At 42.5% G+C, this 72,089-nt stretch overlaps 1 pseudogene; it reads left to right on the forward strand.

Moving 5' to 3' along the window:
* Positions 1 to 14,554: 14,554 nt before the first annotated feature.
* Positions 14,555 to 45,309, forward strand: LOC144268213 (zona pellucida sperm-binding protein 3-like; annotated as a pseudogene).
* The last annotated feature ends 26,780 nt before the right edge of the window (positions 45,310 to 72,089 follow it).

Below are 72,089 nucleotides of genomic sequence, written 5' to 3' on the forward strand. Positions count from 1 at the left end.
TGGTGGAATTTCCTTCCTTAGAGGTTTTCAAGGTCAGTCTTGACAAAGCCCTGGCTGGGATGATTTAGTTGGAGATTGATCCTGCTTTGATCACAGGCTTGGACTAGATGACCTCCTGACATCCCTTTCAACCCAGATATTCTATGATTTTATGATTCTACTTTCCAAGCAACTCATCCCAGAGGAGGGTTGGTTTACAGGTTAGGATATTCACAAGTACTCAGACAGCTGTTGTGTATTCATGAACAGGCTATATATCCAAACAGTTTAATAAATGTTAGCACAAACAATCATTCATACAAAAATTCATATGGAAACACATATTTTCAGTTCCCTAAATAAGGGGTAACGTTTGTTTATAGACAAATACCCATTTTATTTTGTTTCTTTTTCTCCAGGGTAAGCATTTGTGATACCTGTTTGTATCTTTCATTCTAGACTTCTATTATACAGAGCCAGATTATGGTCACCTTAATCATGTTGAAAAGGATCTTACACCATGAGTCACTCCACTAAAAATCAGTGGAACTATTACAGAATAAGGTACTATTCAGTACCATATGTCAGTAAGGCTATCACAATCTTCCCAAAAGCTTTTTTTAATGTTAATCTTTACTGGATAATAAATTTCATACAAGAAGGTTTGGCCAACTCATGATGAAATTGCCATTAAAGTCATGAATCTGAGTGCAGATGGGAGGCTTGGCCTTTTCAAGATGGTGATAGAAACAAAAAATGCAGCATGTGAGCAGCGACTATACAGTACAATATTAGCTCATTTGTAATTGGATTTAAGTAGTGAAACAAAGATGATGAAAACTGATTTATCACTGGGAAGATAATCAGCACATCTAACTTTGCATAAGGAGAGATAGCCAAAGTTCTCAGTTAAGCGCATAGGAATTGCCTGACCAGTGATCCATCCATTCCAGTATCCTGTCTTCAACGAGGGCCTGTACTAGATGTTGCAGAAGAAGAAGATGGAAGAAATTCCACAATAGGGAGTTATAGGATAACCTGCCCCTAGGAAGTGTTTCATCCTTACCCCCCAAGAGTTAGTGATTGGCTTATGCCATGAAATCTGAGGGTTTATATTCCTTCCAAAATTCTTGTTTAATTTTTTTTTAATACTCAGTATTATAACACTATTTCTGGAACCAACACAGCTACAGTATATTAGAGAGACAAGGTAATATCTTTTATTGGACCAACTTCAGTTGGTGTGTGTGTGAGAGAGAGAGAGAGAGAGAAGCTTTTGAACTCTGTGTAAGCTGATTTACACTAGCTCTGCATCAGGCCTATGGAATTCCAATTTAAATCATATTTAAGGCATAATATAATATGCACATTCTGTTTATCAAAGGCCATATTGAGTGTTGGTGTAGAATGACGTATGGTGCATGACAGGTTTTGAAGCTTTACAGCATTTTAGGGTTTCATTTCTGTTCTGTTCTCACTTTGTTAACCTCCAGCATGCTAGTGACGACACACACAACTCATCTTCCTCCTAGCATCCAAAGGAGTGGAATGCTGCAGGTATCTAGTTTTCGATTGGAATGCCAGGTCAAAAAGGGACCCTGGCGGCTCCGGTCAGCACTGCTGACCAGGCCATTAAAAGTCCGGTCAGCAGTGCTGCGGATCTAAGGAAGGCCAGTCCCTATCTGTCTTAGCACCGTGCTGCACTCCGGAAGCAGTCAGCAGGTCCTAGGTGGGGGGCCCACAGGGCTCCACACCCTGCCCCTGCCCCGAACACCAGCTCCACACTCCCATTGGTTGGGAACCGCTGCCAGTAGAAGCTGGGGTGGGAGGCGGTGCCTGAAGGCAAGAGCAGTGCACGGAGTCTCCTGCCCCCTCCTTCCCTGCACCTAGGAGCTGGACCTTCTAGCCACTTCTGGGGCACAGCATGGAGCCTGGACAGGCAAGGAGCCATTGCCACAGATCTATCTGCTAGGCTGCAGTAAAGCATTTGGGTCTCTAGTGTGTGACAGTGAAGTTCCACGGACTTGAATATGTAGTCAGCAGAGCTGGTTGGGAATTTTTCTATTAAATAGGTTTCAGAGTAGCAGCCGTGTTAGTCTGTATTCGCAAAAAGAAAAGGAGTACTAGTGGCACCTTAGAGACTAACAAATTTATTTGAGCATAAGCTTTCGTGAGCTACAGCTCACTTCATCGGATGCATTCAGCGCTGTAGCTCACGAAAGCTTATGCTCAAATAAATTTGTTAGTCTCTAAGGTGCCACAAGTCCTCCTTTTCTTTCTATTAAATAGGTTTTCATCATAAAACTCTGATTCATCAAAACCAAAATGTTTCATGGAAGTGTATTAGAAGGGTGACCATATGTCCCGTTTTGACCAGGACAGTCCCTTTTTTAACCCTTAAAAAGGCCGTCCCAACTTTTTTGGCAAAAATGGCCATTTGTCCTGTTTGCTCTTGCCAGCTTGATCAGTTGGCAAGAGCAAATGGGACAAACGCCCAGTTTTGTCAAAAAAAAATTGAATGTGGAGGAACATGGTGGGAGGGGGAAGCGGCAATGCCAGCCCCACACAGCGGCAGGAGGCGTAGCTCGGGTGAGCAGCAATGCCAGCCCCGCGCAGTGATGGGGAGGCAGAGCTCAGGTAAGCCGTGATGCCAGCCCCAGTGCTGCCTGGGGATGGTAGCTCAGGCCAGCTCCCTGCAGGGGGAGGGAGTGAGGGAGGCTCAGGCAAGCGTCTCGGGCCAGCCCCACACAGGGGTTGGGGGAGGGCTCAGGCTAGCCCCATGCAATGTCCCATTTTCTCTTTGGGAAATATGGTCACCCTGCGTATTAGTTTTGATAAACTTCTGATGAACCAGAGGGAGGGTTCTGTCAGAAACCTACCTGGTTTCCAGCCAGGTCACCTGCAGGGCTGCTGGGGAACCCTCGCTTCCAGGGTCCATGGCACTTGGGCAGCCCAGCCATGCAGTCTGGGTCAGGAACAATGTTCCCTCTAATTTTTGACAGGCCATGTGTGCAAAAAATGTCTTCTGTGCAAATTGTTGTGCTTCTGCGCACATTTTTGTGCGCGCGGTGTTTCACCGTGTGCGTGGGGTTTAGGATGTGTGTGCGCATACGCACAGGCACAGCTTAGAGGGAACAGGGGTCAGGAACCCCGGGATTCCAGGGAGCCCGGGAGCTCACAGGCACCAAGACTCCAGACTCACTCATGGCTTCCAGGGCAGCTGGGTGGGGTTGTTCCTTAATCCTTTCACTCCCAGTGTAGAGTTTATACACCCCATCACACCATCTTTAAGGCAGTCATGAAGGCCAGATCTAAGAAAACTTCCCCAAAACCACTTCAGCAATTCACTATAACCCCAGTTTGCAACACCCTGATGTCCCAGTGATCTGAATGTACCACTCATGCCCAATTATGTGGCAGTTTTAAGAGCTGAGCAAATATATTGTAGGAAGGTATCAGAATGTCTGACCTATTTATACTATTTAGAGATCAGTATGGAACAAGATGATGCCTTTGAATTACAGGAAACCCTTCAATGTGACTTTATAAGCATCAACATTTATTTTTCTGCAATAGTACATATCAAGAATTTCTGGTTTTTAAAAGCAAATTGATAGGCTGGGACAGGCATTAAATTTCAATGTCTCATGAGTATTAGATGAGGTGTTGCACAAAGACAAGCTTCCAAAGGTGCCTCTCTTCAGACTCAGCACTTACATGTCTTGATGTGCAGATGGCAATTTAGTGAAAGCAGATGATTAGGTACACTGTCATCCATCTTGGTGATGCTGTTGGACAAAACTGCAGAACTTAGTAACGGTATTGACAATCTGTCCTCCAAACACAGCTGCTTGACCTTGCAAAGTGAAGAGCAGCAGTGGTGATCTCCAGACATTCCCCGAACGATTATAAAAATAGGCAAAAAGCTCCAAGGTCTATTTAGCCTGTGTGAAATTTGCATCTACCAGTTATATACAGCTTTCAAAAAACTGAATGAGTCTGTTTTCAAAAAACTGAATGTACAGGGTCTCTAAAATATTAACTGATGGTGCAAATCTGATTGTCATGGGGTGGGAAAAGAATGGAAATGAAATGGCTACCTCCTTCCATAACAATATATATTACCCAGCACTTTGCTGCATGGGTCAGGAAATGGAACATAGCTCTTCAGCCAAATAAAATTCTGCTGATGAAAAGGAGAATGCTAACTTTTATACCTTTGAAGGTCAGGCTTCCCCCAGTGATCCAGACTTACAGCCATTTATATATATATATATACACACTGTGGAGCAGCTTTCTTCCTTTTGAACATCTCACAATATAATACATTACTCATGATTTCTATCAAGTATTTGTCCACAGCTGGTTTTGTTGCTTAGGATGCGCACAGAGAGTGGATGCCACAGAAAGCTTCATTTTGGCAAATTAATTCATATCTTCATTTTTATTTTAAAATTCTCCTATACCACCACACTTTCTCTGGCTCTGTCAGAAACCAGTCCTACAGTATTCCAAGTAATCATCTAAAATATTGCAATATCTTTGTCATACATGGTTGTACGGGGAACTTTAACTGCAGAACATTGTGGTACTTTCTTATAAGTGCTCCTTACATCACTATTATTAGTATTTTATATAACAGTAGTGCCTAAAAGTACCAACTAAGATCAGGGTCCCTGTCAAGGTTCCTTCCCCACTGTGAACTCTAGGGTACAGATGTGGGGATCTGCATGAAAGACCCCCTAAGCTTATTCTTACCAGCTTAGGTTAAAACTTCCCCAAGGTACAAACTTTTACTTTTTGTCCCTGGACCTTATGCTGCCACCACGAAAGTGTCTAACAAAAATAATAGGGGAAGTGCCCACTTGGAAACATCTCACCCCCCCCCGCCCCCGCCCCAAATATCTCCCCAAGCACTACACCCCCTTTCCAGGGGAAGGCTTGATAAAAATTCTCACCAATTTGCATAGGTGAACACAGACCCAAACCCTTGGATCTTAAGAACAAGGAAAAAGCAATCAGGTTCTTAAAAGAAGAATTTTAAGAGAAGAAAAAGGAAAAGAATCACCTCTGTAAAATCAGGATGGTAAATACCTTACAGGGTAATCAGATTCAAAACATAGAGAGTCCCTCTAAGCAAAACCTTAAGTTACAAAAAGACACAAAAACAGGAATATACATTTCATTCAGCACAACTTATTTTATCTGCCATTTAAACAAAACAGAATCTAACACATATCTAACTAGATTGCTTACTAACTCTTTACAGGAGTTCTGACCTGCATTCCTGCTCTGGTCCCAGAAAAAGCATCACACAGACAGAGAGGACCCTTTGTTCTCCCCCCCACCCCTCCAGCTTTGAAAGTATCTTGTCTCCTCATTGGTCATTTTGGTCAGGTGCCAGCAAGGTTATCTTAGCTTCTTAACCCTTTACAGGTGAAAGGGTTTTTCCTCTGGTCAGGAGGGATTTAAAGGTGGTTAGCCTTCCCTTTACATTTATGACAGCCTCATTGCAGTAATAGCTCTGTGCACACATAGTAGGAGATGGATCCTGCCCTGAAGAGCTTATAAATGCAACCAACATGGACAAGAGAAAAGGGGTGGGGGAAATGAAGTATCATTATGTATTACTTACGGAAAATTGAAGTTATGTGTCTCACGCAAGGCCACACAGGAAGTCTATGGCAAAGCCAAGAATAAAACCAGTGCCTTAACCATAGTGCCATCATTCTCCTTTACCCTTGTCTCTTTTTGCCCCAGCTCAACAGAAATGTTTCATTTAAAATTACTAAGGCCAACCTGTCCTTGTCTCTTCCAAGACTTTCCTTTGCAGTGATTTCTGTTAATTTTCCTGGTACATGGTCAGACCAGAGCATTTGATGAACCACATTCAAAACACCCAATGGGAGTTTCACATGGCAGGATCAGGTGTCACAATTACTTCTAATTAAGTAATGTTAAATGTATACAGCAGAAGATGATCAAAGAGATTGTATTGTTGTCCAAAACCTCCACAAGTTTTGGACACTTTCTTCTTATTCTAAGTCTGGGTTTCTACACCTCCAGCCTGCGCTTTTCACCTCCTTCAGTGCCTCACTGGACCCCAATCACATGCAACCATATCCTAGAGGTGAGAAGAGTGAAAACTGACTCTGTGAGTTTCTGCAGGTCCCTTAGAGCTGACAGAACCAATGCACTGTAATATACATGTCCAAAAGATTCTGAAAACTCTTTCCTGCAACATTCCACAGAAAAACATTTCTTGCAAATTATCTTCACTGTACACTTATTTAGGTATATTCTAATTTAAACATTTTAACTCGGGTAAATGCTTACCTCTTTTCAATGAGAACAAGTACTTGAAACCAAAAGGCCAGTGATTGAAAACAGAGTATTAGCATTCCTACAGAACTCCAGTTCTTACAGAAATACAACTAAGAAAGCATAAACAGAGATGTGGGTCATGAAATATGACTTTGCTACTGAAACCATAATCTAATAACAGTTCCGCCAAAGTAGCAAAAGCCTGCTGATAAGGAGGCACTACTTTTTATCAGACAGTGGCTGTACCTTTCAGTGGGAAAGAAATGAAGAGCTAATCTTGAACTCAATAAATAAAGTCAACGCCAGTTCTCTAGCCTGATCTGACAGACATTAATTCAAGCCAGTTCCTAAAGAAATAAATCCAGCCAATAAGGTTACGAGTAGAAACTCAAAATAGATTAGGCAAATTTAAATCTATTTGCCGTTTGCAAGTACATAGCAGATAGGGTGACCAGATGTCCCGATTTTATAGGGACAGTCCCGATTTTGGGGTCTTTTTTTATATAGGTTCCTATTACCTCCCACTCCCATCCCGATTTTTCAGACTTGCTGTCTGATCACCCTAATAGCGGATAGAGTAAGCTGTAAAGAACATGTAACATGTAAAGTACCATAACAGAACCCAAAGGGAAACAAGGAATCTTGTCTTATTATATCTGTGTCTGTCTTTTAGATTCTTGGGGCAGACTTGTCTTCATTTTTGTCCTATACAGTGCTCAGCACATCCTCGGTGTTTAAGAAATAATAAATAATGACAGTATTCCCAAAATATATGTCAGGTATTCAGTATCAGGATCTAATAAGCACCAGCAAAAAGCTCCCACTGAAAATGGTCAGAGTGTGACTGTGAGAAAGATCATTCCTAGCATTCAGCAGTGCTCTTAGTGCATTTACAATAGTGCATTTAATACAATAAACTTTTCTTACTCATTCCACATAGTATACACCATAACTTTTCACAAAGAGAAGAATCCTCTAGAAAGCCAAATATAGACAATGGCATAGAAATCTAATTACAACTGATCAAAATCTAGCCCGATGACTTAAACCCCATTGTGATGAATGGAAAAACTCCACTAATTTCAGTGAGGGACAGACAGATAGATTCATTTTTTTAGAGAAACCTTTTGAAAGGTCATGCATCATAATTTCCTCATGTGAAGGAAATTTGATGTCTGCAAGGTGTGTTTGTGAAGTTTTTGCCCCATTCTATAGAAGCCTGTGTCACCTTCTCAGTTATATAAACAATATCTCAAATATATTACCATGTGCTGAATAGAAATGCCTATCTATTTGCAGGCATCATGTCAGATGAGGGTGGCAAAATGCTGTTTGGAGGGTAAGTCAAAGAATCAAGAACCTCCACGTTTTCTAACCACCCACTTAGGTCCCACTCTGTTCCATCCTACCCTTCAAACTCACACTTCCACCTGCATGGTATTATGGTGGCAGGTTAATGTTCATGTCTGAGTTACAATACAAAACACACTAGAAATCTTGGTTGGCTGAAGCTCAGGGTTTTTCTCTTTTCACTGTCAATATTTTCTTTCTTAATTTTTAGGTGAGGTTATTTCTAATGAGAGATGGTGGCTCAACAGCTCTGAAGAATGGGTTCCTGTTTTTATACAGCCAACAGGAACAATAAAAGCAACTAAAGGACAAGTTTCCCCAGAGTGCCCTGCCTATTTGCTTTAACTCTGCTTTAAAGGGATCCTTTTAGGAGTGAAAGGATAGTTGAGTCTCTGTGTTGGCTATTTTATTGAGATGATCAACAAGGGGGCAGAAATTAAGAAAGTGGCTTTTATGCCTGTCAGGAATTGTACTGGGCCCGTCTACCCATTTCACACAGACAATTTAAATTCATCAAACAGTAACAGCTTTCAGTCATTACTAACTTAGCATTGATTCAGTTCAATAAGCTAACAGAAAATGTACTACCACTTATCTCTGGAGGAATTTTATCTTCTTCCAAATGAAGTATATTTAAAATAAACACAATCAGATTTACAAGTATGGTGCATTTGGGAATTTCCCATGCTGTAAGTGCATTACTAAATATACCACCTGAAGACATGACAAATATGATTGTGAGCAGCATAAATGATTGTTCTGTATCCATGCAACACAAGATCAGGCCTGCATAAACTTCAAAAAACTGCTGATCAGGACCAGCAACTCAGGGCTGGCAACATTTCGTTCACATAATATCTGTACCTTTAATCATATATGCTCAGATGAGCATATAATAGAAGGGCAAAGGGAAATGTGTATGCTCTTTGTGAATTTTGAGAAGGCATTTGATAAAATCCAAATTGAGAAGATGATATATGTTCTTGAAGGATGCAGTATTGACTTCCAAGATCTAGAATTAATAAAAAGCCGGTATTGGGGATAGAAAGCAGCAATCCAAATGAACAATGAACTATCTGAGGTATTGCAGCATCAAGAAAAGTATATGCTAAGGTTGCATCCTGTCTCTGCGACGATTCAACATATACGTAGAAAGCATAATGAGGAAAAGCTTAGAAGACACCCACAAGAGAATACATGTCAATGGCATATCTATCAACAACAAAAGATATGCCAGTGACCTAGTTTGCATCACTTCGCCAAGGGAAGAACTTGAGAACATGCTTACTGCCCTGAACAATGCCAGAAAGAAATATGGAATGACAATTAACATTAGCAAAAAGAAAAGGAGTACTTGGGTACCTTAGAGACTAACAAATTTATTTGAACATAAGCTTTTGTGAGCTTATGCTCAAATAAATTTGTTAGTCTCTAAGGTGCCATAAGTAGTCCTTTTCTTTTTGCGAATACAGACTAACACGGCTGTTACTCTGAAACCTGATTATCATTAGGAAGCCAAAAAGTATGATAATAAGTAAACAAAGTAATGCAAAAGCTAAGCAACACCTATATCTTGACCGTTAAATGGTGCAACAAATGAATAGTTTCCCCCTGTTTAGGGAATCTAATAATATCAGACAGATGATGCAATGAGGAAATCAAAAAAACACATTCAGCAACTTGCAAAGGCTTCTGTGTTGTCAAAAGCTAAAACTACACATCCTCATTAGATTGCTGAAGTGCTATATATGGTCACCCCTCCTGTGCAGGTGTGAGAGCTGAACACTTAAAAATGAAACAGATGGCTCAGAATGTTCACATTGTGTTGTTACAGAAGAATGTTAACAATTAACTGGATAACCAAACCTATGAATGATGAGGTGATATTAAGAAAGAATTTTTAAAGAGCACAATTATTTTAGGCTCTAGGTAAGAGAATAGCATCTTTCTGTGGTTGCTGATCGCAGGGTAACTCAATTCCAGCACTCATACTATCAGGCAAGATCACAGGCAAACTAGGTAGGGAAAGGAAGAGAGCCAGCTACATTGGATACACTACCAGATGGACTAGTATCCAAAAGAGAGTGGAAGTTTTACACCTCTTTCATGATTGTGAAAGATGAAAGGTGGTGGTTGACAGTCTTTGTATCACTTGAAGAAGAAGAAGTTCCATTAAAGGCAACAGCACTAATCACATGAGTAATAATTATATCGTGTGAGTAAGGCCTGCAGAATTAAGACTTCAGTTATTTCAGGTACTTAGGCCCTATTCAGCCAATACATGCAAAACTTTAAGCAATGTTGTCATAAATATAAAGGGAAGGGTAAACCCCTTTAAAATCCCTCCTGGCCAGAAAAAAAAATCCTCTCACAGGTAAAGGGTTAAGAAGCTAAAGGTAACTTCACTGGCACCTGACCAAAATGACCAATGAGGAGACAAGATACTTTCAAAAGCTGGGAGGAGGGAGAGAAACAAAGGGTCTGTGTGTCTGTCTATATGCTTTTTTGCTGGGGATAGACCAGGAATGGAGTCTTAGAACTTTTAGTAAGTAATCTAGCTAGGTATGCGTTAGATTATGATTTCTTTAAATGGCTGAGAAAAGAATTGTGCTGAATAGAATAACTATTTCTGTCTGTGTATCTTTTTATAACTTAAGGTTTTGCCTAGAGGGGTTCTCTATGTTTTGAATCTAATTACCCTGTAAGGTATCTACCATCCTGATGTTACAGGGAGGATTTCTTTAGTTCTATTTACTTCTATCTCTATTAAAAGTCTTCTTGTAAGAAAACTGAATGCTTTTTCATTGTTCTCAGATCCAAGGATTTGGGTCTGTGGTCACCTATGCAAATTGGTGAGGCTTTTTATCCAACATTCCCCAGGAAAGGGGGGGTGCAAGTGTTGGGAGGATTGTTCATTGTTCTTAAGATCCAAGGGTCTGGGTCTGTAGTCACCTAGGCAAATTGGTGAGGCTTTTTACCAAACCTTGTCCAGGAAGTGAGGTGCAAGGTTTTGGGAAGTATTTTGGGGGGAAAGACGTTTCCAAACAGCTCTTCCCCAGTAACCAGTACTTGTTTGGTGGTGGTAGCGGCCAATCCAAGGACAAAGGGTGGAATATTTTGTACCTTGGGGAAGTTTTGACCTAAGCTGGTAAAGATAAGCTTAGGAGGTTTTTCATGCAGGTCCCCACATCTGTACCCTAGCATTCAGAGTGGGGAAGGAACCTTGACAAATGTGATCAATTGTTTTGATGGACAGAGATGTATTTAAGCACATATGTAAGTACTTTGTTGAATAAGGACCTTAATGCAATAGCTTTGAACCTGAAAGCCTGACATGAAATTTGAGTTAGGACACTAGACAAAATTCACAGAAAAAGCAAAATTCAGTGGTACACAAATTGTAGTAACCTGGTTATCTTGTATATAGTCATATGGCAAGATATTAACCCAGTGAGAACTCAGATCTGCACATTATCACCCCTCTCCTATTAACAGTAAAGGGAGAATAATAATTCAATCTAATTACACATACAAAAGGTAGTAATTAATAGTACAAATTAGCTATTAAATGATTCAGAAATTCTTAAGTGGGGAAATGACCTTTTCACTTTTTATCTGGCAGTGATACACTGGCTGCTGATTTGGGGGAGAAACAAACAGCAATACAACTTGATACAGATCTTCCTTAGACTCAGACAGGCTCAATGCCAACCTAATTAAAAATATAGTAGGAATGCTTTATTTCATGATGTACCTTGGCATGTCATTGTTACACAACCAGTTCTAAGGGTCACCTTTCTTCATCTACTGAACCATGAAGCCTTTCCTAATACTCCAAGTGGAAAAATAAAAATGAAGTTTTAATACTTAATATCAACTATAATTAACTTAGAATCATTCAATATTATTACATTCTGATTAAGTATTACCTACTGTAAATCAAACTATTTATTGTTCATTATTTTGTTTAACAAATAATTATATTACAGAGTTCTACATTTCCACTCTTGATGGCTTCAATTTACAAAATGCTACAAGTTTATTCATACATGCATTTAATATTGTGCCTACCTGCTGGGATGCATAATATACAGCACATAATATCAAGTGTGACTTATATTGTAATATCAGCTCTTACTCTTATTGTTAAATTAATTTTAGTGCCATGATAAAGATTTTTAATACTGGATTTCTCCTTTCTCAGAAAAAGAACTTCATTTTTTTATTTGTAAATAAGTTTTAGAATTAATTTCTGGCCTTGTATGATAGCGCCTAGTCAGATAATAATTCTTTTACACATAATTATATATGTGGGGTAGATCCTCAGTTGGTTTAAAGCAGCAAAGCACCACTGAAGTCAGTGCAGCTAAACTTATTTACACCAACTGAGGGGCTGGCCTACAAATTCTCCTTAATAAATAAAGTAAAATAATAATGGCAATGAGCTTGAATAGCAATTTACATTTTCTGTTTCATACTTTTTTACAAACATAAACTAAGTGCTTTTCTGAATGGGAATTGAACATAGTTCATCAGCTTTATTGTGATAGCTGCAACCATTACCTCTTGGGCTGTTTTTTTCTTTTATCTTCCTGACCTGGCTGCTAACCATGAACACCACTGAACCTTCTGATAGTCGGGTAATTAATCATGCAACTTTGCACTTTTCTAATACTATTCCTTTTCAAAGGCACTTTTCAAATATGAGCTAACCTCACAATAAGCCCTTACAGCTAGGTGAAAGAGAATGATGTCCTTATTTTAAAGATAAAGAAAGTGAGACACAGTTATTATGGCCCTGATGCAGCAGTCCTTCCCTACTGAGCATGTGCTTAACTTTAGGCAACAGAGAGAGGCAATGTCACAGCTGATAATAATGTGAGCACCAGAGCCAGAAGCTTAGAGGGATGGAACCCTCTTGCTTTCTCTAGAGTATGAAAGTCAGCTCTGGCCAGCCTCATTTCCATGAATTAAAATGTTGCTTACCCGTGTGGTTTCACATACTGTGTTTTATTGCTTCAGCTGGAATTTATGGTCAGATTGTGTAAGTAGTCATAGACTTTTCCTGTGACTGTACTCATGAAAGAGCACAGAAATTGTGCAGGATATTGTTAGGGGATCTCCCCAACTTTGCAGACAGAGAACTAGGAACAGGACAGAAGGTGGTGGAGGGCTGTCTCCAAGAGACCAGCAGCTCTCTCCCAGGGAGCAGGAACTCTGTCCAAAGACCCTGTTTTGCTCCAGGTTCTCCACCTGGAGACTCTGAACATGTTGAGTGTACTGATTCTTTAGGACTGGACTGGACCGGACCAACTGAACCAGTAGCAGCACAGAGCTGACTTCATAGTGACAGCCAGCTTCACTGGTGACAGTCGTACCCCCAACAGGTGGTGCCTGCACAAAGTTCACCTCGAAGAGAGCCCCTATCGGACCAGCAGTGGCAGAGCTGATTTCACATAACTGTACCAGAAAGCTGCACATCACCGCAGGTCTTGGTGGTGCAGACTTCTCCAGATGACCAGCCAGCTGGAGGAGAGCCCCCCGCTTATGCCTCTCCTAATACCACTGAATACAATTGGACCAGTTGGTGTGGATCTAGGTGGGTGGGGATTGCTTTGAGACTGAGTCATACTCCTGAATCACTAGGTGAGTTTTGCTCATTTTATTATAGATATAGATACAAACAGAGAGGGGGGGAGCATTATCTTGTTTCTAATGTTTGATTTTCCTTTCCCCCAAACAAAAGGTATTTATGGTTCCATATTCCAAAGACTCCTGGGTGCTTATAAGTGAGGAAGAACCACCTAGAAAGGGAGTATATACTTTAATTTCCCAGAGCCAGAAATAAGGCCTGGTCTACACTGGGGGGGAGGGAGAGGATCTATCTAAGTTATGCAACCTCAGCTAAGTGAATAACGTAGCTGAAGTCGACATATTTAGATCTACTTACCACGGTGTCTTCACTGTAGTAGGTCAACTGCTGATGCTCCCCCATCAACTCCGCCTACGCTTCTCGCTCTGGTGGAGTACTGGAGTTGACAGGAGAGCACTCGGCGGTCGATTTATTGCGCCTTCACTAGACAAGATAAATCGACCCCCCCCACTGGATTGATCGCTCCAGAGGTAAGTGTAGACATGCCCTAAGAGTACAGTTCTGGGTGAGTGCCTGAGCCATAGTTTTATTTATTCTTGAGACAGACTGAACCCAGCCCTTGTTGCTGCCATTGGCAACTGGCAGAAGCATCATTAGAATTCAGGAGATCCTGACTCAGAGTCCTGTGCTCAGACCACGTTTCTATGTATACCCGTCACTGTAGTCTCGTGAATGTTGTCTCTCTTCTCTCCTCCCTGTTCCTCTGGAAGTGGTAGGAAGGAAGGAAGGAAAAGTTATCCAATATATTATTATACAATAGTTTTTGTGCGCAAAAGTCGTTCAAAACTCTTGAGAGTAACTGTAAATATAGTTCAGCAATTTAAAAATTAGCAGTGGGGGGTAGATATTAAGAGGCAAAGAATGAAATATATATATATATATATATATATAATTACAGCAGAGATTTTAAATGAAATGGAGAGTTGAAGAGTCTGAAAGATGCAAGAAGACAGTTCTAGATGGCAAGACTAGAGGAGGACACAGCAAGATTCTGTCAATGGACAGAGCCTCTAGCCAGTGTTAGCTTAGCAGAGGAAACAAGGAAAGGAGCAGAGAGATTCAGAAAATCAAGGGCAATTTTGAATAGTATCTTGAACTGGATAAGGAGGCAATGAGGTTATCTGAGGTTGGAGCAACTGGGTTGTACTTTGTATTTTTGAGAAGGCAGGGTACAGCTTCCCACAACTGCTGACCTCTGGAGAGTTGCTATTTTAGGATGTAATCACAAAGGGAATTGCAATAATCTAGATGGTGGGCAATGAAGGCACAGGTAAAGACTGTGAGAGTGGTGGGGGCATGCCAGGATTGTACATAGGCACTGATAACCACTTGGTGATATGGAGATTTACAAGCACGGTCAATTTGGGAGAAAAAACTTTCAGCATTAAGGTTGTCACTGCAGCTTCACATAGTGGAGGTAAGTGGAAGGCCTGTGTCATGCAGGAGATAGAAGAGGGCATTCCCACTTGAGAGGATCACTTCAACGTGTAAGATATTTAATTGAAGAGGGTGGAGATAAAGCCAGAAGTTTGCAAGCTTAAGGCAGGCAGAGAAAGGCAATAGTAAAGAAGTCATCAAACAGGGACAAGTTAGGATAACCCACATAACTTCAGTAGCTATGCTAAAAAATTGCCCAATCCTCTGGTTCCCTCCAGTGGCACAAAGAATCTGCAACCACAATTTAAATGGCCCTGGGAATATATATCTCCCTTGTGCAGGGAGCATGCAGGGGCATTCTCCCCTCAACATGAGCTAACAGAAATGAAGGGGAAGCCTGCTGCACCTCCTTTAGGCCTTGGGCACACCCCACTGTCCACTGGAGACCTCTCTGAGGGCTGGAGCACGACCATCCCAAAGCTCCTTCTGCGGCAGCTTTGCCCACCCCTTTCTGAACTCTGTGCCTACTGGGCCCAATCAAAAGGTATTCTGTATTTGCACCAATGGAATATACCCCACAGGTTGTTTCCCAAAGTCAGATTTTGGTGAATTAAACACAGGCCTTTAACAAAGTGATTGTTGAGCCATATGATTTCTTCATGTGCTCGATCACACATTAAAACCAGAGACAGCTTTTCTTTCCCCCCAGTGCCAGAATTATAGTTTTCTGCTCCAATGTATTCCACCTGAGACAGTATCTACTGCAACTGACGATGCTGTACATTGTGCAGCATCAGTCCTTATCTCCTCTGCAACATGAAAGTCCTGAACAGAGATTTGCTGCCAGAATAAGCAGCAGAATCTTGGAGGAAAAACACTAGTTTAAAGAAAAGAAAAGAAGAGAAGAGAGAAAAGTAAACACAAGCTCTTTGGTCTCACAAGTCTAAAGCTCAGTTAAATGTAATAGAGGATTGTGGTACCCAGACTCAGGCTGAGTAGTGCCTCACGCTGAGAGTAATTTCAAAGTTTTACATGAGAATATTCATTGAATAAATTGCTACACTGTGAAACTGCAGTACAATCTAGCCATGGATGCAATTACCAGCACCTTTTGGACTTTATTTTTCAACACAATCCAAGGACTGAACTGTACCTCTTAAGCACTGCTGTTATATGGGGCAGTGTGAAGACTCATTGTCCCATGAGGAGCACAAGTTAACAATGTGTTTCAGAAAGGCATGTCTAGCTGCATGACCTGATTGCAAACTGGCCAGTGGAGGGCAAGGAGTGGAGCCATAGCTCCATCTACTCTTCACCCTCTTTCCATCATGGTAGCCATGCCTACTGCACCCACTGGCAGAGGCTTTGATTCTTGGATGCCTTCGAATAGGCCAAGCAAAGGTTATGAAGGCTTCTTCTTCTCTGCTTCTCTATCATATGCAGCTGTGTGAGGGAACCACAATCTAATCTGACACGAAGCAGCCGGCAAGTTTTACTGAGAGTCATGAGTGACTAAAAAATTTTTGACTGAAACATTTTCCCATTGGGAAAAGTAGTTTCATCGAAATTGAAATTTTCCACAGAAAAATGTCATCTTTGGTTTTTAAAAATTTTCAATAGAAAAATTCAAAATTATTTTTTTGTTTAATTTCAGCTTAAACTATAATTGTGTTTTAGTTTCTCACAATTCTTGCCTTTCACCCTGGAAAAAAGGGAAGAAAATTTTAAAGAGAGAGTTGCCTGAAAATCCAGAACTGATAATGATTTAAGAATGGTTAAAAGTTTCCATTTCAGATGGCAACATGCTAATATCTACCCTGTGAGCTTGATTCTGCGGCAGCTTACTCCACAAGTCATCCTTTTAGTTTCAGTTGCTCAGAGAGCAAGAGTCCTGTACATTTTCATAGCCTGTCAGGCCACAAGAACAGAGCAGACTGGCAGAGATGCAGACTACAACCCCTGAAGTCATATGCACACACAGATCTGTGAACCAGACCAAAGCTGGCAGGCCTAATTTTATACCTATGATCCTTCCCCCCATTCCTCTCATTACAAAAACTGAAAGGACACACAACTTTCTCATAAACTGCTGAGTTGTACTTTGCCAGTTAAGTGTGATTACAAATTCAGACTTTAGATTAATTATTTCTTCCAATGCAGCTGTCAGGTTGGACATGTACAGCACAGGATATTTTAGATTAGCTCAGTTAATCTACACTGTGAGTAGGGGAGGAGGCTGAGGCCAGGGCTTTGCCCATTCCTTAACTTTCCCTGCCCACCTACTCCAAGGGGAGTAGCCCCACTTACACTGATCTGCCAGGACCCAAGATCTAGGTAGCTCACACTTGGGAAGGGGAATTCTTACTCTTATTCCTTTCTTCAGGCACATAGTCTGAGTCACAGCCATTCCCTCAATAATTAGTTGCACTGACAGCTTCAATATTCTCTTGAATATGGTTCTCTGACACTGCTACAAAAAGACAGGATCAGAGAATTGTATTCAAGAGAATCTAACTGAAACTCTGGAGAATCCCCAGACCCACTGAGGGCAGGGTTCTGCCTGGTCCTATCACACGTGCACAAAGGGAGAGTGGAGAGAAATCAGAAGGGACAAGCAGCTTCCCCAGCCACTTGCACGGCCTGCATAAGGGCCAGGCAGAAGTTCTGTCAAGATCCAACTGTCCTCCATATTCATCCACGAGTAGTGCCTCCAAAGGGAGCAGGAAGAGAAAGGGAGGTAAGAAACCCTGGATGGTTTCCCCCTGCTCCCGGTGGTGGCTTCCCCTGCCCTCACAGGGAATGGGGAGTAAAGGGAGGGCAGCCTGCCAGGAACCTGGGAGCCTGTGGGGTAGAGCTGCCAGCAGAGCTGAGAGACCAGGCTCTCAGCTCCCCACACTGCCCCTCTTAGATCAGTGCTCTTGGTGAGGTTGCTCACCACCAACCCAAGGAGAGTAATATGGACCACCACAGTAATTACTGCATTGGTTGTAAATCAACCTAATAGAGATTGAATTAAGTTTGTAGTGTAGACTTACCCATAGTTTGTAATTCCAGATAGCGGCAGTGATGTCCCTAAACTGACAGTTTCCCAAAAGTCTTCTCAGGGTTCCCAGATTGTCTCGGGGGATCTGCGCTTTGCATCTCGTACACTTCCTTGTAAGAGTTCAAACAGTCTAGAGATGCAGGATCTTCCCTTGAATCCATACTTATAGCTTCTGCTCACAGAAAACAAGATGACAATGGCACTGCCCACGTGGGCTTTTCCTTTGATCACGGAGAGTGAGAAATGCATTTTGAGTCTTTGACCTCCAGACATCACACACAATGACCACTTGCTTTGAAATTAGCACTTTTCTGCTGAAGTTCTTCATTTGCATTCCACAAGGCGCCTTTCTTGTTTGATGGGTTATTTCATTACAGGAGTACACACAATGTAAATGTTTGCTACTACATTATAACGGGATACAGATAAGTGAAAACAATGCAAGTAACATCCCAATAGTTTTCATGAAGTTTAAACACTAAATACAGTCTCATACTTTTAACAATCACTTTGATCTATACTACTAATACACAAATGAATTGGCCTGGGGCTCTGGCATGAGCTGGCACCTGGTCTGCTAGGGTCACACACCCCCTTAGTATTTACTAGATGTGTTAACTTCCTACAGCTTTCTACAACATGAAGGTTAACACTTCTTCACACTGTAGCATTTGCACATAATATATTTAGTTTGCTGTACTTAGGGACAGATCATCAATAGTTCATAAAAATAACCAGAGTACAGGACAGAAATCTCAACCAATTCTCACTTGCTGTGTTTCATCCACATTTTTCCAATCAAGAGAGTATAGAGCACCCAAACCTGTTGGTTCTGCCACATTTGCATAGATCTTGGGAGATCTGTGATGTCAGGGCCATGGAGATCACTTTTCTTCCACCAGATCTATTCCCTTGGCCTCCTCAGCAGCATGTCTCCTGCAGGGACAGGGCTCCCTTGGGCTGGACACCAGCAGGTAAATGAGATCATTACAGTACTTGTCTATCTCTTGTAACCATTCTGAAGGTAAAGAGTCTAGAGACTGTTTTAAATAAAGTAGCTCACAAATTTCTTGCTCTGGTAAATATTATCTTCCCCAGTTAGACAGTTTTTGATGTTAAGTGGCTGTCCTGTAAGCCTCCACAGCCACTGCACTACAGACATTTAACTCATAACTATGCTCTGTAAAAGCACTCTTGTATTCCAAGAGCATGAAAAGCCCTCTGTAAATGCTATTCCATCCATTGTGTGACTGTCACTCAGAGATTACAGATCATCTTATTTGTGACAGTATCTATTGCTTTTTTTCTTTGAATTTCCTAATCAAACCTATTAAGTAAATAAATAAATAAACCCTGTTAGAACACATTAACTTTCCCACTAGACCACAGAGCAAAAAGCCTGTGTATGGAGACACAGCAGGGGGAGAAAAAAAACAACACAGTAGCTACAGTAGATAGCTAAAGAAGGGCAGGGGGAAGGACTGAAAGCATTCAAAAAAGAGAAACATTAAAAACACTTAAAGATGTGTGTACAAATACTAAATTAAACCTGACAGCACCCAGCAAATGTGAAATAGAGAAATACTAAAATTGATATCAGGTTGGCAACTTCAAAGAGCAGGGAAAGGGAGAGGGCAAAAGCAATCATCTTTTAAATAAGAGATGTCTAGGAGGAAGCAATAAGCAATCAAATTTCAAATAGAGGCCTAGGAAGAAGACAGTACAAAGCATTAAGAGTGTATAATGGAAACTGAAGGGTGAGGGAGGGAAGTTGAAGAAATAACATTCCATGCTGAAGCATATGTGGAATCCCAGACACAAAGATGTATATTATTGGTGTTTATAGGCATTGCTGCAGTGTTGCAGAAAGTAACTGAATTTGGGTGTTTTATGGGTTTTATGGTGGAGAGCCATATTGTTATAAATACAGTGTATTTGTGTTGGATTGTTGATGTCTGAAGGCTTTTGAAATTACATTGCTATCACCTAGATACCTCAGTGGAAGGTCTATTGTGGATTACTGTGCCCCAGTATGCTCACACTTGAGCCATGCACACAAAATTGGTATTGAACTAAATCAGTCCAGGAGGACCATCACAGAGACTTTGAAACCAACTCCCACACAGTCACTATACTGCCTTGCAGGGATTGCACAACCATAGATTCATAGATACTAAGGTCAGAAGGGACTATTATGATCATCTAGTCTGACCTCCTGCAATTAGTAAGGTAGGATGCCTTCAGTAAAAAGGAGAAACAAAAACAGGGGCATGATCCAAGACATCCACTGCATGGACACATTCTACCACCTAAAAGGCTAGAATCCAGAAAGAGAGCAGCCTCTGAAAATCCCTTCCCTCAAAATACCACTGTGGAAGGTTACAGAGAAAAAAAATGGCAGGAAATTCTGAAGATCTTGGAGAACCTGGGTCCTTCAGAACTACTCCATCCAGGCACTGTTCTTGAATGAAAACACTGATGTACTCTAAATTGAGCAAATGCGGAGATTGCAAAGCCTGGTGACAATATGACCAAGTGGAAGCTGAAGAGCAACCTCAAATGTGAATGTGGAGAGCCTCGGCAAACACTTGAATATTGCCTGATACAAAGCATGCTGTCAACATCTGGTACTCCCAAGGAACTATTCAAGATAAATGATAACACTAGATCTTGGCTGCCATTTTGGAATGACAAGCTGTGGTGGTGATGATGATGATGTTGATCAATGATGCAAGGTCCCAAGACAGCAAAGTTCTTCACAAATGCTTAATTTTAAGCATCTGAATAATGTCACTGAAGTCTGAGAACTGCCACTCTAAGGGTACTCCAAAGCCCACTGACTTACAGTGATGTAAATCAACAATAACTCTACTGAAGCCAATGGAATTGCCCAGATGCTTAATTCAGTAGAGTTGCTCTAGATCTACAGCACAGTTAGTCATTGGGAGGCTTTCCACTGATTTCAGTGGGCTTTGGATGAGGTGCTGAGGACACAAAACTGGGATTTTCAAAGTTGCCTAAAGCATTTGTTTATCCAGTTCTTATTAAATTTACTTGGAACTGGGCACCCAAATTCCCCTAGGTGTTTTTCCAAGACTCAGCCTCTGGCTGTTTCATTTCTTACTGCTATTGGGATTTTCAACACAAAACATAAAAGCTGAAGAGAAAGGAATTTGATTTGTGGACACCTAATCTGGCACAATGGTCACACCAGTGTAACACTGGTGTAAGCAAGATGAGAATCGGTCCTATCGCTTTCCAAGTTGCTGTAGCATTATATTAAATAACAAAGATCCCAAACACCACCCACTCATGAAACCTTATAATTCTTCAGAGGAATAAATTCATGGCTTTGGTATATTCAGTGCAGCATCCAGAAGACATTGTAAAATAGAAGGGACTTGATTCTCTCACAGCATTTTTCCATAACTTCACTGGTGTAACAGTGGAATTACTTCTGATTTACTGCAGTGCAGAAAGAGATTCAGCCATACGATGTCAAAAAAGCATGTTTCTCCCAATAAAGTATGGAAATAAGCTTCTGCTCATTTGGGTTAGAAGCTCTGCTTTTAAAGAATTTTAGCATTAAACAAGAGAGTTGTCAATTTCAAGAGGATATATGATCTCAAAAAGAGGCTATTAATGGAGCATTCTCACAACACTGCTGCTTCCTGGCACTGTTATAAAGAATTTGCAGAAACGGTGCTGCATTTCTTACACTGCTGTAAAGCTACCAATGGGCTCCAAATTCATACTGTGGTAACCTGAGAGCTTGCAAAAAAATGCTTTTAGCCACATGATGTCCTTGAAGCTTCCAGCAATGTGTGATTAAGTGTTCACTAATGAAAACTGAATTTGACATACAAATGCCATATATTCAAGATTACTTACCTAAATTAGTGAGTCTATTTACTAATTAGCAATTAACTACTAACAAATGATAATTAGTAGTAAATTAGTGATTGCTAATACCTTCACTATTAAATTAATATGATTGTGTTAAAATTATAGTTTCAAATAACACTTAGATGTTTCAAGGTCAAGAATTTTAATAAGGAATTTAAGTACACACGTAATGTAAAGTGTGTGTTTATGTGCTTTTCTGTATCAGGCCCAGCACATTGCAGGACTAAACTCTAATTGCACAAATTATCTGCTGGGTTTGTTTTGTGGACAAATACTCCCTACAGGCCAGGTTAAGACCACAGAAATGACCTGCGAACCTAGATCTCCAGAGGTGAAAGACTATTTCATTACTACACCTACTATTGCTGTGTTGTTTCTGTCTGGCTATTTGAAGGAGCCTGGATAAATGCATCTTTTTAGGGGACTTTCTGAGCCGTACACGTAGAGCGATAACTATTTGCCTGCCGCATTGCACCCTACAAATCTGGCTCAGCACACAAGGTCTTCTTAGGCTCTATCAAATGAAATAAGGGTTGTATTGATCCCACTCACAGAGCAGTGACATTTATTCTATTATGCAAAGCACTTTAGAGAGATTTTAGTTTCCTTCTAATTACTTAACTGTCAAGTCTGAGCTGGTTTGGGAAACAGAGCCTGTCATCATTCTCTGGATAGTAACAGATAGGAGTCTTAAAGTGTCTTTAGACTGTAGAGGAAGTGAAGCTACTACCGCCAAAGAGAATTTATTCCTGTATCAAGCACTGAAATCAGCCTGTATTTTTGATGACAGGAATTAAGATAATCACAAACTAAACCATATATTCTTATTAGGCCATTGGCATTAAGAGTAGGGATTTCATAATGTTAACCTCTGGGGTAATAACACTGGGTAGTCTGCATTATGGGGTAGCTCAAGGGCTAACTTTCTAGTTAATTATTTCAGTGAACCATCTTTTACTTCTCCCCATTGTTGCACAGCATGTGTCTTGGCCAAGTAAGTATCAGCCAGGCAAAATAACTACTGATATCCTACAATACCGAATCAAATGAAGAGAGCCTTCCACAGCAGCACATCTTTTCTGAAAGAGAATCATACGCCGCAGCAAATAACAGAAGCCACATCACTGAGTTCTTGTCCATAAAGCCTGCTGTCTTGTTGGAAAAAAATTGAGTCAACACAGAAATAAAATAAATTAAATAATGGTAAAAAAATCTCCTCTTCTGTGTCATAAACCCTGTGTTCAGATAATTGACTGCTTAGATTATTAATTCTTAGTAAACTCTCTAAGTCCCTGATCCTGCAAATTTATGCATGTACTTAACTTTATACTGGTGCGTCATCCCATGAAATTCAATGGGCCTGCACTTGGCAGTAAATTAATCATGAGCATATTTCCAGAATCAGGGCCTTAGAATGTAAACAGTTTAGGGCAGGAACCATCATGTCTTTATATGTGTTTACAGCACTTGGCACAACAGAACCCCAATCCCTCACCAGGACCTCTAGGTGCTCTACATAAAATACTAATACTCAGAAAATTCAGTCAGTACTCAAACAGTAAATGCTGTAATTTTACAAAGGATACATACTATTCTTAAGTACCAAACTCAGCTTTAATATGGAGCTACTACCAGTACTTCCATAATACATATACTAACACTAACGACTTTTGGAATGAAATCTTACTTATTCCAAAGCACTATGAAATCCCCAGTATATGTTTTTATTTAGTTTGGTCACATTTTCCAAAAATCAAATCATTCCAATTCCAGAACATAGCTCTCCTCTATCTTATGTGTCAGACAGGATTAAGTGTGATTGTTTTTAAAGTCTGCAAAGTCAAGTTTTGTGGTTTCTTAGATTTATTTTTTTTAAGCTATGGCTTTATGATTTTGTCATAAGCTAATTTAGGTTCATAACCTGTTTCTAGAAATGAATGTGTAATTTGTTTAGAGTCTGATAAATACCAGCTTTCTGCTTCAGTCCTTGTGAATCCTTATCCATCCAGACCGTAGCAGCAAGTGAATATTAGTTAGTAACTTAATTGATTTACCCATAAGATTCCTATTAGTTATGCTGAGCAGTAGAAATTAATGATGTTCAAATACTAATGGAATTGGCCAGTGTGATTACAGCAGCATTTTTAATAATAAAATACATCTGTCAATATTATTGATTCATAGATTCATAGATATTTAGGTCAGAAGAGACCATTATGATCATCTAGTCCGACCTTCAGCACAATGCAGGCCACAGAATCTCACCCATCCACTCCTGCGAAAAACCTCTCACCTATGTCTGTGCTATTGAAGTCCTCAAATCGTGGTTTAAAGACTTCAAGGAGCAGAGAATCCTCCAGCAAGTGACCCCTGCCCCATGCTACAGAGGAAGGCAAAAAACCTCCAGGGCCTCTTCCAATCTGCCCTGGAGGAAAATTCCTTCCCAACCCCAAATATGGCGATCAGCTAAACCCTGAGCATATGGGCAAGATTCATCAGCCAGATACTACAGAAAATTCTTTCCTGGGTAACTCAGATCCCACCCCATCTAATATCCAATTATGTATTGCTAGGGCTAGCATCACCATAATATCTGAACACCAAATATGGTCATTAAGATTTGAATGCACTAGTGCAATGGGGGAATAAGTGGCTGTTATTTTCATCCTAAATATGCAGTGATCACTGCTTCTTTTCTTTTCCTATGTCTATCATAAATATTTACCAACATAACTCGATTCTGTCTTCTTTTTTTCAGTGGTTCTGCATATTGGAATTTATAATTGAGTGAGTACTCTCTCTCTCTCAGTGAAGCATGATAGAAATCCTGCCAGGTGTATAAGACCAATCTTCCAAGAATGAGCTCAGTCTGATGGAGGAAGAGCCTGGAAGAACTGTAGGAACCTAGAACTTAACTCAGGAACACGTTTTTCCATTTATAGCTTTTGCCTGAGTTCTGTCCTTTTCCTTTTATTTGCAAATTGCTTTGAAAATAAACTGATATTGGTGGTAATAAACAGTGGTATTGTTTTTAAAATGTCGCATTTTGTGCCAGGAGCTCAGGGACTCCTGTTGGCCTCATATGACATAGATCTCTCTCAAGTATTCTTACATCTTTGTGATAGCACAGCTGGGTGCCACTGGCTAATGTTTGGCAGTGGAGCCTAGAGTTTCTCACAACCTCTCCAAGAATTCATATACAGATAAAAAGGAGATGGGGTGGGGGAAAGGGGAAGTATTGGACCGTGCAGGACTCCATAGGTGAGAGTTCTTGGGAATAAGGAGTAACAGCCCATCAAAACTTTCAGGGTCACGTCTGAGAAGAATGATTGACACCATCACAGCATTGCACCACTCACTCAAGCTAGGTCTTGTAAGTGGGTCAGTAGTACTTTGCAGACAGCTGCATCAAGTTATACACACTGTCCCAGATCCTCAGCTACTGTAAGTCAGCCACTGAAGTCCTTGGAGCTACACCGATTGACTCCAACTGTGGATCTGGCTCATTAAGTAGATATAGATATACATATGCTATAGCTAATATTACAAACTTCTTATCTCATAACCCATCTTACTCCTTTCCGAGTAACAGCCGTGTTAGTCTGTATTCGCAAAAAGAAAAGGAGGACTTGTGGCACCTTAGAGACTAACCAATTTATTTGAGCATAAGCTTTCGGTTAGTCTCTAAGGTGCCACAAGTACTCCTTTTCCATCTTACTCCTGTATATAACCAACTCACTTACAGATGGATACTTGTACTTTACTTAGCACCATCATACCTACAGCTTATATACGTAACTTTCTTCCTGGACACAATTTATATTCTGATTTCTATTTCAATATCAATAGTAACGCATTTAAAAGTTAAAACTTACCATGTGAACCTTCAAAGAAAAAAGTTTGCTGCTTAAATTAGAGAACAAACTGGGGGCAAATTGGGTACTCCTTGCCCTGGTTTTTAACAGAAGAATGACGACTTTGTATTAGCAAAAGCCACTGAGCATATCCCAGTTTAATTGGCTCCATCAAGTGAAGTTTTACTTCATTAAACCTCTAGCTTAGAGATGGGAATATTCCATTCACATCCTGTCATGATCCTTTCCCTCTCCACCATGCACACTAGCCATGCAACTTTGTAAACTTTGGGTTTCTTAAACTCATAGTCTTTAGCAAATATTTTTCCATGCAGCTGAAGAAGGTGAAGTCAAGTCCTGCTCATGTTAAACATAAGAAATAATTTCAGTCGGACTAGTCATGGCAAGCTGGATTTCGCCACTGTTCTGCTTCAGCTTTGCATCCAAGTTCATAAACAAGATTAAATTTCCATATTACATCTGTTGCATCAAATAAAAGCAACCATTGGGGACTACATATGTGCTCAAGTTACTAGGACTACTTGCAAGATCAACCTTTTCTTTTTAGTCCAACTCTTTAGCAAGCTACCAGTCTGACTAGGGCATTTAGACTAATGTTAGCCGTGTCTCATGTTCCAAGCTTTAGAGAGTACAAATATTTGATTTAAATATGTTGAGGCCTTGTATCTGTCTTTTTAACAGTCAATTCCTGGTCTCACTGAAGTCACTGCAAGATTTGCTGTTATTTTCAATAGGATCAGGATTTGATGTACATATATAAGCATTCCTTGGTAATACAAGTATGCTTGTATTACTATCATGTACTACCTACCTGTAATATTCTTACTTAAAAGTTACCTTTTCTTGGAAGTGCATACTATAGTTTGGGTACAAATTAACTTTTTTGAATCTAAATGGACCGGGGTATGTCTACACTATGGAATTAGGTCGAATTTATAGAAGTCGTTTTTTTAGAAATCGGTTTTCTATATTCGAGTGTGTATGTCCCCACAGAAAATGCTCTAAGTGCATTAAGTGCATTAACTCGGCGGAGTGCTTCCACAGTACCGAGGCAAGCGTCGACTTCCGGAGCGTTGCACTGTGGGTAGCTATCCCACAGTTCCCGCAGTCTCCGCTGCCCATTGGAATTCTGGGTTGAGATCCCAATGCCTGATGGGGCTAAAACATTGTCGCGGGAGGTTCTGGGTATATATCGTCAGGCCCCCGTTCCCTCCCTCCCTCCATGAAAGCAAGGGCAGACAATCGTTTCGTGCCTTTTTTCCTGAGTTACCTGTGCAGACGCCATACCACGGCAAGCATGGAGCCCGCTCAGGTAACCGTCACCGTATGTCTCCTGGGTGCTGGCAGACGTGGTACTGCATTGCTACACAGTAGCAGCAACCCATTGCCTTCTGGCAGCAGACGGTGCAATAAGACTGGTAACCGTCATCGTCATGTCCGAGGTGCTCCTGGCCACGTCGGCCGGGAGCGCCTGGGCAGACATGGGCGCAGGGACTAAATTTGGAGTGACTTGACGAGGTCATTCTCTTTAGTCCTGCAGTTAGTCCTATTGAACCGTCTTATGGTGAGCAGGCAGGCGATACAGATTGCTAGCAGTCGTACTGTACCATCTTCTGCCGGGCAGGCAAGAGATGAGGATGGCTAGCAGTCGTACTGTACCATCTTCTGCCGAGCAGCCATGAGATGTGGATGGCATGCAGTCCTTCTGCACCGTCTGCTGCCAGCCAAAGATATAAAAGATGGATGGAGTGGATCAAAACAAGAAATAGACCAGATTTGTTTTGTACTCATTTGCTTCCCCACCTCCCCTGTCTAGGGGACTCATTCCTCTAGGTCACACTGCAGTCACTCACAGAGAAGGTGCAGCGAGGTAAATCTAGCCATGTATCAATCAGAGGCCAGACTAACCTCCTTGTTCCAATAAGAACAATAACTTAGGTGCACCATTTCTTATTGGAACCCTCCGTGAAGTCCTGCCTGAAATACTCCTTGATGTAAAGCCACCCCCTTTGTTGATTTTAGCTCCCTGAAGCCAACCCTGTAAGCCATGTCGTCAGTCGCCCCTCCCTCCATCAGAGCAACGGCAGACAATCGTTCCGCACCTTTTTTCTGTGCTCAGCTCACTTTGGCAATTAGGAGCACATTAAACACCACACACATTATCCAGCAGTATATGCAGCACTGGAACCTGGCAGACAGATATCGGGCGAGGAGGCGACGTCAGCGCAGTCACGTGAGTGATCAGGACATGGACACAGATGTCTCTGAAAGCATAGGCCCTGCAAATGCATGCATCATGGTGCTAATGGGGCAGGTTCATGCTGTGGAATGCCGATTCTGGGCTCGGGAAACAAGCACAGACTGGTGGGACCGCGTAGTGTTGCAGGTCTGGGACGATTCCCAGTGGCTGCGAAACTTTCACATGCGTAAGGGCACTTTCATGGAACTTTGTGACTTGCTTTCCCCTGCCCTGAAGCGCATGAATACCAAGATGAGAGCAGCCCTCGCAGTTGAGAAGCGAGTGGCGATAGCCCTGTGGAAGCTTGCAACACCAGACAGCTACCGGTCAGTTGGGAATCAATTTGGAGTGGGCAAATCTACTGATGGGGCTGCTGTGATGCACGCAATCAAAGATCTGCTGATATCAAGGGTAGTGACCCTGGGAAATGTGCAGGTCATAGTGGATGGCTTTGCTGCAATGGGATTCCCTAACTGTGGTGGGGCCATAGACGGAACCCATATCCCTATCTTGTCACCGGAGCACCAAGCCGGCGAGTACATAAACCGCAAGGGGTACTTTTCAATAGTGCTGCAAGCTCTGGTGGATCACAAGGGACATTTCACCAACATCAACGTGGGATGGCCGGGAAAGGTACATGACGCTCACATCTTCAGGAACTCTGGTCTGTTTCAAAAGCTGCAGGAAGGGACTTTATTCCCAGACCAGAAAATAACTGTTGGGGATGTTGAAATGCCTATATGTATCCTTGGGGACCCAGCCTACCCCATAATGCCATGGCTCATGAAGCCGTACACAGGCAGCCTGGACAGTAGTCAGGAGCTGTTCAACTACAGGCTGAGCAAGTGCAGAATTTGGACGTTTAAAGGCGCGCTGGCGCAGTTTACTGACTCGCTTAGACCTCAGCGAAACCAATATTCCCACTGTTATTACTGCTTGCTGTGTGCTCCACAATATCTGTGAGAGTAAGGGGGAGACGTTTATGGCGGGGTGGGAGGTTGAGGCAAATCGCCTGGCTGCTGGTTACGTGCAGCCAGACACCAGGGCGGTTAGAAGAGCACAGGAGGGCGCGGTACGCATCAGAGAAGCTTTGAAAACCAGTTTCATGACTGGCCAGGCTATGGTGTGAAAGTTCTCTTTGTTTCTCCTTGATGAAACCCCCCGCCCCTTGGTTCACTCTACTTCCCTGTAAGCTAACCACCCTCTCCTCCTCCCTTCGATCACCGCTTGCAGAGGCAATAAAGTCATTGTTGCTTCACATTCATGCATTCTTTATTCATTCATCACACAAATAGGGGGATGACTACCAAGGTAGCCCAGGAGGGGTGGTGGAGGAAGGAAGGAAAATGCCACACAGCACTTTAAAAGTTTACAACTTTAAAATTTATTGAATGCCAGCCTTCTTTTTTTTTGGGCAATCCTCTGTGGCGGAGTGGCTGGTTGGCCAGTGGCTCCCCCCACCGCATTCTTGGGCGTCTGGGTGTGGAGGCTATGGAACTTGGGGAGGAGGGCGGTTGGTTACACAGGGGCTGTAGTGGCAGTCTGTGCTCCAGCTGCCTTTGCTGCAGCTCAACCATACACTGGAGCATAATGGTTTGGTCCTCCAGCAGCCTCAGCATTGAATCCTGCCTCCTCTCATCACGCTGCCACCACATTTGAGCTTCAGCCCTCTCTTCAGCCCGCCACTTACTCTCTTCAGCCCGCTACCTCTCCTCCCAGTCATTTTGTGCTTTCCTGCACTCTGACATTATTTGCCTCCACGCATTCATCTGTGCTCTGTCAGTGTGGGAGGACAGCATGAGCTCAGAGAACATTTCATCACGAGTGCGTTTTTTTTTCTTTCTAATCTTCACTAGCCTCTGGGAAGGAGAAGATCCTGAGATCCTTGAAACACATGCAGCTGGTGGAGAAAAAAAAAGGGACAGCGGTATTTAAAAAGACACGTTTTATAAAACAGTGGCTACACTCTTTCAGGGTAAACCTTGCTGTTAACATTACATACATAGCACATGTGCTTTCGTTACAAGGTTGCATTTTGCCTCCCCCCACCGCGTGGCTACCCCCTCAACCCTCCCCCCTCCCCGTGGCTAACAGCAGGGAACATTTCTGTTAAGCCACACGCAAACAGCCCAGCAGGAACGGGCTCCTCTGAGTGTCCCCTGAAGAAAAGCACCCTATTTCAACCAGGTGACCATGAATGATATCTCACTCTCCTGAGGATAACACAGAGAGATAAAGAATGGATGTTGTTTGAACGCCAGCAAACATACACTGCAATGCTTTGTTGTACAATGATTCCCGAGTACGTGTTTCTGGCCTGGAGTGGTAAAGTGTCCTACCATGAAGGACGCAATAAGGCTGCCCTCCCCAGAAACCTTTTGCAAAGGCTTTGGGAGTACATCCAGGAGAGCCGCGAATGCCAGGGCAAAGTAATCCTTTCACATGCTTGCTTTTAAACCATGTTTAAAAGGTACACTCACCGGAGGTCCCTTCTCCGCCTGCCGGGTCCAGGAAGCAGCCTTGGGTGGGTTCGGGGGGTACTGGCTCCAGGTCCAGGGTGAGAAACAGTTCCTGGCTGTTGGGAAAACCGGTTTCTCCGCTTGCTTGCTGTGAGCTATCTACAACCTCATCATCATCATCATCTTCTTCGTCCCCAAAACCTGCTTCCATGTTGCCTCCATCTCCATTGAAGGAGTCAAACAACATGGCTGGGGTAGTGGTGGCTGAACCCCCTAAAATGGCATGCAGCTTATCATAGAAGCGGCATGTTTGGGGCTCTGACCCGGAGCGGCCGTTCGCCTCTCTGGTTTTCTGGTAGGCTTGCCTCAGCTCCTTAAGTTTCACGCGGCACTGCTTCAGGTCCCTGTTATGGCCTCTGTCCTTCATGCCCTGGGAGATTTTGACAAAGGTTTTGGCATTTCGAAAACTGGAACGGAGTTCTGATAGCACGGATTCCTCTCCCCATACAGCGATCAGATCCCGTACCTCCCATTCAGTCCATGCTGGAGCTCTTTTACGATTCTGGGACTCCATCATGGTTACCTCTGCTGATGAGCTCTGCATGGTCACCTGCAGCTTGCCACGCTGGCCAAACAGGAAATGAGATTCAAAAGTTCGCGGTTCTTTTCCTGTCTACCTGACCAGTGCATCTGAGTTGAGAGTACTGTCCAGAGCGGTCACAATGGAGCACTCTGGGATAGCTCCCGGAGGCCAATACCGTTGAATTGTGTCCACAGTACCCCAAATTCGACCCAGCAAGGCCGATTTAAGCGCTAATCCACTTGTCAGGGGTGGAGTAAGGAAATCGATTTTAAGAGCCATTTAAGTCAAAATAAAGGGCTTCATCGTGTGGATGGGTGCAGGTTTACATCGATTTAACACTGCTAAATTCGACCTAAAGTCCTAATGTAGACCATCCAGTTTAACCCAACTGAAGTCAATGAGGTTGTACTGATATCACTGGGAGAAGAAATTGGCCCACTGGGACTTAAATAATTTTAAATAACCACCTTGTAAATAACCACATTGTAAATAACTTGTATTTTTAAAATTCTTCACATTGTAACAATCAGAAAAGTCAAACACATGACCCTGGTCCTCAGGCCCATCTGACCTGCACGCAGGATTGGATGTCTTTCTGAAAGACACACTCTAGTTCAATTACACATATTTGGGCTTGAAAGACTATAAAACTGGGCAGAATCCAAGGTCAGCTTACCAACTAACTGAGTTTGAAGTGGCATTTCTAGCACTACCTTCACATTCTCTGTGAAAAGAGAATAGACTAGGATTGGCTCTGAATTACCTGCAAATAAACTCAAGTCATTTTTATATAAATGAGCCTCATTAGTTTTTGGTTTTATAGTACATTTTTAGGCTTTTTAGTTTTTTTCTTCAAGCGTCACAATTGCTGCATCCTAGAAAGTGTTGCTGGGGCCCAGAGGTTTGTCAGGGAAATGTTGCAAAGCTTTCACATAACCTTCACAACAGTCTATACGTGAGATAGTCTTTAGCTTTCCTTGTATTATACCACTTATGACTCAAGTCCTATATGGATTAACCCATGTGAATGATGCATTTCTTTGCATTTGTGGGTGAGTTTACTGAAAAAGAAAAGGTCAGAAAACTTTTCTTAGGAGATTACATGCAGAAATATTGACCTCTTTACTGTGGCACCACTCCGAAAGAGAGCATATGCAGCTTGGAAGAGGGTTACAGTCTGAAGCCAAGATTTTCAGAAGTGATTAGTGATTTGGGGGACCTCCACTTTTGGGTGTCCAACTTGAGACACGTTAAAGAACCCCCACATTCAGAAGGCGCTGAGCCCCTCCCTCTGAAAATTAGGCCCCTTTTTGATAATCAATGTTACTTAGAGCAGAAGCACATGTTATCTCTTAAAGGTAGAACTTTTTCTGTGTCCATCAGATCACGATACTAAATGTCCCTGTTGTAGGGATAACAGCATAATTGTATGGCTTGATAGCCAATACCACTTGCAGTACAGCCTAGTTTCTCCTTCAGTGAGTGGATTTTATGAGTCTGCAATGCACTAAACGTAATTGTCAGCTAATTTTCCTAAATGAACATTATGAATTCAACCGGCCGAAGCACAGCGAAATGTCATCTGCATCCCAGCTTGCAAAAGCTGACCTCACCATATACACCAAATAGCAGCACTTAGTTCTAATTGCACCTTAACTAACGATGATAAAGCATCATGTGATTCCACATAACTATCAAATGACCACATCCTAATCAGTACCTTTGAATATAAAGGATAGTTTAAAAGATTATTACATACATTAAACAGCCGATGTCAGGTCACGTCTGGCTCCAATTGCATGTTTTGTAGAAATAAGTTTTTACAAAAGCTAAGCCAGTACAAATGGTTTCACAGTGTTTGTTCTTTTTATTTCCACTGGAAATCGGTTCTTAAACAAATAAGCATTCACTGGGAGTGTTTTCCGCGTATGGCTTGAGCCTCGGAACATGCACCTGTTTAACTTTACTAACGTTGCAATCCCATTGCAGTCAATGGAACTGCTCGTGTGAACCAAATTATGCATATGCATAAATATTTGTAGTACCAGGGCCTAAAACATTTTCACCTTAGTGAGTGAAAACCTCGGAGTAAAGTATCCAAGCACCCAAACTTGCCGACACTGAAAGCCATGCTTACTTTTATGCACATGAATAGTTAAAAGAATTACTCTGTATTTGCATCCATATAATTGAGAGCAGCAGTTGGATCCAGCAAAAGTACACTGAAGTAAAACTAATCAGACTGGATAGACCGTATCCACAGCTGATAGATCATTAATAAAGTTCACAGATGTCAAAATGGGCCACATTCTCCTCTATTACACCCAGTGCACATCAGGTCTAATTATGTTGCCATTGACAGATTTCCAGCAGTGTAAAACTGGTGTAACTGGGGGCAAATCAAGCCTACTAGTCTACGTAATGTATCAATCTTCAGTAAGTATAAATACTCCTTTATCGGTTCCTTACTCTTAATGTATTCTATGTACATTTCCCTGTAGCAGCATGTATCCGTTCAACAGATGAGTCTATTATGTATTTCATTGCATAGGATGTGTGATTTGGTAAAGTACTGTATACATTTGTAACTTTAGCTTTTAAAAAATGGGATAGTTAATATATACATACATCTTACTTAGCTACATAAATGTTTTTATTGTTTAATTATGTTTGCTCAAAGCAAGCACACTCCCATAGCAGTAGCAAGAAATTTTCTTGCAAGTTAATATGTAGAATTGAAATCTTCTCTTCACAAGTAGGTGAGTTCTCTGGCAATCAGGCTGTTGGGGATGATGTCAAGGGAATCCACTGAAAATGCTTAGGGAGTTCACTGGCATCCTAATGGGAAGGATGGGGTGTCCTTCTGATTCAGTGGACTATGAATCAGTTGAAGAAGAAGCTTAAAAGAGCCATGAGGAACGAGGTACCAGGGGGTCTGTGCCTTAGAGGAACCATCCAGTGGGTTGTGACCCAAAATCTGAAATAAAGCTATACATTATTAGGAATGGAGGGACTTTACTATAGCAGTCCTCAGAGTCTGGCAGACGCAGCAGCACTCTGAAGATGCAAAAGCCAGAAGCCCTCAGCTCCAGTTCCCAAAGTCACTAGTTCTTTAAAGAAACAAAACAAAACTTAGTCCATAGGGTGGGATCTTAGAACCAAACTGCTCTAGCCCCACTAGGCTGTTCTTACAACCTCTTCAATTAAAAGAATATCACTTTGACCTTATATATGTGAAATATGGAGCTCCTGTCCATCAGCATTAAACCTCAGGCACATGTTGACTTGTCCAAAAGGTTCCTAGCATCTAATTTGTTGTGGAGAGTTCTAGGCTGGTCTACCCTTAAAACCCTATAAAACCCTTATATTGTCATAGTTATGTCAGTAAGGGATGTGAAAAACCACACTCCTGAGCAACACAGCTATGCTAACAAAAACTCCAGTATCAACACAGCTATGCTGATGAAAGAGTGCTTCTGTCGGCATCACTAACATCATTCCTATGTCAGCATTTCTATATCAGCAGAAAATCGCCTTCTGTCAGTATACACTGTGTCACTACTCGGTGGCGATGCCAGCATAGTTATACCAACGTAGTCCTAGTCACTCACCTTCCATTAAAACAAGTGGAAGTCCCAAAGCAAAAGCCGTGCATAAGTCTTTGAGAGTTTACTAGCAAGTATTCAACTTAAATATTAACTCTAAACAGAGGAAACATTTGAAACTCTTTTGTTAATGAAAAATCAACAGAAATTGCTTCTTTCCCAATAAGTTATTCTGACATGTTATAACACGCTGTAGAGCTAGGAAAGCATCATTTAATGCACTGTCATTTGTACTATGTTTTGTAACAGGTTCTATCACAGGAACTGCTCAGGATTTTAAAGTCACTGAGCCTGATCCCTACAATGTGTTAGGCAACGCAACTCCTGATAAGTTATTGAAAACAAAAGCAATTTCTATTCGTCATATATTATTGTTAAACTATTTATAGATTTGGAATTGTTGCCACCATCTTGTTTTTGGCGTCTAGAGCAACTGTATGTTGTGATGCTTTGTGGAAGCTTCCGGAAACAACGCAACATGACAAATCATACTGTAGAGTGAGGCTGCAATGGAAAGCTGGAGCATGCGCGTTAACACATCACTTTTCCGGTTATGGGAATCTGAACAAAAATGAAACTACCTAAAAGTTAAGCTGCCAGAACATATTCAGAAAGTAGCAGATACAGAAGGTTGGGTGAAGAAGAAAAGGATACAAACCCACTGGAAAGTGCTATGGAAGTATCGGTCCTGGCTTGCCACACAGTAACTCCCCACATAGACAAATCTTAAAGGTCTGGAAAAGGATCATGAAGAAAACCCTGGGCAAAATCCTATGCCCACTAAAGTCAATGGCAAAACTCCTGTTGATTACAATGGAGTCAGGATTTCACCTCCTATGTTTTAAATATTTGTGCTCAATGGGTTAAATAAAAAATTAATGTATGATGGAAACAAAGGGACAGATTGTGTGTGTTTGCTTTTGGGGCAGGCAACAAGTTTGCACAGAAATCCTCTTCCCCTTCTACCTCCTGCCAATGCCAGAATTCTCTATGAGAAATTATTTATAATTTTCCAAGATATTAACATAATTACTCTCAACAGTGACCTTAATTCCAGTTTTGTATTGCTTCAGACTATATTGCGAGGCATAATACACCAGCCAGATACTAATAACTATTTACAAAAGTGGATACCACTGTTACACAATGTTCAACTTGTTTCCCTGACATACATCCCTTGTTTTTCAGACATTCGAAGTAGCTTCTCCATCATTTTTAAATGTGATTAATCCAAACTTTTAGCTCATGCTCCTCAGCAGAATCCATTTGCTTTGGACACAGCCTTTCTCTGGGACATATTTGTCCCTTTCTTCTGACCATTGCATTATTTAGGTCAAGTTCCAGATACTATTGCGCTTTCTGGTTTATTAAGTTGTTACTGCTGGCAGCCTTTCAAGAACTAGCTAAAGGAAGTAGTTACACAATGGAGATATAGATTTTCTTAACTTGATTATTTAATTTTAATGACTGCCAGAAAGAGTTATCCTTTGCACTCATTTTATACCAACCTCAAAGTTAAATCACCTATTGCCTTAGTCTCTACTTTCACAAACTTTAAAGTCAAAACAGATTTCCTGCTGTTTTCTCTGAAATATACAATGGAAATGTGACATGCAACATTAAAAGAAAGGAAATGTCAAGCGGCTATATTTCGATGGCTAGTTTATTTATTCGGTAGGAAGCTGATGGCTTCTCCTAATAATATTCAAAAGCAGTTGTAGCTTCTTGTTTCCTTACAGGCAATTTCTAATTTGTAGAGTAAGAATTGAGTTTACAGTAAAAAAGAAAGGTGCAGTTTTCACGGTAATTTTCAACCATAGAGAAAATTGTAGTGATCTTTCTGGAGGCTATACATAGTCCTCCTTTTATCAGCACACCATACGAATTACCCAGTGGCTCCATCCTAACCCTACACAATACCTGTGCATGATCACTCAGTTTGATACATTTTACTTTTCTGTTAGATTAAAAAAAAAACTAGCCAATCATAATTATTTATTCTTTTAAACTTGCCTGCACTGGTCCTCAACACATCCTCCTCCTGTCCAGGGCAGGATGAATGCCTCAGTGCAGCTGAGCTGTAGCTCACGAAATCTTATGCTCAAATAAATTGGTTAGTCTCTAAGGTGCCACAAGTACTCCTTTTCTTTTTGCGAATGCAGACTAACACGGCTGTTACTCTGAAACCACCACCTAAATGTAACTGACTTAGCCCAAATGCAGTCATGAAAGTCACACAAAGTTACCACTTGATTTTTGTCTCTTTGGCATAGCTGCTGTTTATTGATATCCATTCTTTTATAAGAGTTGTTGATATTTTCTCTTTTCCTGCCAACCCATAGCTATTATCATTCCTTCAGTGTTCAGTATCTCCTTCACCATGATTTGCTCTATTTTTGAGTTTTCTGCCCCACTGGGCCAGATCTTCATTTGTTTCCTTGAGAGATTTAGCCCTCCATGTGTTATTCACCATGTTGTCCTTCAGCCCATGGATTCTCCAGCTGTAGATCCAATGGCATCAGAAACACTGGCCTTTTTTATGGCTAGATCAGAGAAAAGTCCTGAAACTATGGGGGTCAGTCCCCAAGCCAGTTTGTATTGTTGTTGTTGCTGCAAAATGGGGTCAGGGTATGGCAAAGGTTGAGAATTGCATTAGTTCATACTTGTCTGGCCAGCCATTAGCTTCTATTCTATCTTCTCTCAATGTCCATTTTCTTTCCCATATAGTCTGTTATAGCTAGCAATGTATTAAAGCATCGGCAGTAGATCATTTGTGTTTCATTATGAGATGTGGTCTCCAAATTTTGCAGCAAAATCAATTCATTCAGATACTTTTGTTTTATTCACACACATTAAATGAAATCATGCACTATTTTTATTTAAGTTCAGTTTTGGAAAAATGAAACACTTGCATGCTCTTAGTCTAGCCAGCATTTCTGACTCAAAGACACCTTTGTATCTACTCTCTGAGAAACCACCCTGCAAGCTGTACATTTTAAACATTAGGGAAATCAAAGGGACTGCTCACAGAGTAAAGTACCATTCAATGTGAGTAAAGGTGGCAGAATCTGGCTCCTAGAGAGAATGTTTGTTTTGTTATTGCCCTTCTGATTCTAAGTGGTAGACACGGAGAATTATATAAATACAGAAAAGAAATGCCACCATTTTGGTATTCATATTTCAGAAATCTCTTTCTGCATTGCACAGAGTTTCTGTGACTAAAACTAAAATAACCCAATAGGAAAGAGGTTTATAATGTTACTAAGACAGAATTTCTATTGACTTCATGGCAAGTGTAATTTGTTTTTTTTTAAGTGAAGTACTATATATCCTTCTTATAAAACTTGGCTAGATTCTCAGCTAGTGTAAACCACTGTAGCTTTCCCAAAGCCAGTGAAGTTGTGCTGATTTACACTAGTGGAGAATACAGCTCCCTTTCTATAGAAGACAATAACTATGGTATGAATATACAGAAAAACAAAGAAGTAGTTCTAGACTCACACAATTTTATTGTAATAGAATTTAGCACCAGGGTAGATAATACATAAATTCCAACCTAAAGCATCATTTTGGAAGCATGCTTTGACTGGTTTTCATTAGTAAGTTATAGATTCGCAACTTTGCTCTGATTGGGCAATAAAATCAGGAATAAATTATAAAGGTATGAAACTCAGCCAGCCTCAGTTGATATGTGGTCTGAATAATTATTATAAATGAAGCAGTCATGGTAAGTAGTTAGTTTCTCTCTAAGACTTGATTCACTCATGTTGTACCAACTAAGTTCCTCTTTTTCACTTTCTTTTACATTTTACTTTTATTTATTTATTATTGCTTTGCAACATAAAGGAAAGTAAAGTACTATGTGTATTATCCAGTACTAAGATAGCTCATTTTTTTCTGTGTTCAATGACAATCAGGTTGAAGTTCCTGCAATGATTGTATTGAAAAGTTCCATGTTTTCTTATGCACGTTAGGCCCCAGTCCTACATCAGGATTCATTAGCATAGACCAGGGGTATCCAATGGGTGGAATCTGGACCTTGACTATACCTTGACTAAGAAATTTGGACCTTGACAAAAATAATTGATTACCCCTGGCATAGACCCCTGCATTTTACAGAACTGTTTCAATACTAGCTAGAAGGTAATGTGAAGTATAAGGGCTCAGTCTCTGGCTTCATCTAGTTACACCTGCTTGCATGCTCTGAAACATTTACTCAAGTGATTAACATTACACACTTCAATAGTATACAAGGGTCTAAATGTTTGCAGTATTAGGGTCATATGAGTATGCAGGAAAATGCATCTTCCAGCCTGTGGGGATTAAAAAAGTCATGCAGGGCAAAATGGGAGCAGCTGTCCATTATGTTTGCTAGAAAAAAGGATAGATTCAGTTAGAACCTTACCCATTACAATTAATGACATTTATTCTCCTAATTAACCACCAACCATTAAGATTTTAATTTACAACTGAATGTACACAGCATAAAATATTTGAAAAAGCCCTTCTGATATTAAGCAGCATCATGGACTAACTACAAATGATACTTCCCATCCAAATTAAAAAAGTTTAGCAATGTGTTTCCAAGAACCCTTCAGGAATTTCCCCACACACAGATCAAGATAGGTGGGACAAGTCCTCATTACTCCCCCTACTCCAAATTCTGCTCTGGCCACTGGAAAGGACTCTGCTTGCCTGCAGATTATTTACTACAAGCTGAGAGAAGGTCAATTAACTGACACAGCTGTGAATGGACATGGGGTATAAAGGGATTTGGAGCAACAGCCTTTGTGTATGGTGCAATTACTCAGATTAAATAGAATAGGTGAGAGTAGGAAGCAGATGTTTCTGCTTCTGATAATTAATACAGTACATTGCTCTGACTTCTGGAATTTGTCTAGGAGCATTTTAGCAGGGTTGGAGACCTTCAAACAGAGTTAATATTTACCCAGGACAGTTCTCTGTACTAGCACCTGCTCCATCCCTTCCCTGGGCTCTAGCTAGAGCTGTGTCCTTATGGCAACCTGTTACCTTACAATGCCAAGAGTCTCAGATGGCAATAACTGTGCACCAGGACCTCTTTGAAACAGGCCAGCTGACCAAAGCTACTGATCTGAGCCTTGGCCCAGCTGCTTGCCAGCACTCTGCCTTGAATACTGCAACCAACAGGGTTATCTTTCAGATGGGGCTGCATGAATGTGGCAGTGTGCTGCAGGTAAGGACTGGGTTTGCTCTCTCAAAATTAAACTGCAGGGTCAGTATCTAATGACTCCCCCTTAGCTCTGTCTAGTTGTGGATAACCAGAAAACTCTTCTAGCTTGTGTAATGCTGAAATCTCTAAATCAACAGAACCTGGAGGTATTATTGGTGTGCTGCCCTAGATTTGGCAGGGTTCTCAGCACAAGTGCAATCACAGGGCGAGCGGACCCATGCAAGCTGGAACAAGAAGCGCAGTACAGACAGTCTGGTGGTCTGTGCCCTTTGTTTACTCCTCCAGAAGGTGCTGGGATTCGGCTTCTCCATCCCGCCAGCTGCAAGAAGACAACAGCACTGTAGGGAGTCTAGTTGTTGTGCTACGGCGTTCTGAGTAGGGTGACCGTACATCCCATTTTGGCCGGAACAGTCCCTTTTTTAAGTCCTGTCCCGGACTGCCCGATTTCTTTTTTTCCCCCAAAAGTGGACATTTGTCCTTTTTGCTCCTGCCAACCTGATCCGTTGGCAAGTGCAAATGGGACAAATGCCCACTTTTGCCCCCCCCCAATAGAGTGCAGAGGAACATGGGGAGGGGGTTGGGTCGAGTGGTAATGCCAGCCTGCACAGGGAGGGAGGCCAGGGCTCAGGTGAGCAGCGATGCCAAACTTGTGCAGGGAGGGGGAGACGTGGCTTGGGTAAATGGCTCTGGCCAGCCCTGCGTGGGGAGGGGTAGGGCTCAGGTTAGCCCCACATGGTATCCTGTTTTCCCTTTGGGAAATATGGGCACCCTAGTTCTGAGAGTGCACTGCATTGTGCTGTGACTTCAGTGTGTGACGCTGGAGTTAGATAAACACTTTAATTGGTATTAGGGGTGGGATCCACAAAGGGACTTAGTGGTGTTGTGGCACCTTGAAAATCATGGGAACAACACTGCAATCCACAAAGCTGCGCTGGGTGTCTAGGCTCCCTGTACACTGCCCGGGGAGGGATAGGTGCCTTACAAGGTGATCCAAAGAAGCCAGCATGCTATTTGGGGAGGCTCTTAAGATAATCAATGGGAGATGTCCAACGACTATTCCACTGTGGATAAATCATTCGATGGTCATTGGGCCAGTGAGAGACTGGCTCAAACTCTGTAGTCTGGTGGTTATGGTGCCCATCTGGGAAGTGGGAGACTCCAGGTCCACTCCCCCTGCTCCAATCCCTCTTTCCTTATTTATCCACATTGGAACAGCTTCTGCAGGAGAGATGGGCACCCCACACCAGAATATCCCATAGCTCAGTGGGTAGAGCACTCTCCTGCAAGGCGGAAGACCCCTGGCCAAATACTTTCATGCCCTCAGGTGGATTGGGGTGAACTGCATGTGGGATTCCCAGCTGAGTGCTTCAACCACCCCATACCGGCTAGTCACCTAGAGGGAGGCTGCAGTTTACACGCTACAGGCAGAAATGTAGGTGCTGAGTTTTCAGGGTAAAGGTTCCCTCACAGTGGAGCCAAAACTGGGACTTGGGTACCTAAACCAGAGCCTTAGGTGCCCAAGTACCTCTGTGGATCCCACCCTCAGGCTGCATCATATCTTCCTTGTGGTTCTCAAACTAATTGAAATACTCTGTTACTTCTATAACATTCCTAAAGACTACAACTTTGTACAAACCAGCTGCTTAGAGAAAGGAATAGGGGTCTCATTTAGCTAATTCCTTCGAACTGGTGCCTGTCCTCATTAAAGAAGATTAGGTGTGAATTCATGTAAAGCTGCTGGGATGAAGTCCTCATCCACTTCACACGGCCAACCAAAATCCAGATCAGAGTTTACTAGGGACTTTCTCAAGTGTGTCATGCTTAAGAATGAGGAGGACTCCTATACCCGAGGTGGGGATCAACTAACTAACAAATTCACTTAAAACGAAATTGTACCACCCCATACTGGCTTAGGTACATCACTGAAAAGAAGTCTTGGTGGTGGTTGAATGAATATTCTCCCACTTGCAATCCAGAGTATTAAAGTAACTCTTCTCAGAACTGAAAACTGGAGTAACTAGTAAATGGGACCTTTAAAACTGCCATTAGTGAAAAATCACCCAAAGGAGCATTTACTGCATTGGTGGGTGTCTGGGCACCTTTCCTTTTCTTTTGGGTAAAAAGACAATCTCTGAGGGTGACCAGATTCCAAACAGTTGTGGGTCTACAATTTGGGGGGAAAGAACTAATCTGACTATCACTATTTCTAATACTTCCATAGAAAGCAGAATAAACTACTGAATGCAGTTTATAATCTCCTCAGGGAGCTGCAGATTTCCATGGCATATGGTGACAAATGTTTCTGCAGGAGTTAGCCTGCCATGGAGCTAACACTAATGGCCCAAACATAACCTGAGTGCTAGATGCCTTGCTTATTTGATAGTCTTTAAAGGAAGGATTAATTATACCAGATTCTCTCCCTTCAATATGTGAATCTTTCCAGATGACACCAGACTCCTTGGTTTACAGCACAAACCTTTATTACAACCCATCTGCTGAAAACAACTCTATTATCTTAAGAACAAATCCAGCTGTGATTCCTATTGAGTGTTGTTATCCAAGGTGAGTCAGGCATTTTAATCTCATCTTTCACATTTACTTGCCAGTCTGGGTTCTACTTTAGCAACTGGGGGTGGGGGGGTGCAAGAGGGGATCCAGAAGTGGGCATTGCAACACTGAGTGTCTAACTTTTAGGTACCTAGAAAGTCAAAGGAACAACATTTCAATCAACAGCCCGAGTCAGGGAGCCTAGGATACAATGACTGGGGAGATAGAGGTACCTTAGACTCCAACCCACAAAAGCCAGCACAACAGGAGAGGAGCCACTTAAGGTAGCCAGTGGGAGATGCTGATGAGAGGGCTGTTTGCTAAACCCTGCCCCCATCTCAAAGATAGGTACTTAAGGGCTTGCACTCGGGCAGCTGGGCTGCTGTAGCGTGTGGTGAAGATGCTACTGATGCTGACAGGAGATGCTCTCCTGTCAGCATAGATAGCTACCACCTCTTGGGGAGCTGCAGTATGTCAATGGGAAAAGCCCTCTTGTCAACATAGTTCTGTCTGCACAGGAGGCTAGGGCAGTATAACTGTCGCTTGGGGGTGTGGTGTTTCCACACCCCTTCGTGACATAGTTATACCGACGTAGGTTGGTAGCATAGACCAAGCCTCATAAGTCTGGGCTGCAGGAAGGTGCCTATCTCTGCTAGTGTTCCACAAACAAGAACCTGCTGCCTGGAGTCAGACACCTTAAGCGTCTACAGTGTTCCTTGCAGGAACAAGTTCAACACCTGCCTTGCTTCACACACACCCTCCAGTGCTGGTGCTGCTATAGAGAGTCTCTATAGCCCAGTAGCTAGGGGTCCCATCCCTCTGCTCCAATTACTCTTTCATTACTTAACCAACTTCAACTGGAGAGATTGAGGGAGCCCCACATCAGACTATCCCATGACTCAGTGGTTAGAGTATTCACCTGGGATATGGGAGACCAGATTCAATTTCCCCCTCCCTGCCTGAGGTGGGGGATGATTTGAATAGAGATTCTCTTTTCTTCCGGTCAGGCAGAGAGCGGGAAACTGAACATGGGTTTCCCACATCCCAAGTGAGTGCTCTAACCATTGAGCTAATGGTTAAGGTTAGCATCACTGCCTGCTCCAATCGAATTTTGAATGGGACCTGATCCAGTAGGTGGCCTCTGGGCTCATCTACTGGATTTACCCCTGCATGCAACTTAGGTGGCTGCATCCCTATCTTCCCCCTGTTTGTGAATTGCTCTGTAGGTTAAGCGGGAGATAGGTGTCTAGATGCCTGTAGGGAGGCAGAAATGTACACGCCCCAGAATTTCCTATGGAATTTTCACAGAAGTAAGTTTAGCGTCTACAGGGTTAGGTGACAGCCAGGCAGGAGTCAGATCCCAATGGTGGTACACATGGGGGACTAAGGTGCCTATTCTGGAGTCCAGGCACATAAGTTGCTTTGTGGATCCCACTCTGCATTTCTATCTTTCAGGAGAAACAATTTGAGCAGAAAGCAATCAAGCCAACATGGGTTCCCTTCAGGTCTATGCTATCTGCAGAAGAGAGGCTGGGTTTTTTCTTGTATCTGATGAAAGGCAGGTGGTATGAAAAATTTGGGGACTTCCTTGGCAGTAGCCAAAATCATAGCAGCATAAGGCAGATGACATGCAAAAAAGACCCCTTACTAGGTCTCTTGAAGGCAGAGGAGTCTAGTATGTTGATGTGTAGGCGTGTGTGCACATACACTTGGGTTACCAGTTCAAGTTACTTTCTATGCAGGGGAGTTGTGAAAGCTTCCTGAGGGAGTAGCTCAGCAGGGACCAGCACTTATCCTGTAGCATGCACTGCTTCTTGCACCTACTATATCTGGCTAGAAAGCATGGGCTTTCTTCTGGAAAGAGAAGATGCTGCATCTTACAATGAGCGCTGTAGTAAACACCCCCCACTCTCCTCCTCCAACACAATAATAGCGGGAAACACTCTCCCTTGATTCACCTTTGTTAATGCTAAGTGCACAGATTGTCAGGCTTTTACAGATGACTGGGCAGCTGAAAGGACCTCCAGTGGATTCCACCGGGGGGGTATGATTCACCTTCAAGCCGATGTCAGTACTGGAAGTCATGTTGTGCTGAGGCGCTTTACAGACCATTGTGTAGCTACGCTAATTCCACAGCGGGACTCCACTCTCCAATATGTGATCCACTTCAATGGGTAGGATCTCGGCGGGAGGGGCTTTCATGGCCTGACATATCTTGTAAAGAGCTAGTGAGTAGAGGATTGCTCTAACCAGGGTCTTTTTGACCTACCTATCTAGTAGATGGGAGATCAGATGACATCCTCAGCTTTCCTATCCCCATGGCCTCAGCAAGATTCCCTTCAGTTCACAGTTGACATTTTCCGGTTTGCTGGAGATACTAGAAACTTGGTAAGAACTGTTTCCTTTACTCCAAACTAGAGGCCTAGGTCCCGCAACGTTGTAGTGTTCCCTTGTCCCACTCTGACAGTTCTGATCCCTCTATTCACAGTTGCACCTAGATCTATATTACATGCCATATGGTCACTGCAGCTGACTAAGCTCCAGATTCTCTGAAGAAGGCTCCTTCAACAAAGCAACCAATACATGAGTAGACTTTTTGGGGGTGGACGAGGAGGGGAGAGGGAAATGGAAGAGCTGTTGAAAAACCAAGGTTTCTCCCTGTTAACGTTGCCATCTCTCCCACTGCAGTTGGTCACCTGTGGAAGGCACCAGGAATATCTGTAGCTGCTGTGAGACGGGGACTGTGGGTCACTTGGAGGATAATCCAGAAGATGTATCCCTCTGCATAGACCCTGGAGGAGAGATGTGTCTTCTAGTCATGCTATGTATGTCGCATGCATCTAATCAAGAGACAGGGAGCATGTTTATCTTCAGAATCTGTAAAGCGTTGACTTGGTCTGACTAAGTGAATCATAAGGTCTCGCAAACATGTTCCGTGGGTGAGTGGACTAACTCGTAACAAGCTCCCTAATACTGTACCTCTTTCAGTGAAGCAGCACCTACTTTCAGGGAAGCTGAGGCTGATAGTATAGTTGGACCTCTTTCTGTCCTTGATGCAGATCAACACTCCAGGAATTTTCCAGAAAACAAAACCAGAGTGACAGATGGGATTACAGGGTATGAATTTGACTGTGTGACATGGCTGCCAAACTCATGACTCAAGTCCTAACACTGTGTTTTCTCTTAAAGTGTAGCAGAGAAGCCTCTGATGGTGCTGGGGTTGTCATTGCTTGTTGTAGCCATTGTTCTTGCCTTCCCTTTCCTGGGAATCTTTCATGTGTACAAGAAATACAGGAATTATTGGTCTCTTTCCTAGCCTGTACAATAAACAGGAAACTATATTTCAATCTCTGTGGTCAATCCAGATCTTCTAAAGGGGCAGAAGTATCCCTGTGTGATCTAATGGGCACTATGATTCAGTAGCTATCTCTTGGTTGAAGACTGTGGGTAAGAAACACCTAGACTGAAAGGAGGGATGGAAACTATCACCTTAATGATTAATTGGCACTAGCCTGGATCTCAAAGCCCAGCTCTTGCCTTCTTTGGGTAGAAAAATTCAAACAGTGTCTAGTGAATAAGTCCTTTCACCAGAACAGCTTAGCCCTACAAAGCTGTTCTCCTGGACAGTATTTCCTTTCGTATAAGAGTCCCTAATGCCCAAGAGTAGGTCTGAATGGTGTCTGTGTACATAGGAATAGAGCTGGTTGCAACACTTACAATTCAATATGTCAAAATGGGCTGGTTTGTCTAAAAGTTGGTGGGGGGAGCGTGAGAGTCTGAGCCTGGTAATTAGCACACTGGCCTAGGATGTGGGAGACCCAAGTTCAAGTCCCTGCTCTTCCAGACTCAGGGTGATCTGGTATCTATTGGATGCCAGCAGAAAGCCAAGCACTCAGTTGATGTGTCTAACAGAAATCAGAGGATGGTCCTCTCCAAGGATTCCTGAGATCAGAGTATATAAAACCAAGGCCACCCTGTGGAACCCCAGAGTTGACTGAACCCAATAAGCTGCTGCAGAATCCAAAGTGCACCAGTCTCAGAACAGCTGTGCAGAAAGGATTCTTCCCCCATCCCAGAGTTAAAAGGATAAATGCTGAGATCTCAGTTGAAAGATTGTATTTCCCCTTCTATTCTTTAATATAAGTAACTGTAGGTTATCTTGCTAAGTCTATGCTCTCTAGTAACCATATTCTAGATTTTAACTCCTTATTAAGTCCAAGCAAATTGACCTAAGTGATTTGAACCATAACTTAAGCAACTGCTTTGGATATTCTAAAAACTTGTCCCTTTTTGACCAATCTAGTCAAACAGCAGGGACCGAACCCTCAAAAGTGCCTTTAAAAACCACACTTTGGCTTCCTTTGCTTTTACTTTTGCCAGTACATCCTTCCTCCCCAGAAAAATTCTGCAAGGGTGATAAATGTGTCAGGTATTTCATCAATTCTTTAACAAGAAATCTTGGTGATTGGCATTGTTCTGTGGGGTAACTGCTGAGCCTCAAACTTAGTTATAGACAAGTGCTCATACTGGTTTGTTCTAGCACCCAGAATCTTGGTTGCGTTAATTTTTAATTTTCCATTTAAAAACCCAACCAATGGCATTTGCTATTTCTTTTTTTCCCCCCCTCTCCTTTTCTCTAGCCCCTCTTCAAGGGCAGAATGGAAAAGGGAAGGGGAAACTAATTTTTTTGTGTAATAAATGAAAAAAACCCACTTTTTTAAAACCTGGAGAACAAAAAATATTCAAAATTTTGTGAAAAATCTTTTCAATATTTTGAGCAGCTTTAATAAAAACCCTACTAATCTAAGGTTTCAGAGTAGCAGCCGTGTTAGTCTGTATTTGCAAAAAGAAAAGGAGCACTAGTGGCACCTTAGAGACTAACCAATTTATTTGAGCATGAGCTTTTGTGAGCTACAGCTCACTTCATCTAAGGATGTCTACACTTTAATCAGAGGTGTGATTGCAGCTCATGTAGGCAAACCTTCATAGCTGTGAAGGCATGGTAGCACAGATCCCGGCACAGGCAATCCATGTGAGTACATACCCAGAGTCCAGGATGGACTTATACAACCCATGTTGGAGCTCATGCCACAAGATAGATTAAAGCTAGCATGGGTAAGCCTACCTAAACTGCAATCATATCACCAATTGCAGTGTAGACATAACATAAGTGAGCCTGATCTAAATAGCCTTTTAAAGCACAAAATATCCCACAGATGTATCATCATCAGAGCAAGATATTCCTCTATAATGTGCTACATTAAGCTCCACAAAAAACAGATTCACAAGTGTGAATGTCCATTGAGGTGTGGCTGTAAAGGCCCTGAAAAGAACTCCATGAACAGATAGCTCAGTGGTTTGAGCATGGGCCTGCTAAACCCAGGGTTGTGAGTTCAATCCTTGAGGGGGCCATTTAGGGATTGGCCCTGCTTTGAGCAGGGGGTTAGACTAGATGATCTCCTGAGGTCCCTTCCAACCCTGATATTCTATGATTCTATGTGGCTGCTAAAATAAAGATCAACGTTGCTACACAGAGCACTCTGCATTGTGGTCTGTGCTTATGAAAAGCTCAGAGCTAGACTAGAAGCATATTGCAGGGGAGGACTGGGGAGTACCTGTCCATGTTATGCCTGGGTGAAGCTTCTCATTTTTGTGAACAGTAAGGGTGGAGCTTTCAAAAGTGTCTGATTTAGGAGCACAAGTCCTATTGAAAGTGCTTTTGAAAATCCTACCCTCAATCCATCCAAAAGCTTTTAAAGAAAACCTAACAAAGCCTTGATTTTTTTTTCTCCCATCTTTTCATCATAGTGTTTGAGCTGGAGGACTTTTAAAATTAGGTACATAAAACCCATTTCTCATAGATCACTGTAGTAAATGATGTTGAAGGCAGTTGCAGGAAATGTACTTAGTCTCCTGAAGTATTTGTCTTAAGACTTTCCTTTCTTTTTCTCTTCTGGGGGGCAAAAAAAAAAACCCAGATAAAATGAAGCTGACTTATGTTTATAAATACAGGGAGTTGTATATAATGTGGTGGAAAACCTAAAAGCTATCAGCTGTATTTATCATCTCATTGCAGTTCTTCAAGACTTCGCTGAAGCACGGAAAATTATTGCCTTAAGGCAAAACTAGATCTGTGCAGCAATGACAAATGATTTAGGGACCCATGACTCTCCTGAATCAAGTTTTCTCAAAGATTAAAAAGACAAACAAAAAACCAAACACTTAGCAAAGACAGTGCTGCTCCACAAGGAAAAACACTTCTCTCCCAGACTGGTAGAACGCAGTCTTGGTGAGGGCAAATGATCCTTCTGAACAACTGTCTTTTCTGCAGCTATGAAGATACTTATGTTGCCCTTATAATAAAAAGGATTCATTATTATTTCCAATGAAAGTGCTGAGCACTAATTAATTATGTTGAGATGAAAGTATTTGCTGTATTTGGAAAAAAATCTTCTGTGCAATGTTTAAAAGATCATTTGAAAAAGGAAGCAAATCAGTTTGTATAATCAGTTTTGGACATTGTTTTGTAGCTAAAATCATTAATTAAAGCACAAATCACAGAAATTAGAAAAAGGGTTCTTGACTTACAAAGGATAGAGTATTTTAGAGCTTTGAGCAAATTTATTTTGCAGTTTAATTTATGCATTGATTTTTCTTCCAAATGTTATGAATACTTCCCTTATGTCTGCTTTTGCCTTCCTTTGTCTCTGTCTGTGTCTCTTCATAGACCATTCCTGGGGCCAACTGATAACAGTAATGACTTTATAAAGGCCAGTAGCCCTGGCTACATTTCTTGCATTTATCATCATCATCATTCAGGCCCTGAAGTTACTTAAAAAAAAATCCTAATCCCATCTCCTGCAAACAGTCTTCCCAGATCCCAATGTAAAACTAATGGAGCACAAAATAGCACTTTTTAAACACCATTCCAATGTTAAGTTTTGGCTGAATGACATGAGGCTGAGACAATGCATTAAAACAGCAAGCATCCAAAAAGTTTAATTGTTAAGGTTTAGGGAAAGTGTACAAGATTTCACATTTTAATTTAGTAGCACAGATTTTCATTATTGACATTAATGGAACTTCAGCAATTTAAACTGCTTGAGGATCTGGCCAAGGAACACCAAGAAGCCTTTATTATGAAGGGGAAACATTGGGCTTGATGCTCTTTTTGGAAAACACATATGCATATACTTAACTTTAAGCATGTGCTTAAAACTCAGTGAAGTCAAAGAGGACTTGCATTGGAATGTTTTCCTTGAATTGGAGCCTAAATCAGGAGTAACTCGAGTCCAACAGTTACACCACTGTAAAACTAGTGTAAGTGAGAGAAGAAGCAAGTCCAGTATTCATAAGACAGTCTTTCACAGAGGTCACGGATTTCATAAATTTCCAAGACTTCTGCAGGGGCTGGTGTGGCTGACCCCAGGGTCGCCCAAGCAGTTGAGGTGGCCTTGGGGCCAAGTGCACTGGCTGCTGCTCAGGAGGCCCTAGGCAGCTGGCCCCAGGTGCTGCCCCAGAGCAGCAGTCTGGGAGCAGCAACAGTGCCCTGGGCCACGGCCCCTCACCTGGAGCAGCAACAGCAGTGGTAGTAGGGTGGAAACCTGGTCTGCCACTCCCTGCCTGGAGCAGCTTTGTGGGTGGGGGGCAGTCTCCAGGCTGCTACCCCCCATCCTCCAACAGCAGGGCCCTGGGCTGCCCCTATCCCCCAGCAGCAGTGGTGATGGTGGTGGGGCCCCAGGCTGCCAACCCCAGGAATGGCAGTGGTGGTTCCCCAGGACCATCCCCCTCCCCAGCGGCAGTGGGGCCCTGGGCCACTCAGCAGCAGCATCCCACAGAACAGCAGCATACATAGGCGCTCCCCCACACACTCCCAACACCGAAGATTGTTAGGGGTATTTTTAATAAGTCATGGACAGCTCACAGGCTGTGACTTTTTCGTTATTGCCAGTGTCCTGTCCATGCTTTTTACTTAAAATACCCATGACTAAATCATAGCCTTATTCATAAATGTCTGTAGAAGGAACAGAAAGCTGATTACATCATGTGAATCCAAAGGGTACGAGAGAGAGTTGCATGCCCAAAATCTCACTTATGATCTCAAGCAATAATGTGCCTTCTACAGTTAAACGACTCTCTGAATCAAGGCAGGATAGCATTCCATAAAATGCTGATGAACTTAAGGCTGCTTGATTGCAAGTGACTAGCAGCAGAAGGCATAATGCATGCTAATGAATAGATCATTGCTTTTTTAAAAAAGCTACTGTATACGTATAAGTACCTATTCTGAAGCCCACTGGTGATGTGGAAGCTAATTATTTTATGTGAAAGAAGATTGACATTTATTTTATATTTGGATTTGATTATGTTATTTACTGTCCACAGTAAAACAGAAGTCTAAAAAGACACAACGAGGGAAAGCCTAGAAGACTAGATTAAAATTTATTTAATCACAGACAAATTAGTGTGGTCAGATTATATGCTTATCACATATACAATGTGGGAGCAAAGTTCACAAAGATGGCCAGAGCTGTCAGTGTGGGGTATTATGGGACAGCTCCTGAAGGCCCATGACAGTTGGTAGAGGTAACACAGTGTCTACACTATCACTGCATTAACGTAACTACCTTGACTTTATGCCTCACATGGAGGTGATGTTATTAAATGGGCGTAGTGGGCAGCAATGAAATTTAAGTATAGTAGACACATACACAGCTAGGTCGACATAAGCTGCCTTTCTTCGACCTAATTGTTGAGACAGGGTAAGGCCAGATGGCTACAGGAGAGTGTTTGAAGGCAGATATTAGTCCCAGATTAAGCAGGTCCATTTTCCCAGGGTCAGGTAACAGGGACAGTTCCAGAACAAGAAGGAACTTGCTGGAAAAAAATGCAGGCAGGCAGGCAGGCTAATAAGGACACCTGGAGCCAACTAAGAAGCTGCTAGAATCAGTTAAGGCAGACTAATCAGGGCACCTGAGTTTAAAAAGGACCTCACTTCAGTTTGTGACATGCATGTGAGGAGCTGGGAGCAAGAGGCACTAGGAGCTGAGAGTGAGAAGGCGTACTGCTGGAGGACTGAGGTGTACAAGCATTATCAGACACCAGGAGGAAGATCCTGTGGTGAGGATAAAGAAGGTGTTGGGAGGAGGCCATGGGGAAGTAGCCCAGGGAGGTGTAGCTGTTGCACAGCTGTTTCAGGAGGCACTCTAGACAGCTGCAGTCCACAGGGCCCTGGGCTGGAATTCAGAATAGAGGGCAGGCCTGGGTTCCCCCCAAACCTCCCAACTCCTGATCAGACACAGGAGGAGTTGACCTGGACTGTGGGTTCCACCAGAGGGAAAGGTCTCTGGGCTGTTCCCCGACCCACATGGTGGATCAGCAGAGACTGCCTGGATTGTTCTCCTTCCTTTTTCCCATGCTGGCCAGTGATGAGGTTAGCTGAGTGAACGGCAGGTTGAGCCACTAGCAAAAGTGACCAAACTGAGGGCTGCCCTGAATCTCTGAGGCAAGCAAATCCGCCAATAAGCGCAGGACCCACCAAGGCAGAGGACGAACTTTGTCACGCTGTGTAGTGTAGACCAGGCCTTAGACAAGTTAGATGTCTTCAAGCTGGCAGGGCCTCACAAAATACAGCCTAGACTATTTAAGTAACTGGCTGAAAAAATCTCAGAGCCATTGAGAGAACTCATGGAGGAAGGGAGAGATCCAAGACTACTGGAAAAGGGCAAATATAGTACTTATCTATAAAAGGAGGAATAAGGACAACCAGGGCATTATAGACCAGTCTGTTTAACTTCAGTACCCAGAAAGATAATGGAGCAAATAAAATCAATGTATAAGTTCCTAGAAGATAAAAAGCCTATAAGTAACAGTGAACATGGCAAAGAGTCCTGTGGCACCTTATAGACTAACAGACATATTGGAGCATGAGCTTTCGTGGGTGAATATCCACTTCATCGGATGCATGTAATGGAAATTTCCAGAGGCAGGTATAAATATGCAAGCAAGAATCAGGCTAGGGATAAGAGGTTAGTTCAATCAGGGAGGATGAGGCCCTCTTCTAGCAGTAGAGGTGTGACCACCAAGGGAGGAGAAACGGCTTTTGTAGTTGGCTAACCATTCACAGGCTTTGTTTAATCCTGAGCTGATAGTGTCAAATTTGCAAATGAACTGAAGCTCAGCAGTTTCTCTTTGAAGTCTGGTCCTGAAGTTTTTGGATTTGTCAAGTGAACATGGATTTGTCAAGAACTAATCATGTCAAATCAACCTAATAGTCTTCTTTGAAAGGATAACAAGCCTTGTGGAGGAGGGAAGCAATAGATTTGAAATATCTCCGCCTTAGAATCAAAAGCCTGAGAAATCACCTCTCCTTCCATAATGAGGACTACCTCATGTGGCAGCTGTGCTCCACTACAAAATCATGCTGTCCACAAACAAGGAAAAATGCATATCCACAGGAGTTAGGCCAAGATTATGAAACTCACTGCCAGATTCACCTCATTCAGAACTAAATGCAAAACACACCTCTTCAATTCAGTCTTTCCCCCCCAAAAAAAGCTCTGTCACACCAGCTGAAGATCTTTATGAGACAGATCTTCAGCTGCCATCAGTCAACATAGCGCCATTAAGTTCAATGGAGCGACACCAATTTCCACCAACTGAGAAACTGGCACTTTTTTTTTTAAATCCTAACAATAAACTTTACATTTTCTCTTGCCAGCAGAGCTGAACAGGAGATTTTTGTGTTCACTTCCTGTGCCAGAAGCTCAGATACCTTATCAAAGCCTAGACAGAGGCTCGGTGGCTTTTAATACATCTAAGTGCCTCATCAGAAATGGAAATTGCCCACAAAAACCTTTATAGAAAAATATTACATTTAAATAGCCATGTTCTTAGAACTCTCTCCCACTTCCAAGGGATGCAGACTGAGTCAAGCACATCTATGTAGTCAGAGTTTAAATCTATCATGCACAATATATTGGATAGCCAGGTGTGCACACAGCCACCTAGGGTTTTGTTTTTAAACATTTTGAAAACCTAACCCACAATTGTCATACTGAGACTAAATCTCTGAACCTAATTACAGGAAACGCAGCTCAGGATTTTAAAACATTCAGATTAACCTATTTTTCTAGGACTATGCCTATAGGATTTTAAATAGCATCATATTGTATGAAGATGATTTCTGCATCTAGAAAGGCCATAAAAAAGAGATTCTTGTGGGTGTATGCCAGAGCCATCCCTTGGATAGGGTGAATTGGGGAGACCAATCCAGGCCCCATGCGGCCGGTTCTGGAAGACATAGGCACAGGAACTAGGGGTGTTGGGAGTGCTGCAGCACCCCCGAGCTCCCAGCTGCCACCCCAAGCATCCAGGGTCCTGGCTGCTGCCTCACGCATCCAGGGCTCTGCCCAGTCGCTGATGCAGAGCAGGCCCCCCAAGCTGGCAGGGATTGATTTGTCCCAAGCCCCACGCTCCCCTAGGGATGACCCTAGTGTGTGCATACATGCATATGAGAACTCATGAAGAAACATGCAGATCAGTAGCATAGTCTAGGACAGCGGTTCTCACCTCTTTTCTTTCTGAGTCGCCCCCCCAACATGCCCCATGAAGCTACATTGCTCACATTTCAGCTTCAGCCTTGGGTGGCAGGGCTTGGGCTTCAGCTTTCTGCTGTAGGCCCCGGTGAGTCTGACACCAGCCCTGCTCTCTGGTTTATTTTGGGGGACCCCCCTGAAACTTGCTTGTGGCTCACAGGGGCCCAGGACCCCTGGCTGAGGTCTATGATTGTCTCCATTGCCCCATTAAAATTTCCTCCCAGCACAACCCCCTGGACCAAGAACTATACAAAGGAAACACCCAAGGGGGGGGGAGGTCAGCAAGTTCCATCAACACCCCCTCCCCTGCCATGTGGTCTTGGGGAAATAAGCTGTAGGGAGGAGCCAGTCAGTGACTTCTGCAGAAGAAGTTCAAGTAGGAACCAATTTTGACTAGATATTCTCTCACCTGTGCTGACTGGCTGTTTTCTCCAAGCCCCTTCCTCACTGTCTCTTCACCTCAGCCTCACCCCATACCTGACTCAGTCTCCTCTCCCTTGCCCTGTCTCTCTCACCTCCCTCTTTCCAGTGACCCTCCTTGTTAGGGGGCTTATTCCTTCACCCACTTACTTCCCTGGTCCTTCTTGCATGAACAGAGAGCAACAATACCCAAAGTCCAAAGGTGCAAACAATTTGATGTTTATTGGGGTGAACTTCCAGCAAGCATGATTCCAGTTTCCTTCCTTAGTGTCCCCCTTCCCAGCTCTGACACCACAGAGCCTTACTTGTGTCCCTGTTCCCATTCCTCCCCTTAGCAAAACATGATTCCAATTTCCCCACCTCCGTTCCCTCCCCCCACACACACTTCCTGATTAATTGCAGACTATATAGTGAAACTTGAGTTCTGCTTAGCTATACCTTAACCAATCATTTTACTGAAATTTAACTAACCAATCCTAACATATTGTAACATGATTTAACCAATTATATCCCACCACCTTAATTAGTTTACACCCAGTAAAAATTATACAGTAGACAGAAACGATCACAGAACCAGACTGAAACCGTGCAGACAAACAATAGCAAAGTGGGAACTATAATGACAAAACAATACAGAAGTGAGGATTTCACATCCCAGCTATGGATAAGTGAGTTCTTGCCAGACAGGATGCTAGCAAATTAAGTTTCCTTTTACATTTTCTAGGCACTTCCCTTTCTCTGGAGGTGATAGGAATACAATCCCATCCTGATAATGCCTAACAGCCCAATAGCACCTTATTTCAATGTGACCAGTCGCTTCCCAGCTTATGGCTGCCTCTACTGCTTAGCCAAAGATCTTAGCCTAAGAACAGGGCCTCAGACTGTCACAGTAAGAGAAGGCCCTTACACCGGCAGACCGTGATTTTGAGTCTCTCTTTTATACCTGTATTACTAGCTAAGTGACAAGAATACACCTAAATTAGAGTATAGGCCTTTACAGATAGGCCTGAATATCTATATCCTAACACTCCATCTTTTTTTTTTCGGTTCCTTTTGGGATCCTCCTGCCCAGGTATCCCTGGGAAAGCATAGGACGTATGGCGACATTTCCTGATAGGGCCAGGCATCAAGGTGGAAGGTGTTGATATTCCATTTGTCCCACTGACCCTTGTGAAGTATAGTGCCCTGCACCTTCTCTCGTATGGGCATACCACTCCTATTCCAATTAGTGTTCCAGACTTCCCATTATAGTGGGCCCAAGAAGGTTAAATCTGGGTTGTCGAGTACACTGTAAGGTGGGGAGGGCTTACTACATTACTTATAGGTTATCTCCATATGCAACGTAACACAAGTACAGTTAACAATACAAAATCCACAGCAACACTGAATCCTGACCACTGCAGTATGGTCCCACATCTGAGCCACCACCAAAACACCGATGAAGTGAGCTGTAGCTCACGAAAGCTTATGCTCAAATAAATTGGTTAGTCTCTAAGGTGCCACAAGTCCTCCTTTTCTTTTTGCGAATACAGACTAACACGGCTGCTACTCTGAAACCCACCAAAACACTGCCTCTCCTCCTTCGACAGGGTCACGAACTGTGCTTTTGTCCATATCGTAAGTCCATTGAATGTTCACAGAGAAATGGGATATTGTCCAAACCAGCTTAACCACTTGGTATGGAATCAGGCAGTATGCCCTGGTTTGATTATTCACAGCAATAAGATTCACAGATCCATTTGTGCACCAAAGTGTAGTTTGGTTATGGGCTCCTTTTGGAGCCCTAATAGGATTTTATTTAAGTACCATGTTTTGTTTGCATTTCTTTTACCCCTTCTCCAATTTACACTGCACACTTCCTGGGAAAATGCATATTCCTTCCATAGTTTAACCTCCATACCATTATATTAGCCATATTAATTTTACACAAGGTGTAACTGCCTCCCCTGTGCCCACAGAGTTTTTATGCACACCCACCAAAGCAACAATCTGATCCCCCAGAGCCATCCCAAGGCTCAGTGTTGCCATCATTCCTCCCCTTTTACTTTTCTTTTTCCTATGCACACACACAAATTTTCCTAAAATCCCTTACACTGCGATTACTGTTTTACACAACTGTACCTTGATTACACTCCCATCTTGTATAACTAGACACAACCAGGAGCTGCCAAGTTAAGTTCCAATAGAAACCCCTTACATTCCTTTAGTGATTTTGATTACCCAATAGTCAAATAATTTTGATCAGATTCTCTCTCTGCCTGCAGCAGTCCCTTATAGACCATTTCTTTGGGGAAAAGGGTACATTTTCCCCTCAGAATAGCTGTAAAGGCTACTGGGAACAGAAGCATAGTGGTGGTAGTAGCCACTCTACCTGACCCCCTTAGATAATTTAATTACCAAGCTTCCATCCAATGTGACTGCACAGAGTTGCACGTACAGTTACATTTATATAACTGGGTTTTATCATTAAACAAGAACTTCCTTCTGGTAACACCACAACTGTTACTCTTTTAACATCTTCACAACAGTTACCTTTTACCATTTCCACAACTCCCAACTGTTTACTTTCCTCCAAATCCTGTATTATCAATTTTTGCAAAAGCTATTTGTAACTTTTCACTCCTTTAAATCACTTACTCCTACATTTAGTTCTTTAAGGTAGTGCAATTTGTCTAACAACTTAGCCACCAAGTACAATTATTGCCACACAGCTGCCTTAACCTGTGCTGTCTTGACCTTGAGACTGTTAAAAGAGGCAGTAAAACATTTGTCTTCAAGGATGCCCATGGATCTTTTACTCAAAAAAAAATAATTCCAGTGGAATACAGCAGACCTCCCTCATACTTTGTCCAAAATACCAAAAACATTTCACATAAGTATCCAAAGTACCCTCCATTAAACCTTCAGAAAAAACAAAAGTGTGGAAAGGCAGGGGGAAGAGGTGGAAAGAAACCAATTAAGCCTGTCAAGTCAGTTTAAAGTATAGGCTACCAACAGCAAATTAAGTAAACCGAGAAAATGAAGAAGGAAAAGAAAAGGACATAGCTAGCTCTGAGCTAAGGGTAGGCTCCCTGGGTTGAAACAGTTGGGAACCCTTATCCCCAGGTTCTCATTCTGGCTCTGGGAGAAGAGTGGGGGTTGTTACCTGCTCCTGCAAACCCTGCCATTTTGTACTTTGAAATTTTTTTCCCCTCCTTTCTTTCTCTCCACTCCCCAGGACCAAGTCCCAGCTCCAGTTTCTAAAGGTAGTCTGTTAACTCTGCTTTTGACTTTAAACCCTGTTGTGCCAAATCATCTTTAGCCACCCCTAATTTACAACCCTTCAGCAGCCCTTGCTGAAGCAGCACCAAACTTGAAAGATTACTGGCAGCTTCCCATAATGCTGCCCTTACTTCAAACCTCCCACAAGCAGACTGAAGTGCCTCCTTTCCCTGGAGGGCATTCAGTCCCAATGGGCAGGAACCTTCTTCCACTGCCCATATACCAAAGGAGGGTGGGCTCCTCAGCTACCCCCATCCCTCTGGGTCCCCTAACACTGCCTCCATTTCCTTTTTAATCTCATCCCAGGTTGACCCCCGCATCTGGTATGGGCCCTGGTTCTTCCTTATCCATTTATTAAAAATCCTTTACCCTGGCTTGCCAGAACCCGCAACTACCATCACGAAAGTTCGCTATACCCCCTCCAAGCAGCTGCGCGGACTGTTGGGGAGAGGGACTTACAGGCTGCCACTCACCTATCCGATGCATCCGAGTCACAGCATCAAGATGTTGGGGGCTTATTCCTTCACCCACTTACTTCCCTGGTCCTGCTCGCATGAACAGAGAGCAACAGTACCTGAAATCCAAAAGGTGCAAACAATTCAATGTTTATTGGGGTGAACTTCCAGCAAGCATGATTCCAGTTTCCTTCCTAGCTCTGACACCACAGAGCCTTACCTGTGTCCCTGTTCCCTCCCTTAGCAAAACAGGATTCCAATTTCCCCACCCCCATTCCCTGTTCCCTTCCCCGCCACACACCCACTTCCTGATTGACTGCAGACTATATAGTGAAACTTAAGTTCTGCTTAGCTATACCTTAACCAATCATTTTACTGAAATTTAAAAAAAAAAAATCAATCCTAACATATTGTAACATGATTTAACCAATTATATCCCACCCAGCAAAATTAAATATACAGCAGACAAACAATTACAGAACCAGACAGAGACCATGCAAACAAACAATAGCAAAGTGGGAACAATAATGACAAAACAATACAGAAGTGAGGATTTCACATCCCAGCTATGGATAAGTGAGTTCTTGCCAGACAAGATGCTAGCAAACTTAAGTTTCCTTTTACATTTTCTAGGTACTTCCCTTTCTCTGGAGGTGATAGGAATACAATCCCATCCTGATAATGCCTAACAGCCCAATAGCACCTTATTTCAATGTGACTAGTTTGGAATGTGAGGATGTGACCGGTTGCTTCCCAGCTTATGGCTTCCTCTGCTGCTTAGCCAAAGATCTCAGCCTAAGAACAGGGCCTCAGACTGTCACAGTAAGAGAAGGCCCTTACACCGGCAGACCGTGATTTTGAGTCTCTCTTTTATACCTATATTACTAGCTAAGTGATAAGAATACACCTAATTAGAGTATAGGCCTTTACAGATAGGCCTGAATATCTATATCCTAACACTCCTGGCTTCCCTTTCCAGTTAGTTTATCCTCTCCTCACTAAGCCCCACCAAAAAAAGGCTTTTAAAAAACAAATGGCACTAATATGCTATTTTCCAGTTGTCACATTGTGTATTCTGCTTGTATGTTACATCCCTTCTCTCCTACCCTGCATCTGTCCTGTCTGTTTAGATGTTGAGGCCTGGGGTCTCCAGCAGAAAAATTAGGTTGGTTTAACTAAATCCACACGACTGAGCAGCGTTGTTAAGTCAACTTAAGTCCCCATGTAGACAGTGCTAGGCCAGTGGAAGAATTCTTCCATCAACCTCCCCACCACCTCTCAGGGGCATGGATTACCTATGCCGATGGGAGAACCCATCCTGTCAATGTAGATTGTGTCTACACTGAAGCGCTACTGTGGCATAGCTGTGCCACTGTAGCATTTTAACTGTAAACAATGCCTTAGTCTAAGCTCCTGTGAGTAAAGGCTTGTCACCAGGTGCCTGAGATGGACCACATTGAGAATGTAAGAGAACAACTCGGGGCAGACTGCGAGAATCAGGGCAGACAATCCCCCAAAATGGGTGGTTTATTCTAGAATTAGATTCACCAACACAGTAACAGAAGAGCTTCTGCAGTACCACCCTGGTTAACCAGAAGCCAAACACAGTCCCCTCTGGGCTTTCCAGCCTGTGGCTCTCATCCAGACAAACAGGTCTAATGAAGTGAGAGGCTACTGAAAACCCAATTCACTGTATGTGAGATTCTACTAACCCCAACAGATCAGACACTTTACTCCCAGGTCAATATGTATTTCACATAAATATCAGATTGTCAGCCAATACTTGGTAAACTAAAAATTTTTATTAATAAAAAAAAGAGTAAATGTATATGATTCCTTAACCATTCAAGTGATTGCAAAGTCCTTAGAGAGTATCAGGTTGTAGCAGTGATGGAATAGATTGCTAGCTTGCAAACGTCTCTCTCATAACTTCCAAAGATTGAAAGGTCCTCATTCCGTAGTTCAAAATACTCCTTTTAGTTGTAAATCCACAGTCCAGAGAATTGCAGCAGGAGTGAGGCAAAATGGAAAAGTCCCAAGTGTCTTTTATATCCTTTGCCACATGCATAGACAGTTACTGGCCCAATATGAAGTCAAGGGTTACATGAGCATGGAAAGTTAGTGGTAAAAGATGGAGACTTAGGTCACATGTCCTTGCATGGTTTGCTAGATCACAGGGGCAGCCATTGGCTCCTCGCTGTCTGAGGCATCCATAGGAAAGGTCTACTGGGTGGGATGAGTTTCTTCAATGGTCCATTGTGAGATTGGAGTGTCCTCAATGGGCTGTTAACCCATAGATTTACATCAGGGCTAGCCAGCTATCTGTGGTGCAGGGGTGTCACCAAGGGAAACACCACATGTTTGAGATACAGATACACAGCCAATATTCATAACTTCAGATACAGTACTGATAATGGATTTAACCAGGATAATCATACTTGACAGATTGTAACTTTTCCCTTGATATCTTAGATGACATATTTTGTACAAGGTTGATTGCAACTTTGTAACAATAGTGACCGTATTAGTGTAACTAGTCATTTTTATACAGCATCACAGGGCTGTTTACTACTCTGTGGGTGTGTCTACATTGCAGCTGGGAACATGCTTCCTAGCATGATTAGACAGACACATGCTAGCTCTACTTGAGCTAGCATGCTAAAAATAGCAGTGCAGTGCAGCCAGGGGTAGCACAAGTGGCATCTCGGGCTAGCTGTCTGAGTACGTACCCAGGGGGTCTGGGTGGAGTTGTACTCAGGTGACTAGCTTGAGCTGCTGCCCATGCTACCCCTAGCATGCTAGCTCAAGCTGAGCGAGTACCTGTGTCTACTCATACTGGGAAACACACACCCAGCTTTGTGTAGGTGTCGCCTGTGTATGTACAGTGCCTAGCACAATAGAGACCCAATTTTGGTTGGTCCCCAGGCACCCCTGCAACATATCATTGTTAATCAGTCAGTAAAAAATAAAGTCTCCCGCATCTCCTCAACTACGTGTAGCTTTCCTGGGTTTTGTGCAGCGGCTTATTCATAATTAAACAAAGTTTGTTCAGGCAGGCTGGGAATGTCAATGCTTTTGACATTCAAACTCCATAAATACTGTTCCAGTAGTGATCACTGGAGGTGCGAGGTTAGATAGCTACTGCTCTCACCCTTTCTTCCTCCACTAGGCAGTGACCTTGAAAACACAGGTTTCAGAGTAACAGCCGTGTTAGTCTGTATTCGCAAAAAGAAAAGGAGTACTTGTGGCACCTTAGAGGCTAACCAATTTGTAAAGAGTTGTCACTTTGGATGGGCTATCACCAGCAGGAGAGTGAATTTGTGTAGGGGGGTGGAGGGTGAGAAAACCTGGATTTGTGCTGGAAATGGCCTAACCTGAAGATTACTTTAGATAAGCTATTACCAGCAGGACAGTGGGGTGGGAGGAGGTATTGTTTCATATTCTCTGTGTATATATAAAGTCTGCTGCAGTTTCCACGGTATGCATCTGATGAAGTGAGCTGTAGCTCACGAAAGCTCATGCTCAAATAAATTGGTTAGTCTCTAAGGTGCCACAAGTACTCCTTTTCTTCTTGAAAACACAGAAAGTCACTAAGAAAAACAGCAGTGCAATAGCAGGACAGGCAGGCACAACTGGACAGTGGTAATAGTACAAGGAGCACTGAATTGTCCCATAGTTCTGGAGTGTTTAGATTGGAGAGGCTGGCTAGGCCCATGTAGAAAAATAAAGCGGCATTCTGCAAACTTTAGATTTAAATCCAAACCTTCTCAGTGTTACAAGGTGTAAAGATCTAGGGTCTTAGTGCAGAGCCACCTGTGATCAGGAGGCATACAAATAGCTGTTTTCAAGCAGCACACATCAGATCATGGTCTAGAGATGAAAGTGCAGAAGGCCAGAAGAAAGAGCACCTAGAGGAATAAGGGGTCTGAAATCCAAGCAACACAAGATAGAGCAAATGTTGACTCAGCCTGAGAAATACATCATCATCATGTATGTGACACAGATGGAAATAAACTTTAAGTTCAGTCAAAGATGCTAAACTATAGAATCTCTGGAGTTGTTACTGAACAGAGACCTAAAGAGTTAAGGAAGCAATTTGTGAAAGGTTTAAAAGGAAAACTCCAGTGATCTATCACCAACTGTTTAACAGACATTTCCTAAATATATCAATCAAGTGCCTCAATACGAAATATTGAAAGGATACCTGCTGAAGAGTGAGGATCCCTGTGGCTGTGCCCTTAGGGCATGAAGGATGCCATCAAGGGGTCTGATGTTACACTAATTTAGTGTATGACAAAACATAACATCTGCTAGAAGCAGAGAAGTGAAAGAGAATCTTGGGTCCTGTTCTGAGTAAATCTGGTATCTGTTGTGACAAAGTTCCTCCCCTGCCTTGGTGAGTCCTGCACTTATTGGCGGATTTGCTTGCCTCAGAGATTCAGGGCAGCCCTCAGTTTGGCCACTTTTGCTAGTGGCTAAAACCTGCTGTTCACTTAGCTAACCTCATCACTGGCCAGCATGGGGAAAAGGAAGGAGAACAATCCCCACAGTCTCTGCTCGTAAACTATGTGGGTCAGGGGACAGGCCAGGGACCTTCCCCTCTGGGGGGGACCCACAGTCCAGGTCAACTCCTCTTGTATCCAATAGGGAGTTGGGGGTGATGTGGGGAAACCTGGGCCTGCCCTCTACTCCAGGTTCCAGCCCAGGGCCCTGTGGATCACAGCTGTCTACAATGTTTTGTGTAACACCTGTGTGACAGCTACAACTCCCTGGGCTACTTCCCCGTGGCCTCCTCCCAACATCTTCTGTATCCTCACCACAGGACCTTCCTCCTGATGTCAGACAGCATTTGTACTCCTCAGTCCTCCAGCAGCACACCCTCTCAGCTCCTTGCGCACCCCTCACTGACTGAAGGGAGGTCCTTTTTAAACTAGGTGCCCTTAATTGATTCTAGCAGCTTCCAAGCCAGCATTGTCTCTGTCAAACCAACATGTCCAGACAGTTAATATGATATAGATTCATAGATATTTAGGTCAGAAGGGACCAATATGATCATCTAGTCTGATCTCCTGCACAACGCAGACCACAGAATTTCACCCACCACTCCTGTGAAAAACCTCTCACCTATGTCTGAGCTATTGAAGTCCTCAAATTGTGGTTTAAAGACTTCAAGGAGCAGAGAATCCTCCAGCAAGTGACCCGTGCCCCATGTTACAGAGGAAGGTGAAAAACCTCCAGGGCCTCTTCCAATCTGCCCTGGAGGAAAATTCCTGCCCAACCCCAAATATGGCTATCAGCTAAATCCTGAGCATATGGGCAAGATTCACCAGCCAGATACTACAGAAAATTCTTTCCTGGGTAACTCAGATCCCACCCCATCTAATATCCCATCACAGGCCATTGGGTCTATTTAATTACCCAAACCATGTTATCCGATCATACCATCTCCTCCATAAACTTATCGAGTTTAATCTTAAAGCCAGATAGATCTTTTGCCCCCACTGCTTCCCTTGGAAGGCTATTCCAAAACTTCACTCCTCTGGTGATTAGAAACCTTCGTCTAATTTCAAGTCTAAACTTCCTGGTGGATTAGTAGCCTGGAAATTTTCTGTTTTTAACTTTCCCAGCCTCCCAACAGGCTATACGAGGGGTGGCCAGACTGGGGCTCTCAAGCCACATGACGCTCTTTTACAGTTAAAGTGCTGTTTGTGGAGCCCCCCCATTCCCCGATTCCTCACCCCATTCTCCACCTCTCAGACTGGGATGTGAGGAGCTTGGAACATCTGCCTTGCAGCAGGGTGGTGGAGTAGAAGTTTCTGCCCAGCAGGGAGGGGAGGCTTCAGCCCTGCAGAGTGCACCTGCCAGGGCTTGGTGTTTCAGTGCGGCTCCTGCTGGAATGCTGAGCCCCAGCAAGTGCCTCAGAACACCTGGCAGGTGTGCACCAGCTCTCAAACTTCTGAAGATTGTTGTATGTGGCTCAGTAAGTTTGGCCACTCTTAGGCCATACACTGGTGATTTTGAAAAGACCCATTCCTGCAAGAGTAGAAAAAGCTCCATGTTATCTCCTAGCTTTGCAAACATTTGAGTAACATCTAGTATTCATAACTGCTGCAGTCAGAGCGTATTGCAGGGACACTGAGTGGTTATTGAAAAAGACCTGGTCTTTGTTCTAAAGCGATAGTACTTCTGCTCTAATTTTGCAGCCCAATAGTGCTAGAGAGAAGAGTATAACAGAGCAATAAAGCAAAATGAGCCTATTATCCCAAGAAGAACTGTTATTTCACATGTGTTTGTTTAATTCTGAGAGAGCTGGCAGGTGAGCAGGGAGCCATCTTCTACACTCTTATCACCTTCATCAGAATACTGAGCACTTACACAGTGTTTCTCATCTTCCAAGCACTTCAGACACATTAACCAATTAATCCTCACAGCACACACAGGTGTGAGGTAAGTGACTACTACAGTCAACAACATGGTCCTTAAGTAATATGCCAGAACACAGAAGCCTCTTTTAAAGGAGTTATCTGGAGACTAAGGATTTAATGCTGATCTCACTCTGCTGACAGGAATATTCCTGACTGACCCTCGTGGAATAGTTTTCCATCAGAAAATGCAGACTTTAAAAAAAACCTAAATGTTTTGCAGAATCACGTTCATTTCATTAAAGTCAAAATGAAGCTCTTCATCCTTATGGAAACAAAAGGCTGTGTGCTTATAGAAATGAAATGTTTTGATAAAATGATTGATATTTCCACAATGAAATTTCTCATTGTTTGTTTTATGGGAAATTTTGAAGTTTGACTTTGAGCCAATTGGGGAGGAAAGTAAAATTTCAAAATGTCTGAATTTCCTATGAAACAGAAATTCCAAATTTTAACCTCTGACTCCAGAGCAACTGAGCTAACATATCACCTCAGAAATTATTCAGTGAGTCACATTAAGATGTACATAACTGTCTTACACACCAGTAGCTGAGTCAGTCACGCTGCAGATGATTTGAATGTCACAGTTTTCATATTTGTTTTGCATTACATGTTACTTACATTATTGCTATGGTTTCACAGGGCAGAATTCAAACCTTTAGATTCACTGAAGGATGTGGAGGATACATGTATAACCCCATCAGAAACGAGTCTGATTTTTCCACTCACCCAGGCAAGCAGGAGATTGTGGGATGGCAATAGACAGAATGTCAGAGGAAGGTGTTAAGAAATGGATTGTGTGTCAAGCTGTCTGGAGTGGCTCATGAACCTGGGTCTTGACCTCAGGGCAGATTGGGATTTGTGCCCTGGCTTGTAACAAACTGGTTGTGTGTTCTATAATTAGATTTCACCAACCAAGTATCAAACATGAACTCCTCACTCACTAGAACAGCCTTAACATGGAGTCACAGACAGTCCCCTTGGGCACTCCAGTCTACCTTTGTGATAGATAGGCCCTTACACCAAATCACAACAAAATTTAGTACTTGGGGCACCTTAGAGACTAACAAGTTTATCTGAGCATAAGCTTTCGTGAGCTACAGCTCACTTCATGTAGCTCACGAAAGCTTATGCTCAGATAAACTTGTTAGTCTCTAAGGTGCCCCAAGTACTCCTTTTCTTTTTGTAGATACAGACTAACATGGCTGCTACTCTGAAACTTAACAATATTCAGGTTATTCCTAGTCCCAGAGGACCAGTCACTTACCCCAGTTCAATTGTACATTAGACCTCTCCCTAAAGAGACTGTTTGTAGCTAGTCCTATAATAAACTAACTAAAGATTAATTAGGAAAGAAATGAGTTATTTACAAGATTAAAAGCAGGTAAACATACACACACAAATCAGTTACAGTCTTAAGTTTCAAAAGCTGCCGTAATATGTAAGTTCTCCATGTCCTTTAGAGCTAAGCAGCTTGGGGATCCCTTTCTTAAGCTTAGAAATATTGCCCTCTCCAAATTCCAAGCAGCATAGTGATATGGTTCCGTCTGGTCAGGGATGTTTATTCCCTTCCCCCAAGGGTTCAAATGGTGATGGGATAAGGATTTGTGTTCATCTCCTCTTCATCGGAATGGGGGAGCAATCAACAAAGGCTTTTTTCCCCCACTGATGTTCCACAATGCTTCATCTGGGGTCTACATGCTCTTTTGTTGGGCAGGAGATGACAGCTCATGGTAAACTAGTATTTCACACTTGGTAATGCTTCTCTCATGACTATGGGGGTTTCCCATTTCATAGCAAACACTTTCAGAGTTACAAAGCAAACAAATATTACCTTACAACATGGGATACAGATAGTATAAGTGAGATTAATGCATGCAGCAACTGACAAGCATTTCATGAAGTCAAAACACAAACACATTCTTATAAACTTAAGATCTATTTTAACAATGCTAAACACAGGTGAACCAGACTGGTTTCCAACTATGCGTTTGTCAGTGAGGCCTACAAGCCTTGGCATGAGCTGGCACCTGGTTTGCCAGCGTCACAACATGCATGGAAACATTTCATGGATTATGTTGCACCAAAAGCATTATAATGACATGAATTTAAAAAAAACAAAAAACAAACCCATCTTGCTACTCAAATGTTGTACACAGTCATTGACAGTCAAAGGGAATTGTGCACTTCGCTGATTGTGTATCCACCCTTACGCATAAGTCGGCTGTAAAAGAGAGGAGGTAATGATACTGGTAGGGTGACCAGATGTCCCGATTTTATAGGGACAGTCCCAATTTTTGGGTCTCTTATATAGGCTCCTATTACCCCCCACCCCCATCCTGATTTTTCATAGTTGCTCTCTGGTCACCCTAGATACCGGCAGTGCTGAGAATTTGCTTTCCTCCTCTGAAGGTTTTTAGCCCTGCTTCTGGGAAAATCTAGTTTATTGGCACCATACCATAAATAAAAAACAATTTTTCTATGGTGTCAATGTAGGGTGGTTTTCTTCTTACAAAATAACCTTCTGTGACATGCAGTTATCAACATTTTCTGTGAAAATAGCTCTGTAGTGGTCAAGGTAGGCCTTATACTTGGCAGTAAAGCTTCCCTGTTTAAGAATGATATGCAGTTTGTTGGGGGCGGGGGGGGGGGGGGAAGAGGGAGGAGAGAGAGAGAGGACAAAAAGCAGAAACCTACAGATTTCTGGCTTTTCACCAAAAAATATTAGAGCAGTAAAAAGGGACCTTGTTTTCCTACTGAAAACTGCTTTCTTTATTTAAACACACATCTTTGCACTTGTGCTCCTTTTGAATGGAGACAAGTCTCTGTCTCAAGATGTCCCTTGAAAAGACCTTAGGGACTCAATCACAGAATAGATCTATAATCCCCACCCACTTCCACAATCAGTAAGAACCAGTAGCAAAAAAAAAAAACAAACAAAAAACCACCCACACACCACCACATACTTAAGATGTCCCATTAGAACCTTCCCATTTCCTCACAGGAGGGAAAACAATGCATCTTGAAGCATACCTTGAAGGTCAATCCATTAGGACTGTTATGGACCAGTTTGGGAAGGGGAGTCTCACCAAGAGCATCCTGCCAGCAGCCCCCCTTTTTCTTATATGAGTGGTGCTTCAGCTCTCTAGTGATGGCAGCAGTATGGAAAAGGTTTAGATGCCAGAATGCCCTCAATCATAACTACCTGATTTAGTGGTAATAATAATCTCATAGAGATTGAAACAAGCTACGAACTAGAGCTGATCAAAAAAAAAAATCCATTTTTAAAACAGAACATCTTTTTGACCAAAATGAAGTGTTTGCAGAGAATTCTTCTTTTAGCTGAAAGTTCTCACAAACTGAACATTGAAAACTGAAATTCTTTTGAAAAATTTCAGTTACCCCTTGGGTCCCCTTTCTGCTCCTCCCCCCACACATACACACAATGGGGTTTTGTTTGCATTTTTCCAGTTCAGCTTTTGGTAATTTGACTTGAATATGGTTTTTGAAATGCAAAAGTTTGTTGGTGTCAATTTTTAAATCAAAAACTAAACAACTAAAAGAAAAGTTACAGGAAATTTTTAAAATTTTGAATGTCCCACGAAAAGCAATTTATATTTTTGACCAGTTCCAGTAAGAAGCCCTGCATAGAGTCACAAGGAATTTGTTGCAGCTTCAGTTAATTTTCCTAAATTGACACAGCTTGATCCCTTCATTATTCTGATAGACCGTGGTATCTCTCAAGTCAAGGAATGATTTATATGAGTACTTACCTATCTTATTAAGAGTGACTACCCCAGAAGAGTAACACTACTTGGACTGTAAAGAATACTGGTGAAGAATACCTTGAGATGGTTTGGCAGCTCTGATTTTGAGCAACAGACAATTATCCTTCATGGAACGATGAGCTACTGTCCTCTCTCTGAAACGAACAAAAAAAAAAAAAAAACCTTCTTGTTCCCTTTCCCACCCATCCTTCCCATTTTTTCCCCTTGTGGCTTTCATTGGCTGAGCAGATATGTAAATATACTGGTTTCCTTTGTATAAACCGCAAGGCCAATAGGAGGATCTGCCAAAAGGCAGAATTTCCTTCTGAGCAACACTTGCGGTAGCATCATGTAGGAGGGCACAGACTCACTGGTGCAGCAGCTCCTGCTGGTCATCCTGGGAATTAGCTCTGCCAGCCCAGAGCACCTTCTGCAGGCCAGTGTCTCACCTGCCGCTGGCCCTGTGGATCTCCCAGACCCTTTAACTTGGGGTTCTGCCCCAGCAGTACCCACACACTCTGGGTCCCTGCTCCCAGGGGAACCCCCAACCCTCTAAACCCACCTTGCCTCAGTGGCTACTGCGAGTCATCATCTAGCCTCCGCTCACTGGGGTAGACTGAAGTGTAATGGCCACTCATCATTGGCAAGGGGTTAGGACCTGCTGCCTTTGCCTATCACTGGGCTGCCCCTCTGCTGCCCCAGTACCTTTGTAGGCCTTCACCAAGGCCTGCAGCCTGAGGTTTTACCCACCTGGAGCTCCCTTGCTTCCTCTGCCCTTCCCCAGTATTGCTCCCCCTCAAATACCTTACTCCCAGACAGCTAGCTGTTCCCACTCCAGGCTAGAGTGAAACTCTTCCAACTTTTGGCCCACAGCCCTCTTATAAGGGCCAGCTGGGCCCTGATTAGGACATGGCCCCAGCTGTGGCTGCTTCTCCCATCAGCCCAGCCTTTCTCAGCTGCAGCCCTCTCCAGGGCTGTTTTTAACCCCTTCAGGGCCGGAGCGGGGTGACCACCCTGCTACACGTCACAATCCAAGATAGACCTGAAAAATTTTAACATAGATCTATGCATATGCTTTCCTATGCCTTGAGAAATGGGCTGCACTATTTATGCAACCTAGCACAGGCACGTAAAGCAGAATCAGGGCAAATACTTATGCAAATATTTTTCAAGAGGACATAGGATACAATGTAACCTCTCAATTTTAGCTACTTTCTTCAAGCTCATAGACTCAGACTCATAGCCATTAAGGTCAGAAGGGACCATTATGATCATCTAATCGGACCTACTGCACAATGCAGGCCATAGAATCTCACCCACCCACTCCTGCGAAAAGCTTCTCACCTATGTCTGAGCTATTGAAGTCCTCAAATCATGGTTTAAAGACTTCAAGGTGCAGAGAATCCTCCAGCAAGTGACTCATGCCCCATGCTGCAAAGGAAGACGGAAAAACCCCAGGGACTCTTCCAATCTGCCCTGGAGGAAAATTCCTTCCCGACCCCAAATATGGCCATCAACTGAACCCTGAGCATGTGGGCAAGATTCACCAGCCAGATACCCAGGAAAGAATTCTCTGTAGTGACTCAGATCCCACCCCATCTAACATCCCATCACAGGCCATTGGGCCTATTTACCATGAATAGGTAAAGATCAATTAATTGCCAAATTCATGTTATCCCATCATACTGTCTCCTCCATAAACTTATCAAGCTTAATCTTGAAGCCAGATAGGTCTTTTGCCCCCACTGCTTCCCTTGAAAGGCTGTTCCAGAACTTCATTCCTCTGATGGTTAGAAACCTTCATCTAATTTCAAGTCTAAACTTCCCGATGGCCAGTTTATATCCATTTGTTCTTGTGTCCACATTGGTACTGAGCTTAAATTATTCCTCTCCCTCCTTGGTATTTATCCCTCTGATATATTTATAGAGAGCAATCATATCTCCCCTCAGCCTTCTTTTGGTTAGGCTAAAGAAGCCAAGCTCCTTGAGTCTCCTTTCATAAGACAGGTTTTCCATTCCTCAGATCATCCTAGTAGCCCTTTTCTGTACCTGTTCCAGTTTGAATTCATCCTTCTTAAACATGGGAGACCAGAACTGCACAGAGTATTCCAGATGAGGTCTCACCAGTGCCTTGTATAATGGTACTAGTTTATTCTCATAGTTTATAACAATAGTAGAATCAATTAAATTAGTGTGCTGCTTAATCAGATCAAGTGTCACTCTAGATACTTTATTATGAAAAGGACCATTGCTTATGGCTACTATGTTATTAAAAATATGTCCCTCCTTAGAATGATCGCTTTATGCAGATAAGGACCACTGATAATTCTAAATTTAATATTTTTCCCCTCTGACCACACATGGTTTCAATAATAAGTGAATTTCTTGAATTCATCTTGTTACTCACCACTATGAATAACAGAATAAGAAGAGACATTTTATACAGGTAGAGATACTATCTCCATTCTGGATTTGATGTGCATTGTTGAAATAATAGATGCAAATTACAAAAATCACCTTTTGTTTTTTAGCAGCCCAGTCTGCATAATCTGTCACCTCTGTTCTCTAGGGAGACAAGGTGGATGAGGTGAAGACAGTTTGTTTTACAGGATGGCTGAAGCTAAAGAGTGACTAAATGTGTATGCTGAACAGCAGAATTATCCAGATGTCAGGGTGGAGTGGAAAATTTGGGGCATTGGTGTATTTTCTATGGCAGAGACACTGAGGATTGCATAAGTGTAGGAAGAGAATTCATATCTCACCTTCCAGGTCAGGTGTGAGGGACATTCACAGGGCAGTCTGGGAAGCTCACCCAGCTGCTGCCCATGCTTTGTGGATAAATAGAAGAGTTTTCAGTCCAGGACACCTTTCACAAGCACTGAATTCACTTACCAAATAAAAACAAACAAGCCCTGCATGTTTATTCTCTCCTATGCCTCTATGTTTCATGCAGAACACAGAACTTTCACGACTGCCTTCCACCTTTGCTGGTCTTCTGCTGCAGTCTTAGCTTATGGCCATGTGCTACTACTTCCTGCTTTTTTCTCTACCCTTTTAGAAATCTGACGTGTGTGGAAGGAGCAGTCTGAGTGTTTTTATAATAACAGACGGCACAGCTGTTTGTCTATTGTGGGGCCAGTTTCTGTTTCATGCATTGACTCCACTACGCTCCTGCTCTGCTGATTAACAATAGACAAGATGGTAAAATCATACAGATTGAAGCTAAATAAATGAATATGGGCACTTTTTCTTAAAATAGCACTGTGGATTGTCAATATCATTCAACTACTGAAACAAGAGGTTGCTATAGACAAGGGAAATTATGCTGGAAATTACACTTTAGTCACCAAACATCACCATTTGGGGACAAATGCACACACATCTTGGTTTTACTCAGGACCTGGCCCAGGCCATCAGGCATCCATTTTCACTAGTATCCCACCATACCAGGAGCTACAGATCTTCTCTGTAGTGTGAACAAATAACTTGATATGGACCCAGGTTATGACATTTAGTGACATAAATAAACTTGACAAAGTTCAGGAGTCTTCACATCAAGGGGATTGGTTCAATTCATTATAGAGCTATAGGGCAGTCCTAGCTTCCTCAAAGTTTAGGGGTGTTTGGATACAGGGTTTTTGTTCAGGCCCATCTGTAAAAGTAGCACAATTGCTCCATTGCCAACTCTTGTTTATCCATACTTGGTGTTTGTCTTAAAGCCCCAACTACTGGAATCAAGTTATCTGTGAATCAACTTTCATTAAAAAAAAAATTAAGTTTGTAGCCCTTGTGGTTGCTGAAAGAAGATAGAAACATGAGCCCCAAATGTTGCAACAACAAATAAAAAAAAACACACATCTAATTATTTCTAAGACAATCTCATGATTTGTGGGGACCTGTCCATGATTTTGAATGATTAGGACTGACAATACTGTAGTGAAGGAGCTTAACTGAAACTGCAAAAGTAAAGCAGAGACAAAATTGTATCACTACCTCCTTCAATAGAAACTCCACC

Source organism: Eretmochelys imbricata, chromosome 7 (assembly GCF_965152235.1).
Source record: "Eretmochelys imbricata isolate rEreImb1 chromosome 7, rEreImb1.hap1, whole genome shotgun sequence".
Taxonomy (NCBI): Eukaryota; Metazoa; Chordata; order Testudines; family Cheloniidae; genus Eretmochelys; species Eretmochelys imbricata.